At 35.1% G+C, this 72,089-nt stretch overlaps 6 protein-coding genes and 1 long non-coding RNA gene across 14 annotated transcripts; 4 read left to right on the top strand and 3 right to left on the bottom strand.

Moving 5' to 3' along the window:
* The first annotated feature begins 3,778 nt into the window (after positions 1-3,778).
* LOC105455962 lies at positions 3,779-13,256 on the top strand. 3 transcript variants are annotated; one of them, XM_011699691.1, is made up of 7 exons: positions 3,779-3,858; positions 5,769-5,943; positions 7,168-7,285; positions 7,404-7,548; positions 7,629-7,716; positions 8,078-8,447; positions 9,128-13,256. In XM_011699691.1, the coding sequence occupies exons 2-7, from the start codon at positions 5,783-5,785 to the stop codon at positions 13,121-13,123; spliced, it is 4,878 nt and encodes a 1,625-aa protein (XP_011697993.1). In that variant the 5' UTR covers positions 3,779-3,858; positions 5,769-5,782; the 3' UTR covers positions 13,124-13,256. The 3 variants fall into 3 exon arrangements, with proteins under 3 accessions (XP_011697993.1, XP_011697990.1, XP_011697992.1); XM_011699688.1 differs by having other exon boundaries at positions 3,779-4,008; XM_011699690.1 differs by lacking the exon at positions 3,779-3,858 and adding an exon at positions 4,417-5,138.
* Positions 13,257-13,628: 372 nt separating this feature from the next.
* On the top strand, positions 13,629-15,242 carry LOC105455963. Its single transcript, XR_975191.1, has 3 exons — positions 13,629-14,361; positions 14,627-14,770; positions 14,938-15,242. It is a non-coding gene; the product is annotated as an uncharacterized LOC105455963 (long non-coding RNA).
* An 8,167-nt stretch (positions 15,243-23,409) lies between these two features.
* On the bottom strand, positions 23,410-28,701 carry LOC105455964. Its single transcript, XM_011699692.1, is given in 7 exon segments — positions 23,410-25,848; positions 25,961-26,366; positions 26,472-26,559; positions 26,665-26,821; positions 26,913-27,036; positions 27,173-27,426; positions 28,186-28,701. Coding segments are annotated over 7 exon segments (3,582 nt in total). The 5' UTR covers positions 28,324-28,701; the 3' UTR covers positions 23,410-23,433.
* An 819-nt stretch (positions 28,702-29,520) lies between these two features.
* Positions 29,521-39,231, top strand: LOC105455965 (WW domain-containing adapter protein with coiled-coil). 5 transcript variants are annotated; one of them, XM_011699695.1, is made up of 13 exons: positions 29,654-29,712; positions 30,109-30,142; positions 30,888-31,115; positions 32,175-32,415; positions 32,685-32,770; positions 33,357-33,437; positions 33,816-34,014; positions 35,020-35,400; positions 35,738-35,964; positions 36,534-36,675; positions 37,680-37,906; positions 37,993-38,120; positions 38,215-39,231. In XM_011699695.1, the coding sequence occupies exons 3-13, from the start codon at positions 31,101-31,103 to the stop codon at positions 38,291-38,293; spliced, it is 1,806 nt and encodes a 601-aa protein (XP_011697997.1). In that variant the 5' UTR covers positions 29,654-29,712; positions 30,109-30,142; positions 30,888-31,100; the 3' UTR covers positions 38,294-39,231. The 5 variants fall into 5 exon arrangements, with proteins under 5 accessions (XP_011697996.1, XP_011697997.1, XP_011697995.1 ...); XM_011699694.1 differs by lacking the exon at positions 30,888-31,115 and having other exon boundaries at positions 29,521-29,712; XM_011699693.1 differs by lacking the exons at positions 29,654-29,712; positions 30,888-31,115 and having other exon boundaries at positions 29,912-30,142.
* Positions 39,232-42,448: 3,217 nt separating this feature from the next.
* LOC105455959 (nuclear pore complex protein Nup153) lies at positions 42,449-50,670 on the bottom strand. Its single transcript, XM_011699681.1, has 8 exons — positions 50,423-50,670; positions 48,934-49,224; positions 48,544-48,850; positions 48,147-48,367; positions 47,626-48,017; positions 44,322-47,544; positions 44,060-44,187; positions 42,449-43,947 (listed from the first exon to the last, which is right to left on the bottom strand). The coding sequence occupies exons 1-8, from the start codon at positions 50,495-50,497 to the stop codon at positions 43,881-43,883; spliced, it is 4,704 nt and encodes a 1,567-aa protein (XP_011697983.1). The 5' UTR covers positions 50,498-50,670; the 3' UTR covers positions 42,449-43,880.
* Positions 50,671-50,915: 245 nt separating this feature from the next.
* Positions 50,916-54,321, top strand: LOC105455958 (negative elongation factor D). Its single transcript, XM_011699680.1, has 7 exons — positions 50,916-51,323; positions 51,727-52,702; positions 53,177-53,429; positions 53,509-53,719; positions 53,800-53,940; positions 54,016-54,145; positions 54,229-54,321. The coding sequence occupies exons 2-7, from the start codon at positions 51,727-51,729 to the stop codon at positions 54,270-54,272; spliced, it is 1,755 nt and encodes a 584-aa protein (XP_011697982.1). The 5' UTR covers positions 50,916-51,323; the 3' UTR covers positions 54,273-54,321.
* On the bottom strand, positions 54,322-55,732 carry LOC105455957 (ATP synthase subunit epsilon, mitochondrial-like). Of its 2 annotated transcripts, XM_011699678.1 has the most exons (4): positions 55,587-55,732; positions 55,226-55,356; positions 54,972-54,997; positions 54,322-54,435 (listed from the first exon to the last, which is right to left on the bottom strand). In XM_011699678.1, exons 1-3 carry the CDS (start codon positions 55,613-55,615, stop codon positions 54,984-54,986), a joined length of 174 nt encoding a protein of 57 aa, XP_011697980.1. In that variant the 5' UTR covers positions 55,616-55,732; the 3' UTR covers positions 54,322-54,435; positions 54,972-54,983. The 2 variants fall into 2 exon arrangements, with proteins under 2 accessions (XP_011697980.1, XP_011697981.1); XM_011699679.1 differs by lacking the exon at positions 54,972-54,997.
* Between the last annotated feature and the right edge of the window lie 16,357 nt (positions 55,733-72,089).

Here is a 72,089-nt window from a genome sequence, read left to right as displayed (position 1 = left end):
TTAGAGTCATTAAAATTCACTTTTTTTTTCGCTGTATACGTACGCGAGAAATGACTAAGAATAAGATCAAGGTAGCCGCGTCTAATTGCAAACAACGCAGAGTGCATTTCAACGAAGGGAGCGCTAATTCAGGTGGCGATCTCAGGACGCCGAGTCTCGAACGGAACGTCTCGCGTATATATATACATATACATATAGGTGACAAAATGTGTATACATTTTTATTCCTTTTCCCAAGAGAAATTAAAGTTGCTAGTTACTCCCCATAATCCTCGCGCAAGGTAAGAACGACTACGTGAATCTATTGATATAACGCGGTTACGTTTCGCAATTATACCGTTCCGTCGGCTGACTTTTCTCAATTGCGCCGTATATCCGAGATGAAAAGCGCGCGCCCGGCGCTTTTCGCTTAATATGAACGGCGACGTATACCTAAAGCAGATAGTCTGAGACGCTTATGGCTCTCGAGCGATATTTTCAAAGTGCACGCCCGGAACGAGGGAACGCTGGTCCCCTCCCCGTACCATTGCCCGCCAGGTAAACAAGCTCTTTATACACGTACAACGCGGCGTACGTACCGACGCGGCACTGCAATTACCCTGTCTATCTTGCAGCGAGGTACGGAGCCGTACACGAGCAAAAAAGGGAAAGCTTGCCACTCGTGCGCTGGCCGTCGCGCCGCCGCCGCCGCCGCGCCACCGCGCCGCGCCGTGCAGTTGAAGCTGCTCCAATATCGGGATGTTTGAACGTAAAAATGCGCGGCGCTCGAAAAACGGTGTGGATTCCCCGCTGTTCCGACGTATTATATCGTCAGATTATTCATGCGTCTCCGGCAATTTCTCAATATATTTATAACATATACCTCCGCACGCGTAGGCGGTTTCTCTACTTTTCCCGGTGCCGCCACCGACCTTTGACATTCACGGGCGTACGCGAGAAATTTGCTTGACGCTTGTAAAATATGAAGAACATATTTAATCCAGATGATAAGATAAGACGGGCGTTTCCTTTTTACAGTCTTTTTCGAAAACGTATCCCGGAGATGCGAATCCCGTCCAACGGTACATATATAAAACATATACACATCTAAAGACGAAGTATGTACTTGAGCTCGGAAACGAGATTCGCCCATTGACTTTATCGAGAGGCTTATTCTCGTATGCAGGCCGTACGCTCAGCACCAAATACGGTTGTGACCCCCATTCCATGTTTACGCTGAATGCGATCTCGATGATAAACGAGAGAACGTCAAAATCGGGCGAGCGCACGGCCGTCGTGAAGTGCTTGCGAAAGGAGATGCTCTCTTATGCTTTCTGACCTTACTTCTAATTCTAAAAGTCCCTCGAAAAGTCATCTTCTAGACATCTAAACATACGAGATAATAATGAAAAAAGCTTTATATAGAAAAAAAAATGTTTAAACTAATTTCAAATAGAACTTTTGCTAACAAATTGCAAACGCGCAGGAACACCGATTTCCGATCGATTTATATAAAATTCGACGGCGGCGTCGCAACTGGCGACACCGACGCGACGTACACGTGCGTTCGAAAATAGAGTCAGCGTAAACGCGCAAATCGATGCCGCCGCGGTAGCGAACAATCGTTCCGCGTTCAAATCAATTTTCGCGTCCGCGGATTCGGTTATTTCCAGATGAAAGCGAGCGACGCGAGGAGTCGAGGGCGCGAGGGCAGGTGCAAGCGCGGGCAGCCTCGTCGGCTCGCGGCTGTGCAATTTAGTATTCGCGCGAGTCGCGAGGACCGGCCGGGGATGACGAATGACGGGCCGGCAACAAGCGGGCCATCGGTGGCGGCGCTCGTATTGCGAATATTCGACTCGCGTACGCGCTTCCCGGGTCGGCATCCATCAAACATCCTATACGTGCATGCGCGCGTCCCGCGTATCCTCGCGTATTCGCGCGCACGTGTCGTAGGAGCCGAACGAGACGCAATCGCGAGGATCCGCGGGCGGATCGATTGCGAATCGCGCGCGGCAGGCGGCGGCGGCGGCGGTGACGGCGGTGGCGGTGGCGGCGGTGGCGGCGTGGCGGCAGCGGCGCGGCGGCGGACGGCGACGGCGACGGCGGCGGCGCTGCTCCCGTGCCGCGGAGGACCCGCGAAACGTATGAATATTCCGCGCGTGCATCGCACTCTGAATGCGGCGCGGCGGCCCCGACGATCTCGCCCGGCATACAGACCTCGCTCAGGCGCGAGGTATTGAACCCGGGATACCCGCAAATCCAAACGTGATTTCGAAGGCAGCTACGGTCTTAAAAACACAAAGCGCTCAAGCGGCTGTTGATATCGATTGTGCCATTTTTGTGTTTCGGAAGACTTTTCTCTCCATTTTGCATTAAACACACACTTAAATGACTCTGTTAAAGCCTCTATATTAAAGTATCATTTCACATTATTTTCGATTGCATATAGAATCACTATATTGCAGCGAATTCGATTTAAATTTTTGGATCCAGCTTTTCTCAATCATTTTCATTAATTTTAATGACTTTTCTTAATCCTTGAATCTGTTTGCTATTCGAATCGACGTGAGTCAACGAGAGCATAGAGCGAGTCAACAAGGGCCACCATTCCCTCTTTCGATAGGGTGAAACTGTTGGGACAACGGATGTCGCCTTTTTACCTTCCCCAATCTTCCCACCCTCCATTTTTCCCAACTCATAAGTCATTACTGCATGGTCAACGATACAACGGCGTGGGATTGGTGGGAAAAGTGGCGTGCGCTCGCACACGCTTATACGCGCCCCGATTATGCGAGAGAGCGCGCGATTTCAAAACACAGTCCGTCGACTCCGCTCCGAATCGATCGAGTCGCTCTCCGATGCTCGCCCGAATTCTCGCGCGCGTCTTGCGGCTATGTTAATATTCCCGAAGTGCGTATCGATATCCATTCAGCAGGGAGAGAGCGAGAGAGCACTCCGGCGCTCGCTCGAAAATTGCGAGCGGGTATTGGATTTGAGTACCATCTCTAGGCTAGGCGGCTGGATAGTAGGCTAGCGCGCGTGTGCCCCGTGCGCCGCAATTACTTAATTGCTCGTATCTGATTGGGCCCGCCGCGGGGGAGGGATAACGGTGTCCTCGGTTCGTGATTTGCGCGCCGCGCGTGCAACGCGCTTCCATTGGCCGGGTTACCTGGGCGGCCGACGAATCAGCCATTCATTTCTGGAACCCCCGCACTACCGGCGCTAGTAAACCCCGAGAAAGAGAGAGAGAGAGAGAGAGAAGAGAGGAAGCGAGAGACTAACGGTGCCGAGGTATGAGACGCGCGCGCGCGCGCCTGAGAAAGGGGAGAGAGAGAGAGAGAGGAGGGGAAGAGAGAGAAAGAGAACGGCGAGTATCGAAGTTTCGAATGCGCCCGACATCGATAGCTAGCCGCCGTCGCCGCGCTGCGGCAACGCCGCGGCGCGTCCTCGCGACAGTATGACTAGTATGAGGCCGACGCGTTCGCGTGTCGCAGAAATCGTAGCGACGAACCAAGAGGAAAAGAGAGAAGCGAAGAGAGACGAAAGAAAAGGGGTCGAAAAGGGGGGAGGAGGAATAGAGCGAGCGCGAGAGAGAGAGAGAAAGAGAAATATCATCGTTACGAGACAGAGCGCGTCGTGACAAATGCCGGATAACAGATAGAAAAAGAAGGCATTGAACAACGCGCAGGGAGGGGAGGGGGAGAGAAAGATTGAGGGAGAGGGAAGAACCGAAGCGCCGGTCGGCGGCGGAGGGGCGCAGGGCACGCTCTCTCGCGGTATTTACGCCAAGCGCCAGTATCAATATGGCCGTTGACGTGAGTGCAGTGTGTGCAGAGACGTGGACGCGATAGTAGTCTCGGTTCGATCCCCCTAACATGAGGTATACTGCGACCAGGAGGGACGCTTTTACGTAATACCCGGATATAACGAACATACCCGGCACGTACCCGTAAAATGAACTGCGCCGCGCCCGAGGCGGCCGCGACGGCGGCAGCCGCCGCGAGCGGTGAGCAGATCGGTGCGGTACAAGGTACGTGGTGCATCGTCCTCATCGTCGCGCGTGCGAACAACGTGTTACCGTCTGTGCCTGTTCGACCGAGATAACCGGGGCGACGAGTCGTCGATGTTTACGAGAGAGAAAGAGAGAGAGAGAGAGAGAGTCACGACACGAGACACCCCACGCTCAAGCCAGACAGAGATCTCGGCCGCGATCGATTCGCCGTTTGTCGCCGCTGTCATTCAACCGTACCCGTCTGTCGCGTCGTCCGGACTCCACGCCGCGTCCCGAGCGTAAACGCCATCCGCGTGGACCCCCCCGTGGTCATTCGATTCGCTCGCTCGCTCGCTCGCTCGCTCGATCGAAGGCGCGTGTGTGTCGCGCGTGTCGCAGACGCGTGACTTCAATCACTTGCCCTTCGTTTTCTTCACGAAAACGCCGCGCGACAAGGAGGAGCCGAGTTTTGGAAGTTTTCGACGCCGACGCGCGGCACGACGCGTAGGACGCCGTCGAGGACGTGACTCGAAAAAAACGGAAAGTGTGGTGCGTCGACCGTGTGATGAGGGAACGACCGCGCGTTTTCGTTCTACGAACGAAAACGAGAATGCTTTTGTTTGAGACACATCGGCAGTCTCGTGCTCCGAATTAACGCACATCTCGACTGCAGCGCAACCGTTTGCTGTGTATTCTGGCTTCCTGAGAATAATTACGCCGGGGAGTAGCGAACGTGCCCGAGGGTTTTTCCACGAATTTGCTGGTCGCCTGACGTCCTTCCAAGACACAATCAATACGTCCTCGGGATTTACTATCGATGTGTCCGCTCTTTCGCTACGACGACACCGCTTTTGTCAGCTTTCGTGCTGGTGATTCGTGAATTCGGTCGATCGATGCGGCTTCAATTCAGGAATTTCAGAAAACGGCCGTACGAGTCTCAGAAGTTTTAAAAGTCGGTTTTTCATGGTGACTTCGAAGGCATGCGAGCGAGGCTATAAAGTTCGGTCTCGCCCTCCCCTCGAAACTACACAGTGAAACGGCTCGGAAAACGTGGCATTCAGCTGTGAACGTTACAGAAATATACAACCGGCTTTTGGGCAATTTATAGTCTTCATGGGTCCCTCTCTGTCTCTATCTCTCGGCACCTGCCGCGGCAGATGTTAAGAATGGTCAGGGTTGTAAGAAAATGATGGGTAGTTAGGAAACGTGCGTGAATTACTTAAGAGGATGTAACAATTGTCGATTTTTGTGAACATCGCCGAGAAAGCGTCTTTTTTTTTTTTCTTTCTTTAATCGACGCGACAAATTCCGCGTTTTAAAATGCTTGGTTGAACGAAATGCTCTACTAATAGATTCCGGCTAACTCCGATAAATCGGATTATATACGGCACGATATCATCCGTATCGATCGGCAATTAATCGCTTTCTCCAAGACCGTTAAAATCGACGACGATTTCTTAGTCGGTGGTACCATTTCGAACAAAAGCGCTTCCGTAATCGGTAAAATACGATATATTCTAATCGCAACGAAGATATTTTGGCTACATTCCGAAACGTTGCTTTCGAGGGAAAATTTTACTGAAAAGCTGTAGCTCACGTTACGTATGCTACAGATTTTTAGAACTTTCCTCGAAAGCAATGTTTTGGAATGTAGCCTTGATATTTTATCAGTTATCGATATTTTATGTTTTGATACGCCCTTCGTCGCTCTCGATAACGCGTTGTTCGTTACTCGCTCTTTTGTGTCTTATTGTGACTGAAACATGTTAAAAGATTCGCACGTCTGAATTGTTGTTTAGATATCAAAAACGCAATGTTTAATAATGAAGGAGGGTCTAAACTAAACAGTGACGATGCAAAATCAACAATTATAGAGTTATTTCCATGGGTCTCAGAATTTAAGAAAATGTGCAAATGTATATACGCAGACAAAAGTATGGCTTCTTTGGCAGAGCTTATGCAGTACTATATCAGGTAATCCCACACTCATTATTTCATATAACACGCAGTTCACCAGTATTATTATTCTGAGCACTGGTGTCATAATACTATTGCATGTGTTACAACATACGTTCGTTGTGTAGCAATAATTGATTTCTGTCTAAAAATAAGCAACAGATCTATTTGCGTGAGAAAGGTGAAATTTCCGTTATTGAACAACTTTGGAAAACTTTTAATCAGATTATATCCAGTCGAACAATGTTATGGTATTAATATTTTATTGAAGCGTTGCTAAAATATATTTTTCTCGGATAATATCGTATTTCTCCAAAATAATCTTTCTACAAAAGATAATTATTTCAACAAATAGCTGTTGTATTGTAATAAAATTATAATAAAGGAGGGGAGAGTTACGCACAATTTAAATTAAAAATTGCTTTAGAGGCGATAAATGTTATTTAATAATTTTCAATTGCGAAAATAATAATGATCTCAAACTTTTAATGAATTTTTGAAATAAAAAATAATATATAATTCAAAATTGAATGACAATATAGTGTAACAATTCTTGTGATAATATAGCGACAATATAAAATAACAGACTTTTGTAGTGTAATTAGTTTTTGAATATCTCATTTTTAATAATTTACTGTTGCTTTTTTTAATTAAATTGCAAATTATTAGCTACTCGCGTTACATACACACACAACTTCCTCTATGCGATATCATTATTGAACTGATCTTGAGGGTCATCCCGCTATTGCATTGACCCTCTCAATTACTTAATCAGATAGTGTCTGAAGGTCAAAAAAATATTGTTTTATCTATTATACAAGCAATATTAAAAATTCTAAAGAAAGTATTTAATCATCTATGTATTAACAACATAATTTACAAATGCACAAAGAGTTTATTGAAAACATATTGTTTCATTAACACATTTCCATTTTACAAAATGTCACAAACTACTTAAATTCTAATATCGCGCATTATAAAAAAATGTCAGTGCTTGTTGTTTGTCCAGATAATTATAAATGATATGTATGTTAAGAGTTATAGATTAGTACATTATAAATTATATACTTACATATACGCATACTTATTTGCTTTTGTGAATGTGCTTAAACATATTTATTTATTCATTCTCTGCACAATCCAAGTTAATTAAGTATATACACAAACGTGTTTAGTGTTACGTTTACAATAATATTATACATTTGTTATGCAGCAAATGTATATGTTATATTTTTATTACAGAAATGTAAGTATCAATGTGAATGAATGTTATACAAAGTCTTTACGAGCAGCAAAGTTGAAGGATTCTATTAGTGAAACCTTACTTTTGTTCTTATATATCTATCGCGAGCTTTCTGAGGTAAGTTTAGCAGCCTATTATATTATATCACATTTGTGTAATCCTCTTTTCACTGTACACAGCTTTCTGTAGTAACGCTATTCAAATTTAAACAAACAAGATTTATCTTTTTTTTCAGGACCGTAATAGATCTATTTACTTAAATAATATGTCTGATTTATTGGCGTTGTACATAGATATGGAATTAAAAGCTTCAAAAAAAAGTAAAGAAGATCATAACAGAATTTGTACAAGACTTACTTCTTGTCTTTATGTATATTTAGGTATGTATCTTAAATGTTACTTAATTTGATTAAATTAACTGATTTAATTAGTAATAATAAAATCTTTATATTTTATACAGAACATTCCACAGAGCATTTGTTAGATACTTTGATAAAGATACAATTTATGTGCCGGGGTTATCACCGTATTTTAGATCCGTTAATAACGTAAGTATATAATTTAATGTAAACATTTAAACGGAGTTTAATTTAAAACTATCGACATTTTTTTTGCTTTATATTATTTTGATTATTATTGAACAATGAGTTGTTACATAGAGATTTATATATATTATTCAAAATATTTAATGTTTAAATAATTAATTTTTTTATATTGTACGATTATCTCAAAGTTCTTTATTATATACAAATGTATTTTGTGCAATTTTGTTTAAATAGATTTTAGTTTTCACTCCAAAAATTGATATTAAAGATTGAAATATATTTAAAGACTTATTTTTTAAATATAATTTTACATGTGTGTAAAGTTTCTCATACCGCTATATCTATTTCTATTACTTGATTTCAGAAAAGTAATTAAAAATATTCCACCGCATCCCGAATCAAATATTATGTACATTCGTTATCTTCTTATTTATTGTCTTTGGAGAAAGATAAATAGCGATATAGCCGTGAAAAGTCAAATTATTACAACCGCAATTGCCTCTCTGGGAGCACCACCAGCAGCTTTCCCACCATGCGTGTTAGAAGATGTATTACCGAAAGTGCCAAAGTGTCAACCAAATTCAGCAAAATATCTAATGCAGCAGAAATTTGACATAAGAAAATGCTGTGAATTATTTATACAGTTCTGTAGAGAAAGCAGAGGAGGTACATGGCAGCAAAAAAGTAAAAATGCATCTACAATTCCAAGCTCGTCCAAGAGGACTTTACAACTGGTACGTACATAGTGACCGAGACTTATTGTGACACTCGTTAATGATATACTCCTGAGATTACTTTAAGAGAGAAGTCTCAATAGAATAATGTATCATTTTTAAATAAAAAATGTTTAAAATTGATCAATCAAATTTTTCCGAAATTTGCGCTTTATTGTACAGTAGTAAAGCTATATCTAAAATTATAGAGAATTATTTAAGAATAGCATTGATACTTGAAAATATCTTCATTATTGTGCAAATATTTGAGCTTTTGAATAAAATGAGTTATTAACGAGTTATTAATGAGTGTCACAGTAGATTATTCTATATGTATTTTATCATTATCATGTTTCTTATAAATATCGTATGTTTTTAAATATTTAAAAATTATTTTGTTTTAAACATTATGTTAAATCTTATTTAACATGTGATATACAAGTGAAAACTTTTATGCAAATTATTAAAAAATCTTTATACAGAATCCTTAGTTTGTTGTATGTATCATAATTAGTAGAGCTTTATATATGTAACAAATAATAATAAAAGTTGTACATATAAAGAGTTGTAAAATATAGAAGAACTTTTTTTAATATACAGTTTAATTTTTTTTGTTAAGAAATGAAAGAATTTGCATAAAGGTACTGGATTAAAAATAAAATTATTCTGACATAGGAATAATGAGTTGTATATATTTTTAGCTGGAAGTAACATCACGCGAAAATAAAAATATCGACCGTATCGAAAATAAATTTGTTTCTTCAAATAAAGATGTAAAAAATAATTCTGTTTTGTCAAATAATTTAAAGTCTTCAAATTTAACAGAGCAAACAAATGTTAAACCTTTAGGCACAATTTCTACAAATATTTCTGTAACACGTACTATCTCTAAATCGATGAAACCAAAAGTGCTTCCACGGAAGAAGGCTAAAAAATCTAATAAGATTGTAATAATCGATCTTACAACTGACATCGCTTTCGAACGATGTATAAAGAAAAGGAAATCGAGAAAAGTTGCATGGCTCGAAGAAGCTAAGAAGAAACTTGACGCAAAGGCGATAAGAACGTCACGGAAGATTAAGAGTCAACAAATGGCGGAAAATGTAAACTCTTTGAAAAAAATAACTCTTAATCAGCAATTGGAAGATTTGCTTCAACCCGTACATGTCACAGAAAATACAACTTTGAAGAATGATTTGAGCGCATCTATAAAACAGGATATGAAGTTAAATAACGAAAAAATAAAATCCATAATGATGCAACATCTTGATGCAAAACATAAAAATACATCAGTCAATGGTAACACAATATCTACAAAACAATCGGTAGACATGAATAGCAATGGCAAAAGTGAAACTGTTGGGATGCTGCGTCGCACAGTCTCTTCTTCTGTAATCGTTGATAGACCACAGTCTAATAAACCTAAAGTTTCTAAAAATTCGTTATTGGATATTTCGAATGACGCTAATGAAGTTAACAAACGTCATGTTAATACTTTGAAAGCAAAGAATAATGAAAAAATAAACGATAGGCATAATGCACAGACTGTGATTAAACGACTGATAGAACAAGACACTCCGCCTGAAAGTGAAACCTGTAAAAGAGTTGAAAGTTTAAGGAAAATCTGTGATTTAGGAACAGAGCACTCTAAAACTGTAAATATTCCTCCTTCGATATGTGCCCAAGATGATTCCAAAGATGAAGATGATAGCTCTAATCATAATACTAACTATCTTAGTACAACTAAAGATATATTATCCCCACATGAAATTTCATCTCTGGAGCATTGCAGAAACACAAAGAATGAAACAAATAATGAAAAAATGGAAGATTCTGGTGACAACAATGAGAAACGTATGCAGGAAAATATCCGTGAAGCGATAAATAATGAAATACAGTGCTTGAAATCAACTACAATTGATAGTGAATTAAGTAAAGAGAAATTTGCAGTTTCCACGACAGCAGCTGAAACTCGTACCACGACAACTGTAAGTAATGTGGAAATATTAATAAATGATGCAACAGAATCTGACCAGTTGCAACAATCATTCATTACTGAAAATACAAGACAACATCCGCAGGAACCTGAATCTCAAGAAAAATTTGTATCAACAAGTCACAATGTTGCAAATAATACTGTAAGTATTAGTGTAATGAATGGAGACCATTCTAATGTACAAACAGATTTAAAAGTTGGTACTTGCATCGAAGTAAGCGACGATATAAGAGATAGCAGATTCTCTAATGATAAAATCAGAGAAACTATTTTTGAAAATCACACAGCTGATAAAAATATTTCTAATATCCTCGATATGTCACTGTGTTCAAAAGAAGAAGGAGTCAAAGAAGTATCGACTGATAAGGAAGATATCGACCTGAAAGCAGATCATAAAGAAAACGCAGAAATCGACTCTAACAGGAATTGTGGTAGGAAACATAATATAGAGGAATTAGGAAGATCTTCTGTACTGTGCAAAAAAGTTGACCAAATGCATGATGATAAATCACCGAAAGAATCATACAAGATATCGCATACGAAGAATATTCAGGATTCGTCGGAGGACAAATGTATCATTCAAGATTCAGAATTGCACGATAACATAGATGGGCTTTCGTTATTAGCCAATGTTATCGCGAGTCAGCATGTGTCGCATTTGAAAACCGAACGCGAATTAAGGTATGAACAAATCAAAGTCAAGGATTACGCGTCGTTAAGAAACTCTCCTTGTAATCAAACTACCGATGATGACGAAGCCGATACTAATGATTCATCGAATACTGTTTCTGAAATTTTGGAGAATCCAACAGCTGAGGTAATTAATAGAATAGTTGGAATTTACCCGGAGGACGCGTTAGACAAAGTAGCGCTTCATGTTGAAGTGACATCGACAACTGATCCCGATGATCGCGAAAGCGATCCGAGCGACAGCGTTTCGCATATTGTTGAAACTACTCTCAATTACGAAACGGACACAATATCTAACAATTTAAGTATGATGGAAAACAATGTGCAGTCAATAAAGGAGAATACGAACGTTATATTAAACGGTGAAACAGTCGTGCTCTTACAAAAGTCTCCCAATAGTAATTTATACATCATCAATAAAGCGGTGGAAAACGCAAGGGATCACAATAGCGACGACGAGAGCTGTCCAATTAAAGAGAAGAACTGGATGATCCCGCCGGAAGATTGCGCATCGTTCGAAGTTGTTAATACGTCAGAGCATATTTTGTTTAATTTGGATATGCCGCAATACAACAAGGAATTATCGTGCCAAGAAAATAAATATTCCGTCGGAAGGAACAAAGGTATAAAGATCGAGCCCGAGGAGGAGAGCAGCTTGATGAGCATCACGGAAATGAAATCTTACGGCAAGAAGGGTTCATTGTCGGCCGACGTGTTACCCGCGACGTCGCAGATCTATCAGGACACGAACGTCGCGAATGTGAGCATCAGCAAGTCGGTCGATAAACGAAAATCCAAGTCGATTCTCACTTACAGGCAGAACATTAAGCAAGAGTTCAGCAATCATATTGCGCCGAATTGTGGGATACAGGGGTGCAACGGAATACATTCGCATCCGCACGAAGTGATCGACCCGCAGCATTCGTTACATATTCCGGTCACCCATCCCACGACAATACCCTCGATTTACGGGAACTGCGCCGCCGGCACAGATCTGTGTATGCCGTATCACAAGCATTGTACCTCCGTGTCGTGCAGCTTACAGATCAATTCCACTACTTCGCTTCGTTCCCACACGAAATCCGCTAATTCATGCGGGAGATCGCACTGCTCATGTCTAAATTGTACGTATGACCTAGTCGCGCATTGTAGACAGTGTATACACCCTGCCACGGACTCCCACGTGTCTTGCATTGAAAGTAATTCTTATTTTTTGCCCACACATTCATCAGTACAAACATCCGCCGTCCAGGAGCACGATAGGACAAAAAGCGAAGCGGTAATAAGTAAATTATATGACGATCAAATATTGCGTAAAAGAGTATTACAAAGTAATACGTTGGAGAAGCTGGATGTGCCGCCGGAGAAGTTATTCAAGAAGGATATGGAGAACAAGTTGCCGCTGAAGAAGCGATTGAAGGCGCACGCCATGATGTCGATGGCGTATGAGAAGGTGCCCATCAAGACGGAGAAATTGGATAACTATCCTGGAATTCCCATGATGTCCATAGCAGCCTTAGAAACGATAGACGGCACACAGAAACATCCAGCGCAAATGATTAAATCGTCATACGAGTTGTCCCCCAACGAGGAGGATAATCCACACGGCAGCTATCATTTCAACTCGAGTATAGTGCGAAGGGATTACTGCAAAGATATCCACATCTCTAATACACATCATAATCTTACGAAAGAAAGTACAAGAAATCACGAGCGCCAGTTTCGACCGAATAGCGATCAGTCTAACGCGGTGTGCCTGGAAAGCTGTCAGGACAGGACACTTGCGCAGCACAGAGATGTCACGAATGCAGCATCTCCGAAGCATATGACAACGGAGACGATCGAGCAGGATAGCGCGTGTAAAAAGGCGAAGAAAACGCAGTCGTCTATTAGACAAACGAGAAGCTCAAAAAGAAACGTTCCTAAGGTAAATTATTGTTACACCGATGTTGATCCAGAATGGAATCCGTCCGGTGAGTCAAAACGAAGACGTAAGAAGACTAGTCGATGATCAATACTATTTCATTACGAGAAGTCATTGCTGTAAAAAAAAAAAAAGACCGAAAGTGGAAGCAACCTGTATAGAGGATAAATGTGTTCTTCAAGCTGTGGCACTGTAAATCTGTAAATATTTGTACAAAGCGGAAGCGAAAATAACTCGTCCTAGGAAGATTTAGAGATAGATTGTTCAGCAGCGTGTTCAAGATTAGCGTCAGCGAAGAGATTAGCTATATAGAAGACTCCTGCATAAAATATTTTTGATGTTTGGTTAGATATCGCTAGAAGCAAGTTGTAGAGAATTTTATTCCGTTAAGCCATAGTTTAGATGTTCCCAGTTGACGACAATATGTCAACTTTGATGTGATTTGCGGTCACATGATTACATCTTTGACGGAAAACGTTACATTTTAAGATAAAATTATCATAAAATTGAAAATATTTGTTTTAAAATTAAATTTCCAATCAATTATTTCTTTTTACAATGTTTTATTTGATGTTTCGTTTGATTAACACAATTTTGTATTTAATTTAAAATTATTCCTTGAATCAATTATTTGAAATGCATTAATATTGAATAAAATATTTCTTGTTGTTAAATTACTCTTTTCGTTCTTTATTCGTTAACATTTAAACTCGTAATATTGTGCTTGTCTTACAATTAGTTGAAAGTTTAGTTCATGCTTTCGTTGTACTGCCTCTTTTAAAAAAGCAAATATTAGCAAGTAAAGATGACATTTTTGTTAGGAAATTATGACCTTTTTTTTTATTGAAGCACTTGAAAACGCCAAGTCAAATCATAGCGACGCTTTTAGCATAAAAGCTAAGATAATATGTAGTAAGACGAACTTAGTAGGAGTATATACGTGATGTTGCTGTGTTGTTGGTTGCGCTTTTCGCGCATTGAAATTTCATGCGTTCTGATTTTTGGCTGTCGTAACTGGATATGTCTAAACTGTGGTTAAACATTGTCTCTCTCTACCCTTGTGATATTGTAAATGATATAAAGCTTTGTAAGATAATATTTAAATTTTAATGTTTTTCTATTGTCACGGTTGCAGCGACGTTTGTCGCAAACTATCATTTTCTTAAGCATAAAATTCTTTTCAATTCTTGTAAAATAAAATTAAAGTTTCTGTACAGTTTTTCGTATAAATATGTATATATATAAATATATATGTGTACATACATAATCAATGCCAAACAGAAACTTATTTGATGGAAACATTGTGAAGTAATATCATTTTTAAGGTAAGGTAATTTTATAAATAGCATGTTCATTTGACTTGTGTTTGTTGTGTAAAGAATGTTTATAGAAAATGATATAAAATCAAACATAAAAAATATGTATAAATATGTTTACATAGGTTATTAATTATTAATATTGTTATGTTATTTCTCTTTACAACTACTACAGTTGTAGAGTAGTAAAAAAACTGCGGATATGTTATTACTAGGTATATTTTATTCTGCACGAATAACTTATGATGATAATTATATATGAATTTTTCTCCAGGTTCCTGAAGGATACAAATTTAGATTCAGGAATATAATAAGACCAGGTTGACGATTGAAAGTTAAAAGTGTATAAAATTTAAAAATCCAAATTTTCATTGAACATAAACAGGATACACAACGTACCAGGAGCATGTTTGCATAGGTAATTCTGCAGTAATCATGTGTATCGTTAATATCTGATAACAAAATTTAAATATTATATTTCGTAGTTAATTAATGATCATAATAGTTTTTTCCGATTTGTAATGATTTCAAAAGATACATGTATGGTTTCACACATAATTTTATAGCGTATGTCTTGTATTTCAGATTAATTACCCGCTTATACTTGAGTAACTTCGGGCAAGTGTTTAATGCAAGCACATAATGTCAATAAATTCGCCAAATGGTGCAAAATTATTTGTATTGCCGTACAATTATAAAAACTGGAAATGTTTAATTTCTTCCACTTTATAATCTGTCCTCTTATTATATAGAGATGCAGCCCTATATTATATCAAGGAAAAAAAGCTATTGTTTAATATAAACTTATATACAGGTACCTATCAAAATAAGTAGAATAGTCAACCGATTCGTACGATAACAAGAAATTTCAGGTCCCGTTGAAAAAAAAAGAAGAGATAGTATGCTACGTAATTGAAAGTAATCCATATATTTTTCTTGTAATACTATAAATGTCCATCTTTCGTTAAAACGCGAGCTACGCGAGGGCTACACGAGCTACGTATTCTAAAAAATAAGATGACCTAATCGAGCTTGATAAATAAAATGAAACTGAGGCATGCAAGGAAAAATGCACAATTTAGATATCGATAGTTACCAAGATAAAAAAGCTTTACAACTAGCAAGCATCGTATAGCTTGTTCCTACGTAATTATTTAGTATTTCAGTTCATATGTCTGGAATCTTGCTTTAAGAACCGATTAATATTAATATATGGCATTTAATTAAATTATATTAAATTTAATATGAATTTTATGAGGTAAATTTTTAAGAGAACGATATAATTTTTTAAATGCTATATATTATATTGTAAATGGTTCTTATGCGGAAAAAATTGCTCATGCTCATTCAATTCTATATTTATATATCTTATGTTAATGATTTCAGAGTATCTATTACTATTAAACTCTGTTCTTTGTTATGATGTGTATCTGATCTGAACAAATTAAGTCACATTGCAATCCCTGTGTTAAACCTGAACCAGTCAGCATCACTATATTATTCTAATATGAATGTCCTAACTACGTTTAATTATTTCGAGATAGATTTGGTTCAAGTAATGCATAACTTCAGTGCCATATCCCTATACCTGATCTCATATCTGTGATCATTAGCTAAGCAGTAGCTAACATTTTGTTGTACAAAAAGGAAATGTACCTTGTTAAGTAATCTATTTGATAGATTACTTGTCACTGTCACACTTGTCATTGTTGTACATTTATTCGTCTTCGTAAAAATGATTGTAGTTAGATTTCTTTTTTTATTGTAGACTGCTGTACCTCTTATGTTTAGTACACAGTACTATTTCCCTTATTTTCAATAATTTCAACTAGATTTTAAACTATATTTCCTACACTTGACTGAAAGGCGCGTCTTTTTAATTATCGATAATGATTCTTATTGTTACTATTTATTTATTAATTTACAATGCGATAAGTCTGATAGGCTTAAGTTTAACACAAATTTATAAGTTACTATAGCTATAAATAATTAGTTCATCAAAATTGCCAAAAGTCTTCATACATATGGATCGAATATAAATAGATCATTAATCATAAATAAATTATTGTACGCATAAAGCATTTATTAAGGAAAGTCTGACGTCTTAAACATTAATCAAGTTAGTATAGTAAACTTTACATCAGATGCCTCATTAATTCGTGTTCATCAAAAATTCAGTATTGTGTATGCGTAGAACGTCTCTTTCGTATAATGATAAATAAACCTGTATTTACCTATATTTGTACATTATGTGCATTACATAAAAATGTCGACTGCATAAAATCGAGGTGAATATACTGCACATATGGAAATAATATATTTACCTCTTTCTATATTATACTCACTGAAACTATAGATTCATCGCTAATACCTATCTATGAAATAAGAATAGAAATGTTAGAAACTCTCACACAACAGGGTAAAATATTAATATGCTTTTGATGCTTGCAGCATCAGGTTCATTATATTTTACATAAGTATGTATACTTATTAACTAAAAATAGAACATAGTATACCTCTGAACAGGGTAAAAGCGAAAAAAATATTCGGCAAGCTTACAAGGTTCGTTAGTTCACATAATTACAGGTACCTCTTTTAATCAGACACTCATTTATTTTACAAGTGTGTCTAATTATCACAACTTTTCCTTTCAATTTTAGTGAAGCGTTTTTGTTGTACGTCAATAGTAACATCGTCCAAGATTTGATTGTAAATATATTTTTAGACATATGTTGGTTACATCCAAATATGTATATTATAGGTATTGCAATTACTTTTCTATGCAAACAAGATTAACGAGGTTTCAGTATCAGTTTCCGTACATATATATTCTATATCCTATGCTAGATAATAAAACAAGTATTTACGAATTAAATATACATAGTGAGAGAAAATGTATTGAATGCTTCTAAAATGGTAGTAATTAAACGATCATGCATATACCAAATTCTGCATTCTAACGAAAAATAGTATATTTCTTTTGAAGAAAATTACCGTAATGTTTTCCAGAACTGAATACTGAGTTTTCAAATTGATTTTGTACGTAATTATTGCGCGTAATAAATGAATAACTCGAATGTATTAAAAATTGAACTTTTATTTTTCTTTTTTTTCAGTCTCTGCATTGTTGTACATCGTGGGTTTAACTTATCACAATACAATCTTTTTACACATAGAACGCAATTAATATCGAAAAATTAATTTATCGTAGATCTACATATATATATATATATATATACAATTATTGAACTTATACATGAAGATTTATGAACACTTTCATGTAAAAAATATTAATAGTTCATACATAAAGATTTGAATTCGATAAAATTAGGAAAGATGTATTACATGATTCACAAAGTACTCGACTAAATATCATTATATCTTTATTAATCTAACTGCATACTTAAGTATTTTACGCAGCATGAGCGGTAAGCGAGTGAACTTATTTTAAAACCGTGTGGAAGCATCGTCTAAACATATTCTGCCTTTCATATTAATACTTTACAAAGAAATATAACATAATACAATTTGTATAATTTGATAGACATATAATGAGTTTGTATATTATCTCAAAACTCCTATGCATATGAACATAACCAGGTCTGACTTCTTTTAACAAATTTGATAGAAGTTCCTTACACAGTACACATACAGTATTTATTACATAAATATTTTGTATATATAAGAATGACGGAAAAAAAAGATACAGCTGTGTTCTTAGGCCTAGAGGATAAAGTTGTAAATAAATAACATTTTACTATAAAATTTGCAGAAGAGGATTAGAATTACGTTTTAAACCGCTGACATGTACATTCAACAAAAACATGTACAATATAATGCAATAAAGGAAACAGTTTTAAAGCTTCCATTGCACTATTCCCAGAAAATAAATCTTCACCAAATGGGATAATATCATTGATTCTATGACGAAGCAATGTTATTGCTTGTGTAAGAGTTGATATTTATTTGTTATTTATGTGTAATAATTATTTAGTAATATACTGAAATGTATCATATTGAAATATATATTCGAATGCAGTTTTTTAAATATACGTTCATTAGGGCACTGTATTCATTTAGGATAAAACTAATAAGAATATCCCTCTCCTTTCGGATAAACTTCATTCTAGAGAATATATTTCATTTATTTACTATCTACTGGTTGTAAACTTTGAATTATGCAATCTTTCAAATTAAAGTATATATATATATTTTTGTTTGTTTGTTTGTTAGAATATAGTGTGTCCATTCAGTTATGTGTGAAATAAACTTTTCTATAATATAAAATATCCGAGGTATGTAACGGAATAAATTTTCATACACACTCTACTCATATAGAGTGTAGAACATGTGCTTCAATTTATAGTCATTTTATGTATATACTCTTATGTATAAACAACTTTGGAGATGTTAAAATATTTTCTTTTACAATTTATACAACGTACTTTACACATGCAATTTAAAATAACTATCTATTTTGCAAACATTTACACACAATTATATTTTATTGTTTCTATTTCGCTAAAAGTACGAAATCTTTATTGTTAAAAGAATACTTATATTCAATCAGGATTTTAATCAGGAAATTGATATAAGGAATAAATTATCTTTACAGTAAAAATATACCAAGTATGGACCTTCTAATTTTACTTTATAAAATTTATAGTTAAAAAATAAAATATGTGAGAAAATGAGAATGTAATTTTTCTTAAAGATTCTTGCCATCTTTTATTACGATGTCAGATGCGAGGCGAGCAAAGCTACATGAATTTTTAACGATTCACAATAACAAATAATTTTTTATCTATCAAATTTTTAGTTAAGACAAAGCGAATTCCGAAATTGCGATTCTGCGATGATTTGTTGAACTTAAATCAGTATTTAAACCGCATTTTTTAAATTTGCTTTATCGAAACTATTCACCAAAAATTGTTACTTAAATAATTTTTTTTTTTTTTTACATAATCTATAATAGCATCGTCAAACTTCAAAATACTGTTCAATATTAATAATAGTAGGTCTCCCTATCAAGAGGTTTCTCTTACCTACTTGTATAAAATATAAGGTATCATAAAATCAGTCTCTACATTTAATATCAATAGGAGAAATATATATAACAGATTAAACATTTCATTACTAAATGTCATAGGATTCTTCTTTGTAAAGAATTTGTCAACCTCGTTGATGAGATAGAATTCTTCATTTAATAATTATGCACAGAATAATATTTATAAGGTTGTTTCTTTAAATATATCTCAAGTTACCTAATAAAAATAATTATTTAACAGCTAAATAAAAAGACTTTATACAAATTATGATTTGGTTCAGATTTTTATATGTCAGAGAAAAGTGCAGTAAAAATAAATTACATAAGAGAGTAAATGTCTTTTTATTGCCAAATAGCAATAAATGCGCACAATAAAATATTTAGCGACTCAGTTTCATCTATTGTACACATATTATTTTGCTAATAATTCAATTAAGCTAAAAAAAAACCACAGGAAAACAGTATATATACTAGTTATACATAATATATAGAAATTATTACTAGTTGTGTTTATTTGTATATATGTGGCTTTATCAAACTATGAATTTTCCGGATTATATTAAATAGTAGTATATTCAAAGCACAGTCTCTTCTAGTTTCAATAATTAATATAATTGTCATTAATTATTTCCGCCCTATGTAAAATTTAAGGTAAAATATCTTGTATTTTTCTTTAAATATAATAATCCGGGTAATAAAATTTTTTTAGTAGTTATTCCTATTAAATCTACTTCTGCAATAACTTCGGAAATATACCTCAGAAATTTAACTTTTCAGGGTAAATAAGATTACTACTAATTAGTTTCTCTTTCTCTTTAACACGTACTTCGCATTATTCATATATTTACTTAATATTTAAATGCAACTATAAAATAATATACGTGCGTGTGTGTATATGTATATATATACATAAAATACATATCTCTAAAAAAAATCTGTCAGAAGTACTTCTTGACCATATGATACAATAATCTATAATCATAACGAAGCATTACTTAAAAGAGCTGTTTTTGTACAGACTAATCCTATTCTTATAGATTATGTTTGAATAACTGTACGAGATTTATATCGCGTTAGAATTGCCACCTAGACGGTCATTCTAAACCGGAGACAAAAAAAGGAAATAAGTTAAGTATGCATCAAAAGTTTCATTATATAAATTGTCAAAACGAAATAAATCCAAAAATATAAAATAAAAAATGACTAAATAATAAAAAAATAAAACAATTTTAAAAATTAATAAAAAAAAATTAATTATACAAATAATGATGTAACGGTCAAAATAAATATATAAATTAACTTTTTTCTTAATTTTTTTACACAAATATTAATGCTTTGATATTGCAACAATAATAAGCTCTGTTTTTAAGTTTTTTGATAAATTCGTAAAATCCTTAACAATTTATATAATGAGTATACATATTTAGTTTGAAACGCCATTATTCTATTTCATTCTTCTCATTATTAGTTTTTTTTCCAACGCGGAAATTTTTTTCATACGGAATTGTTCAAATTTATTCTTATTTTTATGTTTTTGTTAAAAATTATGTACGACATTTACATTTTATGCAACCCACAGGAATAATAAATTCCAAAATTCGGAAATAAACCTTTAAAACTCAGAATCTCCCCTAGATGGCAACAATACATCGCGTTGTGATTTAACAACTTGGAAGTTTTGATGATGGTAATAATTTTCAATATCATATGTCCAATTTTTATTTTTATCATCAAATTACGAGACTTAGCGCATTATGCAAGTAGTTAAAAATTGGCGACTTCTTCAGGATCATAAATGACAATCAATCACGCTGTAATAAACAAATGTAAACGGTAAACGTAATTTCTTTATTATATTAAGCCTTTGTATGATCCAATTTTACTACACTTAACAATTTATATCAATTGTTTTTATCTTACAAAATATAAAAGATAACATCATAGATCTGTTATGTATCCTTTAATCGTTATTTAAATAAAGTAAAGCATATATAATTTTTTAAATACTTTTTTTTATATAATCATCTTATTTGAAAATAATTTGAATTTGGAATATTCATATCCTAGGAAAATCGATTCACAAAAGGCTAGAATATATTGAAAATCTCATTGCAAAACTCGTCACCTCTCTAAAAGGTTACTCAGAAAAATATTATTTATGAAAATAACATTTCGATAAAAGATCGAAATATCAAGTAATAATTTAATCTATAAATAGGCTATTATCATTATTAGTTCAAAACTGACGTTTTTCAATTGCCTTTTTCATATATTTCTATCAATAAATATTAGATGTATATGTTTCTACAAATGTTCTTGTAAATGTAACATAAATTTTCGCGATCAGAAGCTGATAACTACGTTTTTTGCCATTAAAATTTTAATTATAATGGAGATTGCCGAGTTTTTAAATGAGAAAGGCTTTGCATGATAAAATATGTTATACTCACCCACAGCATTATTTTTCATGTTCTTCTGTATATGCAAGCTCTGAAAATAAAAAAAAATCGAGTATAAGTATTACATGATGATCAATAGTATGGCATGCTAATTAATAATTATCAAGCCAATAAGGCATTACTTTCTTACACTATTACATTTCTAATTATCTTCAACTGATGTGATTTAAATATTATGATTATATCAATTATTAAATGTTTTTAATTTTTTATGACAAATAAGATTTAATTTGTTTCTCATGACAAATATCAAATTAAAAAATCAAAATGTTCTAAATATTTTACATCTACGTTTTGTACATAATTACATTAGTCTTATATTCAATCTAATCTTAGATATATATTATTTTCATTGATGAATAACTTTTACATTTTAATTTATCACACATTAGTATTCTATAAAAATTTTTTTAAATTAATTCTGCAATTCTGCAAATATTTCTATAGTAAATGACAAAATTTTTTTTAAATTTTGTGGTGTAGAAAGATGATAATCTTCAAAGATGTGTAATCTTGATGTTTTTCTGTGATATTTTACAAATTTTATAAATATAATAAATAACATATAATAATCTCAAAAAATATATCAAAATATAGATTTAAAGTTACCTTTTATTGTAGAAAATAAAACCTCTTTTTCGAACACCGTATTGATCGAGAACAGGCAATTTTGTTAGCATTTAAAAGAGGCAGAACTATAGATACAATTCTTTCTTTTTTCTTCTTAGGTGTTTCTTCAATGGTGGTAATTTGATACATCTGACAGTCTACTTCTTAATGATATTTGTTATCTTATGGTCTATGGTCTCGGTTATAATCATTGTGATTTAGTCTTAAGTTGCTATTAAGATTCATTCAAAATAAAATTATATGTTATACAGTTGTATTAGATGTTCAAGCATATTATTCCTTTTATGATATTAAGCGATTTGTTGGCGGTAGGTCTCAATGGATATATCCAGACGTATATAAAACCTTTGAAACTTGATGTAGTACATCTCTTGAGACTGGAGATTTTTTAATATGACATTTTTCATGAACATTAGAATACTTTCTTATTATTATCGTATTTTCTTTCTTGCATAATTTCTTTCTTCATAATTCCTTTTCCATAATTTCTTTCTTTATGGTTTCTTCAGTAAATAATCTGTTACATCCGATAGTTTGCGACTCAATAGCATTTACAAACGTACAACAATCCATATTTCGAATTAACCATCTTATTTGAAACTTAATCAAAAGACCAGAATCATCCATGGACGAAAATGCATATTTTACGCAATTTGATGTTGAGACAGAATTTTTGCTTTGTAAAATTAAATGGTTTGTTAGCAAATTTGTTGAAATATATATACTCTCGGGTATATAGAATTCATTTAAAAATTGATCTATTCTACTTTCCAGAATATGAAAGCCTTCAACAGCTTCTTTCTTGCAAAACATAAAAGCATTAGTTCAGGCATCGTTATTTAACTTATCAGGGAAAGTATCGAAATTCCATGGCTCTTCGACGCCCAGAGAAGAGCGATGATGAATTAGTTAACAGAGATGTTTGGCATTGTGTGGTGAAATTTATTACGATTTATTGACAGATTTATCAGATTTTGCTGGTAATCGCAGAAAGGTGTTATCAGCATTTAAATGAGAGGCTACCAAATCTATACTACTATCAATAGCGTTATTTTGATTATTGCACAAGACATTTTTTTTGTTTAAAGATGTATCCGTATATACATTGTCTAATTCGAACAGAGACTGCTTCAGAGGTAGGAAATTAGTGGTGTCATTCAATAATATATCATCCAAAGTTTCAGTTTGGATATTATGTAAGCAACTGATATTTTCAAAGTCATTTATACAATCAGTTCTCATTATTTCACTAGCCTCTTTTGAATCTATTTCTAAAAAGTCCAGAGTATAAAGTTCAGAGGAATGTAACTGTTCGTTCGACATTGAAGTATCGCAATTATTTCTTCCTTGTTGCCCATTCATCGTATCTTCGAAATATTTGGGAGTATCTTCATAGTCACATTTTCTTTTATTATCAGAATTGACACGCTGACTGTCCAATGACGACTCGACAAATTGATCTTCGGTAGATGTAGTTGAGACAGTGCATGTGTCCTTAGAATTATTTAGATATTGCATTCCCTTTTCAGCGCTCGTACTTACAATGTGCTCGTCAGTGTGATTTTTCACATAAATGCATTTATCACGATCGGACGTACACATGTACACATTTTTATCGTAAAATATCTTGGTGTCATTTTCGTCATTACCAAATAAATTGTGCGAAGTGTCTTTTGCTTCTATTATAGCAAGATCATAGTCCGTATACGTAAGTGGTACACCGGTCAAATTGTCACAGTTAATATCGGGCTGTTCGGAAGATTGCCAGAAGAAATCATCCAGAAGAGTTTCACTTTGGATATTATTTAAGAAATTGGGCTCCGAGTCATCTATATAATTGTTCGTTATCTCGTCAGCTTCTTTTGGGAAGCTTTTCAGATTGCAATCTACTTCTGCATTTGAACCAATGTCAAAAGAATTAATGTCAAATATGCTGAATTCTAAGGAATGTAATCGATCGTTTAATACAGAAGAATCGCAATCGCTTCGTTTTTGTTGTTCCTTTATCATAGCTTCAGAATATTTAGCGGTATTGTCATTTATTCTTACATTATTGACATGTTGATTATACGATGGTAGTTCTACAATTTGATCTTCAGTAAACGTAGATGAAACAGTACATTTGTCATCAGATTTATCTAGACGTTGCATTCTTTTTTCAGCGTGTACAGTCATGGCGTGTTCATCGATATGATTCAAAACATAAACACATTTACTACCGTCATTTCTTACTGTGTACATTATATTCATATCGCAAGCTAATTTGATATCCTTTTCATTGTCATTAAATGTATTATGCAGACTCTCTTGTGTTTTTGCCGCGGTAATGTCAGTAAATAATGATTTACAATCAATTTTTGTATAACAATTTGGACATTTATTAACTTGACATACTTTCTGCTTTATCATTTCTGTAATTTGTGAACTATGATCAGTTAGAGACTTTAAATTACTTATTATCTTAAAGTCAATATCGTGCATTGTATTGCAACACTTGTTCTGCATCGCACAATTCATGCTCGTTGGTAATTCCTGCTTAAAAGAATGCTGATCTGCAATATCATTTTGGCACGTCTTGAATAAAGATATTGTCTCCGTGGCACTTTCTTCCTGAGATGTTAATGCATCCTTATTTTGTGTTATTGAATTGTCATAAGAACTAGTTACATTTTCTACTTTTTTCGATTCCCACACATTTGCTTTTAATTCATTAGTATTCTGATCGACAAACATCGGTGATTTCAAATAATGCAAGTTGTAATCGTATTTCTCATCCTCTTTCGCAAACTCTGGACAGATATTACTCGTCTGATTCTTTATTACGTTTAGATGATCATTATTTTGAAATTGAAAATTTGGTTTATGTCAGGAATCATGTAAAGAAGACCTGCTACTAACTGAAATACAATCCTCTGTACTGTCACTAATTTCATAAGCAGGTTTATACTCTAAATGAACATTTTCTCTAAATCCTTTGTTGTTTTCGTTAGGACATTCTTTAATATTGACATTCACGAGCGTGTCTGAATATTTTGAAGAATTCATATGCTTTTTGCTTTTTATGTTTTCCGTGAGTTTCAAACATTTCGAATTTCGTTTAGTTCTTTTTCTTTCTATTACGTAGGGAATAGTTTTTTCATCATCCCCAGTTAAATCAATTAATATAGTTTCTCTTGATTTTTTTCTTCTTTTTTTCAATTTAAGACTTTTTGATCCCTTTTTCTGTAGATAAGTTTGATCCAAAGATTTATTTGGTAGCGTATTATTGTTTCGCAAACCATTTAAGCATTTATTTATTTTCTGTTCAGATGTATCTATATTAGAGTTGCTCCGATGAAATAACGAATCCGTCTGATGTTTCTGAAAAAGCAATTTCCCAAACGTTGAAATTTGCAATAATCAACGTAAAGACCTTCACACATAATTTTGGGGGATGAAACAAAAAATTAAATTAAACGAAGGTAATCATTACCTGAGACTTTGAACAATTCTGATCAGCATGAATTGTTTTGGTACATTTTAAATCTGTAGAGTTCTCCATTTTGTCTTCGAATAATAAGAATTGTTTATGAACTTGTTTTTTATCAAATAGATTTGATTGTATTAGCCATAGTGTTTCATTTTCTTGACCCATAGGTGGTCTAGGCACAAATTTCAATAATTCGTCTTGCAATTTCGGCATACGCGGTCCTAGCAGCATTAGAGCTAATTTATTGATTCTTTCCTTTTTGTCGGAAAGAATTAACTTCTTCTTGAGAATTAAATTCTTCTTTGTTGTTTCTTCCATTTTTCTCCACATTTTAAAGGCGAGCAAATATCTTACATAAGCTACATCGGTTATAGACGTCGTCTTTGTTTTGAGATTAGTAAAGCTCTTCCTGCGAGGAAATATAATGTAAAGGGAACATAATAATCTGTATTATCTCAATACTGTTTGACGCCTATAAATTTATAACTTAATTTGCAAAAAAAAAATTACGTACGTAAATATATGATTGCAGACTTTTGTATATTTTTCTGTCGTGTGTTTAATTCTAAGTAATACCCTGAAAATATGCTCTTCCGAGTTATCTGTAAACAAGTTTAATGTTAGATACAACTATTTATCGACACAGTCAGGTCAAATCAATTTTTGCAACATCAATTCTTTCAAAATCAATTCTCGTTAACACTTACTTAAGTATATGTACAGTGCTGCAAGAATCTTTGCAGCAATTTTAGAAGAATCGTGACTAGAAGTTCTTTCTTCCATGGAAATTTTCAACTCCATGTCTATATACACATTTAACAAAGCTGATATTTTATTTAAATATTGGGTATGATCAGCTATCTCCTGAAGGAGAGAGAGAAAGAAAAGATAAAAGATAAACAACTATGTTTATACTTAATTCTTTAAAACGGCAACAAATAATTAAGATTAATACCTGTTTTATATCAAGCCAATACAAATGAAAGAATATTAACATTTTATTAATATGATTTTTCGTCAAATTAATTTCATCTCTAAATTTGACAGTGCGCTTTTCTGCTATGCTAGAAAGAATATTCCTGAAATATGGCAAAATTATATATATATATGTATAATACCTTTTCTAAATCCAATTTGTGTATGTGAAATTTCTACTTGTAAAAGGTTTAATAATTGAACGTTGATTTGGATCTTGATAACTGTTGTAAATCTTACTGGGTGTAGAACGAAAGTAAACGTTCGAGATGTTGATAATTTCTACTTCCTGCGCATGAATGTAAATCTTCATTGAATTTTGGTAACCATGGAAAGACTTCTTTAATCTTGTTATTATCTTCCAATCTGATGTGTTTTAGATCATCTTCCAGACTTTTGAAACATGTCTTTGTATTTTTACTACTTTCACGTCTAGAAATCGTATCCATAACGATATCTTCCTCTGTAGTTCTGCAGCTTACGGCATAAATTCTCTGTAATTATAAAATGACCAGTGGCATGTATGCGACACAATAATCAATTCTTAATATTTCAAATTATGTATTTTAATGTTAATGAAATTTGTAATGCCTTATTCAATGGACAAGTATTTTGCATCAAGCAAGTAAAGTATTGAAAGAGACAAGACATAATTATTGACTATTATAATTAGAAATTTGTACAAGTGTATAAAAAAATATATAATTGTTTCTCGTTACATATATAAAAAAAAGTTTTCTGTATCAGGTATCATATTTAAAAAGTTTTCTCAACTGTTGTCATTTTAATTTATTATTATATATTAATAATGTATTAAAAACTATTGATTTTCTATATATTTTTGGTAGTATATAAACGTATGAGTTTAGTTGTATCATAATAATATCAATAAAAAGTAATATGTAAACCAAACATTTGGAGTGACATGTCACACGAATTCGTGTTATATATAATTAAAAGTTAAATTACTAAATAATTAATGAAAAAGTTAAATTACTAAAAAAGAGAAATTAGAGTAATGAATGATAGAAATATATCTGAAGTGCCGCAAGAGAATGTCAACAATTCTCCGGTTCCCGGATATCGTGACGGGATATCGTGCATGTACGGACATATTAATATCATTGCGGCACGCGATGTGCTCCTGTAAGAGAATTATGCGGTAGTGTCGCGTTTTTTTTTTCTTTCGCGGCAAGAAACAAGGAAAACGATCTGAAATCATCTGAAAGGATGGAGAGGCGTCTTCGTCTTACGGCGTTTGTCGCGGATTTGCGACGTGACGACGATTTGCCGTGTCCTCTTCGCGTGTCGTGTGGGCCTGTCAATGTGGGGGCCTCTCTTCCCGGTTGAGCGGGCTTGCTTCCTGGCCGAGTGCCTCTTCCGAGTCGCATCCGGATCGCGGTGGAGCGCACTTGTCGCGCACAGCCTGACGCAGCCGTTTCCTCCGCGCGCCGCGTCCACCGAGCGCAAGCTAAATCGGTCGTTCGCGAGGCTGCTGCGGCATCTTCGAGACTCGCGAAACCGTTAAATGCGCAGGACAGGAGAACACGCTCGTGCTCCGCTCCGTTAATCGCTCTCTTCTTCCACCTCCCCTTCCAACTTTCCCGTTCCGGTTCCAAGAAGACGCCGCCGCTGGTTCGGAACTCTCGAGGCGAGGTAGCTTATACGGGTTAATATCCAATGGTGGTTTAATCGCTGTCAACGACAATGACACGCCGGATACGCTTCGCCTCGCTCGCTCCGTTACGTCGCTCGGCTTCGGCCGCCTGCGTCGCAACGCGCCGTCTACCGGCCGACTTGCACGTAGCGAAATTAGCTGCTCGCGAGTCGCGCGGCTGCGCGAATATCGGAGCTCGCCCGACGCCTCGCGTCCGTGCCTGCTGCGACGCCGGCCGTGGGTCCAGGTTGCGCGCGTGCGCGCGCGCGCGCACGCCCTGTGCGCGAACTGTCGGCCGTCGGGATCAGGTGCGTGCCGCCGTGGTGCCGATTTTCGCGAAGACGTGCCCGTGCCGTGCCGTTCCGTGCCGCGCTGCGCCGCGCCGCGCGTTGTACGTAACTGACGACGGAGGTGTGCCGGAGGTGCGCGCGGATGATATTACAGAGGATACTGTCAAAATTCAATTCCGTTCAACAAAAATGCCACTCTCCCGGAATGATATCCGCGGGAAATTGACGGATCGACGCGATTAAACTTGCGGCTCGTACGCGCGCCGCGTACGGGGAGACGCGTTTCCTGCGAGAGATATGGATTCCCGGAAGTACGAGAAGTACGATGCAAATCATTGCACATGCCGCCGCGCATAGTATATTCTCTCGGGCATATCGTATATTCAAATCTTGTGAATTCCTGTCAAATTAGCGTTTACAAAAACGATTGGTTAGGTGCCGTAACACATACATATATATATATATATATGTATATATATATAATATATATACACGCGTATATACGTATGTCATATATACACGCACATTTATGGAACTGAACAATATCCGGCGCGCACCTTCGTGCCTCACGTCCCTGGACGTGAGCGGAGCTCCCCCACCGACGGGGTGCGCGCACGCCGTCGCGCGAGCGTTTCGTTCGAGTCGCCCGGCAGCGGCCGAGCACGTATGTGACATGGCGTCCGGGTAGAAAGAAAGTTAACTGCTAAATAAGCGTTAATGTTGTTTTTATGACACTGACCGACCGAAAAGGGAACATCCGAGGCCGCGAATTTCCCACAGACACTGGCATTGATGGTAATGCATGCGAGGAAACCGCAAAGGATCAGCGATGGGTAGGGCTCTACCGTCAAATACCCGATACTGACACACAGCCAATCTCTCTCTCTCCCTCTCACTCTATCTCTCTCCTCTCCCTCTCGCTGCTCGTCTCTTTCTCTCCCTCTCTCTCTCTCTCTCTCTCTCGCTTGCTTTCTCGCTCTCCGCACCAGCTCGCCTCACCTCTCGTCACCCGACATCCGTCCATTCGTCCATACGACCCGCTCGACCGTACACACGCATCGCAGCACTCACTGCCACGAATCCGCCGCACGACGTTCCGCGGGCACGACCAGTGTTTCCACGATGGGGATCCGCTCGGGTGCCGTTCCCCGTGGAAACGACCGCGACGGCGGCGGCGGACACCGCGCCACAGCCTCCCTCGCTCACGGCCCGTTGTCTTATGATTCCAGGTACTTCGAAAAGCACCAGGCCCATCCCTATCAGGTAAATATCTAACCACCGTCGAAGCGATTGGTGGATCTAGAGTTACGAAGGCGGACGGGCGCGGGTGGGATGAGGGTGGGGGGGTGGGGAAGGGGGTGTGTGATAGTTTCTCACGTCGGCGGACAGCAGCCTCACGTCGTCGTCGTCGTCGTCGTCGATCGTCGTCGCCGTCATCATCATCGCCATCGTCATCGTCGAGCAGCACGCATATTATTTTCGCCCGCGGTTCCGCGTCGTTGCCCGCGCGACACGTCCGTGGAGAAGGAAGAGAGAGTGAGAGAGACGGAGAAAGATGAGATCGCTCCGGTTCTTGCGCGGAGGACACGACGAGACCCAACCGCGATGACAGCACTCTTCCTCGCGAAGGAGTTCCAAAGTTCGTATTTCGACACCTCGGCTGGCGGGGCCACGGGCAGGAGGGCCCCGCTCGCCGTCGCTCTCTTTTTCGACAACCAAGGGGGAGGGTAGGGGGGGGGGAGGGGGGTCCCCAGGACTCGCGGTCGCGGACGGGAATCGATAATGCACGCTCGACGACGATCCGAGACGCGGCGAGAACGACGATCGGCGTCGGTGAAACTCTCGTTTCTCACGCGTCGCGCTACGCGAGATCGTCTGCTCCATTGTGCACGTCCCCCCGTCGCGTCGGGCTCGTCTTTGTCATCTCGCTCGTAGTCGTCGCGCCGATTTTTCCCTGCCCCCGCGATCGCGTGCGGCCACGGGGACTTGAACTTCGTTCGTTCACCAGGTCCGAGGCGCGACTCTCGAAACACCATCGTCGGACGATCGTCGATTGGCTTAATCGTCGGTAATTTGGCTGTTATTACGCGTAAGACTGGATACGAGTCCGTGCGCTCGAAGAGAGTCCGACGAAGCGAGAAGACTCTCGACTTTGACAAGTGCCATTTCGATCGCTGGCAATATTTCGTGCGTTCCCTCCGTCGAACGCGTCGCCGCAATAATGCGAATAATTGAGGTACTTTTAGCGATAAATTTTATGTTGTAACCGTAATTAGTGGTAAGAGAGTTATCTCCTGCCCCCCTCATTGATTGACTGGTATATATTTGTCCTCTTGAAGCTATCATTTCTGCTGCTGGGTGGTATTAACGATTCAACATATAGGTTTTCGATACTCAAATTGGCCCAGGCGAGACGGGTAGAATGGTTATTGAATCGCTGGACCGTTCGATTTTTTTCATCCGCCACGAAATAACTTCCTGCTGGTCTTGTAAACATAACCTCACTTTTCGAAAAATCAATAATTTATTCTAGCTGGTAATCCTCCGAAAATATTTGAGATCCTATCTCGGTAAGGATCTTATTCCAGTCCCTCTCACGTTTTCACGGCTTTTGCGTCACTTTGTCCTGCATTCTCGGATATAACTATAAACATGATAAATTCTCAAGTCACACAGTAGCATAATAGATTCTCCTTTTATACTTGTGAAAAAATTTGGCGTACTTAACACGTCTGTTTTTGCAGTACAAACTGAGAAATACGTTTGTAGAGTCTTTACTGGAATGAGGAATGTTCGGATGGGTGACAAGAAGTTTATTCCTTAGTTTAGAAAAATATAATATTTGCATAATTGATGCAAAACATAGTGACGGTAAGAGCAATTGGTATTTTTTGGAGGTGATTCTGCAGAATATTATATTGACAGAAGAACCAGAGATCTCATAGAATCATAATCATTTTTATACCATAACATTGTTCAACATTTTATACCATATATTAATATTGTTCAATATTTAATACTTGAATGCTCCTTTAAACTCCCTTCCATGTCATTGGAGTCAAAGTCATATATAAAGCTCTCACACATACATTCTTGCAGAAGGCCACTAGATCAAGACAATCTGTTATTCTCAAGTGGGTTATCGAGCCTATAATATTTAGTAGCATTTTTAATAATGATCTTATATATTCAGAATGAAAAAAGTAAGCAATCTTGATGTATCTGGTTTATTTATAGACAATCCCTTGTCGCCATGCAAAATGCCGAAAACACATCGCTAATAATCTGATTATAGAACGCAAAGTACAGCAGTTCTAAGGGTGGCTATTCCTCATCGACCACGTCATCGGATAGTCGTTACGAGGGACGAATGCGCGACTCTCCAAATGGTAACTCTTACAGTCCAGCCGGCAGCTTGGGAATGGGCATGGGGACGGACCGGGACAGCCCTCGGAATTACACATCCAAGCCTCTTTACAAGAAGGAGAGAGAAAATAGAGACTATAAACTATCCTCCTCTAGGGACAAGTATTCCGGTAAATAATTTTTATTTTGCTGTTCTCAACGTTTTCTCGCACAGAGCAAGCTCGTATATTTCGACAATTGCCTAATAGAGAAAGCATAAATCTGTAAAATATTATTGAACACAATCTTATAAATTGTATCAATGGTAATGTCTATGAAGTAACACAAATCTTCTTTTATTTATCTAGAGTCCCAATCTCTCCCTTTCCTTTCTTCAGTATAAAAACAGAATTGTCTCTTAACATTTTCAGCTGTAACATGCTTGCTTGCATATGTGTAGATTGTGCACGATCCCTAAAAGACAAGAGAAGCCGCGAGAGCAGGGATTCAGAACACAGGACCAACCACGATAGGAGTAGTGGGGAGGTGAGTATCTATTCGACATTAGTGTCTAATTTAACGATTGTTACCATATATATAATGAAAAAAAAATACGATTGTGTCAATTATATGTATTATGATCTTTTAAAGTTGCCCCAAAATTTTTATTATATAATATGTATAATGAATTTTTATTTATCAAACGTAAATTTGTTTTTACTTATCTTATATGTGCATGAAATCAAATAGTATTGTTTTTAATTTATAATAGACGTTAAACTAGACGAAGGAAACTTGCAAATTTTTAATTTTGGAAAGATTTTAAATATATGATCAAAATCATAAATATAATATAAAATAGATGTTTACTTCTTGTAGGCATGTGCAGTAAATCTTTTTGATTTTATTAAAAACATTCCAGTGTGTAGTAAATCTTTCTGATTTTATTAAAAATATTCCAATGTGCAAATGGACTGTCAGAGATAACTTGTAAATGGTCACAGTCCGATAAATTTATTTAAAATTTTGCTTAAAAAAAGGGCATTTATTATGCATTATTGCGTGCCTTTTTTAAATATACATTTGTAGATGCAGTTTTATAATAATAATGTTTGTTCCTGTCTGTCTATAGATCTTACATCCCTTAAAATTATCATCAAATTCATCAAGAGAATCTTCATCTCAGAGAAAACCATCACACAATTCCTGTCAGGTCAGTGTATTATAATTATGTTTATTAGCATCAGATTTAAATTCAAAATTCTAAGTAAAAGATAAAATCATTTAATCATACATTACATACATAGTTATATTATGATAGATATTCATTCAAGTAGCAAAATTAATACATTTGATTAACATACATTCACAAACTTAATTGATTAAAACATATATTAATGCTCCAAAAGTTTCTATACATTTCAATTTGTTATCATAATTTTAAATAATTATATATGTACGTAACTCAATATCTCAATAGCCTCAAGAATATGGACGAAATAACTTCAACTTTTCGAACAAGTTTTGGAATCAATGCAAATATTTCCCATCTATTCAATCGTTTCCGGAAATTTTAGAACAGTCTGTTTAGGATAAACGTGGTGATGAGCGAGGAGGTGCGACGGAACGGACAGCCAGATTTGGCGACTGGTCAGAACATATGAGTTCGTCAGGAAAGAAGTATTACTACAACTGCAAGACGGAAGTTTCTCAATGGGAAAAACCACGGGAATGGATCAGTCGGACAGATAATCGTCAACGCCAATCTAGTGACTACTCCTCTAGGTCAAGTACGTCTGAATTTTCATGATTATTAAATATGATATATAAAATATTAGAATAATAGATTGAGAGAGGCCAATAAACGGTCCTCAATCTATTGTGTTTAACTTAAAACACTTATACTATTTAAAGCAGGTCTCTCAATCTATTGTGTTCAATTTAAAACACTTATACAGTCGTAATATGTATATCTTATAAAATATTAGATATAATTAATGAAAAAGAATGATGAGATAAAATAAGTTGTTGCTGTCAAAGTAAAATATGAATTAATAAATTTGACTTTTCTAATGGATATATTATACTTAAGCTTAGATATTTACAGGTTTTTTTTAATATTTATTACATAGAAAAATTTCTATGAAAACTGATGAATGAAATATGCATTTGTTAATATTTCTTATCTTAAAACTTGATATATCCTGCAGTTTATGTTATTATATTGTTTATTAGCTAAAATAATGATATGCATATTGCATGTGTCATTTTTTTAAAAAGATTGAGACAATTGTATTCACACATTACATATATAATTATAGTATATCTTTTGATGGTTAATTAAAAGAACTCTTTGTTTTATGCGTGAAATGTATAACTTTGACTATATATAAGTATGGACTGATAGTAATTAACTTCATACGTGTCGCCAAGCTGGAAGATGTACTCCACCTCAGTCAGTAATTTTCTGCAGGGAGGAGGAAGACTCCTGTCAAATTAGCGTGTTTACGACGTGTAGAGGAAAGATGCTGAGTGTTTTTAATTTCATTCCGCCGATTTAAGATTTTTTTCGGCTCCCTATCAATTTTCAACATAACATTTATTATATTTTGACATATATGACATTTTTTTTACTGACTGGGGTAGAGCCTAAAAGTTGAAGTTCGATACCTTAACCAACTTCAACTCGGCGACACCGAGCATATGTCTTTTACATAGTAAAAGTGGGGGGACAGTCCATATTTGTATAGTCAAAGATGTATAAGACTACCAAATCTAAAATTTTTTCTGGGCAGGTCATGATAAACATTCCAACTCGCGATCAAATAGCAGTAGCAATATGCGAGATGGTAAATCGTCGCGACAGTCGGACAAACGAGAATATTGGAGTTTATGTAGCGCGAGCGGTGGTGGCAGTAGCAGAGATGATGTTTCCGCAAGGGAGAGGGAGCGGGAAAAGGAGCGGGAGAGGGAACGAGAACGAGAACGAGAACGAGAACGAGAGCGAGAACGAGAACGAGAAAGAGAATCTAGAGAATGTAGAGAAGAAGTTAGCGTAGAACGCCAAACTCAAGATATGGATATCTCGCCAGGCGATTCTACACCTACTTCGGAACCCTTGACATCATCCTGCGCTCACGATCCACTGCCACAAGGCCCTGTTCTCCTGGCCACCGGTACGTTTTTCTTTTGTCCATCATGCACAAAATGAAGCATGTAGAGAATGTGACATTTTCTTTGAAAATATTAATTTAAAAAATAGTTTCAAATAGAAACTATTAGATTTTTAAATTATTATTGACAATTATAATATAATTTAATGATAATTATTTTATCATACATGACTTTTTTTTAATTGTAACGATTATTGTTTTTATTAATTTTTTAACAAAATTTATAGAGCTTAATTTAATATTTACTTTTTTTTAAATTTAATTATTAATTTGTTATCGTTTTACATATCTCTCTTTATGAATTTCTGATACTGAAATAATATCTTTGTACCTTCATTAGCGTTACCTCGGTTAACATCACATCCATCATCAACGACACCGCAGGCAACTGGAAAACTTAGTTCGCCAACACAACAACAAGGAAGCAGTAACGCTCCGGGACCACCGGTGTCACTGGCAAATCTCCCAAGATTACTGTCACAAATTACGGGCAACAAAGAACAACCTGACATCACACCACAGAAGGCATTACAAACAATTCAAACAGCTATCTTGTTATCCCGACAAGTAAGAAAACATTTACATTACTTGAATTTTGCCGAAATGAATAAAATATTGCATTTTTTATGATTTAAAAACAATTTAAAGATGTACATTAATGAACAATATTTTCTTTTATTTTTTCTACTTTTTTCTTAATATTCTTGTACAAAAATGTCTAATCACTGGATGTCTTTCTAATTTATTGGCTTGTAACAAATATGACATTAATTTTTCTCTAAAAGATTTTTTCAAACGTTTTTATAATGCTTAGAGATATAATCAATTCATAAGTTATACTTTTGTTAAAATCAAATTCAATTAAAATTATACGAAACTTTATGTTTTAATTATCAATTCGCCAAGTGAAATTATTATTTTTCCGCACTCTTCATTTAATCACAAATATTCCATAATTATTAATGCTTGGTTATTAACATGATCATGTTTTAACTATTCTCTTGAGACAAAATGAAAAACATCCACTGATTTTCAGACGATAATGTAATTAATAAGTCATCTCTCTTCTCTTTTATCTCAAAACACGTTGTGTGAATAGTATTCATAATGTTATATACTTATGTCTTTTATTACAGCAGTCTGTTAGTGGAGATCGAACTAATACTGGAAGTGATGTGATGGTTCCATTAAAAGTTGATACAAGTGGCAATATTACCAGCGAAGGTCCACCTACTCCCACACATTCAGAAACCCAGGATTGTATCGATGCACGAAAATGTAAGTCCTCTATCTATTTTATATAAAACTTGAAAGCTTGAAAATGCTGATTTTACAATGATTACCTTTATGTTCAGTATATTCTTTCACAATATATTGTAAATTATTTTCTATTGCAATTTATTTAACTCAAATGCTAGGTCACATACTTATATTAGCTATAAACTATCGCTGTTACAATTCTTATTATAAGATTTATTTATGACACTTTTAGTTTTCACTTCATCCATAATACTGAAATTGAATTTTGAATATAGCTGTTTAGTAAAATAAAATTTAATCTTTTGTTTTATTAACTTTATCAGCAGATTTGTAAAGATAAGAAAATTTATCTTAAAAAATATATAATATTATAACTAGAAATATAATACATTAGGTGTATACAAAAGTTTTAGTCTTTTCGCTTTAGATCCATAATATATGTAATAATATTTAGGTATCAAAATATTTGTTTTTTTTTTGTTTTCTGTGATTTTCTGCCATTTCTTAAATAAATTTCGGATTCCTTTATGAAAAAATTTTGTATCTTAATTACATTTTGAAAGCGTTTTTCAGTTAAAAAATATTAGGATCTAAATAAATGATAATTTGAAGGCGCCAAGCCTGGTGAATATGCCAGGAAAATTCTCCAACCTAAATTAAAAACGATTTGCTGGATATGAAAAGCAACATGATGTCTAACATTGTCAAAATCACCTCCCGGTTTATTTGTCCAGTAAATGGTCTTTTCTGTTTTTTTCTTAAATTTTTTTAAAATATAAAAAAAACGGAAATTTAATTATACCAAAATACCATTAAAATAATTATCAGAGTGTTGAAAAAAAGACTTAAAACTTTTGCATGCACCTAATAGAAAACAAACTAATTTATCGATGAAAAATTATTTTAATTCCTGAAACAATATATTAAAATAAACTTATCTTTTATTGTTAAATATCTTTTATCTTTGCATTATTTTTTGAAATTTCTTTTTATTATATATATATTGTCATTTATATGTGTAGTAACAAGTCCTGGGGGAACGAATTCCGGAGTACAAGGTCTAAGCTCCTTGCAAAGTCTCAGTACATTAGGCTCCCTTGGAAATTTGAGTAATACAGGAGGTTTACAAGCATTGTCACGAGTGCAACCTCCTTTAACACCTTCTTTAACACCATCTCTCGCTAATCATTATCGGGAAGATTTGACACAGCATGTTCGTGCTTTTCCCGCTGATATTCTCGAAAAACAGGTGAGAATCCGATATTTTTTCTAGATAATAATCCTTACTACCTTATTATAGACAAATTTCCTAAATTAAATAATATTTATGTACAGGCACAGAAACTTAGTGAGGAAGCACATACAATGGGCAGTTTGCAGTGTACGAGAGTGTCGGCAGAATTGAAAACGGCACGATCGATAGTGAGGCTGACAGAAATCCAGGCAACGTTACAGGAACAAAGGTAAGTCTCTTCTGTTATAACAAATTTAATAAATACGTCGTAATACAATTACTCTTGAACTTTTGTTACCTCGTTTGTTTATTTACTATTTTAGGATATTATTCCTCCGTCAACAAATTCAAACACTGGAGGAGTTAAAATCCCAAAATTCCTTCATGTCTGATGATTCTTAGTGTAAGAATCTTTATAAAATAATTATGATTACAATCTATAATTAATTCAAGCAAAATAAAACATGATTATTAATATTCTCATTAATATTGAATAATTAAGATTGTACCTAAATTATAATATCGTAATAGAAGTGATATAATAGCGAATGAACATGGGCTGCTCAGAGAGGATCGGCTGTTCCATTTATCAGCCAACGAGTCTTAATAACTAATTAATGAATTTATTAGTGAATCCACCTCTCTGAGAAGCACAGCAGGCCTACCCAAGTCGCAAACACAACACTAAATGATTAGAAAAAAAAATGAATCAATTTTATCAGTTCAATGCAAACAACTTGAATTGTATATCTGAATTGTCCACATCGTCTTGTATTTACCTATGTTATACGTGTCAATGTTTCATATCCCAAGATTAAGCGGCATTTTAACTAGTTGAAACATTTTTGTTGTAAATCTCGGAATAAAATTCGTGCCACAAGTTTTAATACAGTTCTTTATCAGCCATAGTCTCACTTACCTGATTCCCTGAATTTTTCGTTGAGAGAATCGCGCTTTTAGAAAACTTATATATATTTATATTAAATATGAGACAGAAGGGAATTTATATATTTTATATTCAGATTTGTGTTCGATCTCCAATCATTTTATTACAGGGTTTCTTGACATTGTAGAATGTATCATCGCTGTGAGCAAGTATTGATATATTATTATACATGCTCTCCTATTTACATCGTGTAATTAAAAAGTATAGCATTGACGAAATCTTTAGAATAACAAATGGCCACCATTTAATTTCTAGTGTGTAAATAGCAGAATCAGAGTGAGTATTATTTACGAATGACATAATTTTATGCATGGCAAATTTTTTGAGTTAATAAGAACATTATTGTATCGAAACTATGGATCTAAAATAAAAATACGCATTTTTTATATTATAATTACAGATAACTCGTTTTACTTTATTCGTAATCTCCTATACAACTATGTCAAATAAAGAAAGGACACAAATAAGATTTTATTACGTTGTATCCATAATTCTAGCGTTTAACAAGCATAGTGCTGTATATGAAATAGTCGATACTATCGCGAATTGTAATCGTTATTTAATCGTTATTTAAAGGACTATATTGTTAAGGAATTCTTTAATGAGGTATTTTGAAACATTTTTCACTGTACAACTTATTTATTTGAATGATATTCTGAGACAATGGAAAAAAAGTATATTAAACGAATATACTGGAAAAAATGTTCAAAAAGAAATATTGTTTGCATATCATACTGTTGAAAATCACTTTTGAAATAGATTGTTATAACAGTTTGTAGAGCGATATATACATACATATATATGTAACGTATGTATACAATTTAGGATGTCAAAAACCACGAATGTGATACAATAATTCACAGTAGATATTTCTTATTTTGTATATTTCTTTGAGGAACTGTCAAGGAGCGATTCTACTACTTACAAGATTAAAACAAAATGAAAGAACATATTCGTAACACATTACACTTTAGCTAATCAGGAATTGCGATTGAATTTATGTTCTAATTATGTTAGATTATTTTTTTGACCCAAAGAATTTTGATATGGATCTGCACACTTTGTGATTTTTCCTACATAATATGTACGTACTAGGAAAATTACTTTAACGTATTTATATATATGCGTGTGCACATGCTATAGTAAAATTCTTTAGTTCAAACCGATGGTTACTAAATGCCCTCCTATTACCTTTTTTTTCTAAATATAAAATAAAATTATATAACCCAAATTATTTAACATCGTATTTTACTTGGTATTTTTTTAATATATCCTATATATATATATATATATATATATATATATATATGTTTCGTATAATTATATGATTATTTGTATAATCATATAATTACATACATGAATGCATAATTATGTAATCGTTATGGCTAAACAGACGAGGTTAGTATTAAGAATAGTACTCGTAATAATGTTCTTGTATCCTATACGGTGTTTCTCAACACAAGCTCCAAGTAGCTCTTAAATATTACAAGTGCTATCCATTAAGGCAACGTCACCTTTATTCATTACAGATAAAGAATCGAAGCAGTAACTCTTTAGAGAATCGATACTGCATTTCTGCTCCACGAAAAAAAAAATTCCGCATGTTACATATATTTTTATTGTTATTATTGCGAGTATTATTGACGTCGCTTATGCCTATATATTCTGCATCAAATTAAAATGCATTTTTTTTTAAATAAATTTAATGAATCATCTTAAAGAGGAAAAAATCGTGACTTTTATAAGTTTTAAGATTTAAAGATATAATACATATTTTCGGTGAAATAATACATAATAAAAAAAAAAAAACGCGCGTTTTTCATCATCATAAGCATATTTCGTCGATTTTGCTTGTGCGAATAAAGATGGCTTTTTTTTACACCTTGCATATTACATATTTTACGTCTTTCGAATTGTTCTATAAGTCAGTTCAACAGTTGAGAAACACCAATGCGTTTTTCGTATTAACTAATGTTACATCATGTCATGAGAATGTAACAGCATCCTCATAGCACCTGAAGCATACAGTGAACATTCTCCCATGTATTATTTTATTTAATTACAGTCAGTCATTGGATTTATTTCATAACAAACTCCCTCATTTCTGAACTTTATTAGATAATTGCTTAATGCATTCTCGATAGATATTCAGAAAAATTCAGTACAATGCATAATTTCCAATGGACTAAGATTATAATAAGGCCTCAGAATATTTGACATACTGTAACATCCCATGGCTCATAGAATTACATAAAAAAATAGATAGTCTTTACTCTTTATCATGGAACCTTTTCATTCCTATTGATGTACATAAACAAAGAAATAAATTAATGTTACATAAAGAAATATAGACTCTGATACATTTTATAAGTCTGCAAATAATAATACTGCCTACGATTTTATATATATGTATGTATGATATTAAAATTCTATATTAAACAATAGTTTCTCAAATAATTCATCAAAAAGAAAATTTCTATCAGATATGGAATGTTACATATCTATTGTGTTGAACATTTTTAATGCAGTACTCTTCAGATATTTATGCAAACATATTACAATTGAGAGTATATAAAGTGCTACAAAACAATTCCAATATGCTTTATAATTGTTTAATACATCTACATTACACATTCATTATGTATTTGTAAGGCCATATACGAAATTTAATACAAAGATATTGCCTGTGTAAGGCAATATTCGATATATTGATTAATTTGGAAATTTGTCTATTCATAGACAAATGGACGACACAGCCTCAACAGAGAATGTTCACAGTGTAAGACAGCAGCACAGACATATCTCAGCGCAGCCTCGCTTTACCATTAAATCCTGTTTTATTTTCATTTTGCAAACGTGTAAAACAGAGTCTTGTCAATTGCTTACGTTCAAAAAATCCTTTGTAGGTATTATTAGGTATGGGAGTTTACTTAAAAACTAAAATAATTTCACCTACATGAATTTGTAAGTTATTAACTATTTATCGGTATACGCTCGATTAACTTTACACATACTTGCATCACAGAGTTTTCTTGAAACCTCACCCATACACTGATATTATGTATTTAATCAACGTTGTTTACATCTTAAATGAGAAACGTGTACCTACAAAGGACATTTTGACAGTGTTAAAAATACAAGTTTATATAGAAACTATATCATATGAATTTTTGTCTCTTAACAATGTACAGAACCTAATGTTTACATGTAAATATTACATAACAACGGATAAACAACAATGTTTAACAGAATGTTTTGTACCTAGGTGTCTCTAATATGGCATAAGATAGGTCATGTGCCGAGTTATTCTTGGCTACTGTCAAGTCTAAGCCAACATACACACAACTAGCCTGTTCTTAAATAAGATGTGCATGATTTTAATGATTTATTAATCATTATTACATGCCATCTAACTACTTTCCATCTTAGGGGACTTCTAAAAAGAATGATTTATAATTTCGATTATTCAAATGATTTCAAGTAATTTCAATTATGTAAATGTTCTAAGAATTGTATTGACGAAAATTATTCTATGTTATTGTTGTAAAAGACATAAGATTTTTATTTAAAAAGGTTGAAAAATCAAACATTTTTTATTTGTGTAATAGCCGAAATATGTAGTTAAAAATTTTTTATTTTGATTTTAACAATATCTAAAATGAGATAAGTGAACATCTCATTAGGTTTAAATTAAATCGAACCTTCCAAAATTTATTAACCGAAATTTATTAACGTCCCACTATATATAAGTATACATTAATAAATAAAAAAAATAGTACATAATTTGAAAAATCCAAAAATTTGTCGAAAATAAGAATTATATCCGATAAAATATTAGAAAGAAATTCTTTAGAAGTCCCGTAATAATTTATCTCCATTTAACACATATTCTTCTTTCAAATTTATTTCACTCACTCCGTGGTAAAACACACAACATTATTTAATCCTATTAAAATGGCATTCAGTATTTTCTTATAGGATTATTTCATTCAATATATAAAAAAAATATATATAATTTCGACTACTCAATGGAAACGTTCAGTAATCGTCAGTTTGTACTATCCGAATGCCATTTTTGTGTATATTACACTTTTCCTGGACTAGTTCTACAGAGATTGTGTAGGGCTGCCCACGAAATTCTAATTGAAATATAATTAATATCTATATAAATGTATATATATATACACATATATATATATATGTATATATGTATGTGTGGGACTTTATTGATATATAGTCAGTTCACAATGCTCGTAATGTCACAATGTTCTAGAAATGTTTTTAAGCTGGCATCGTCATAAACACTTAATGATAATTTAGTTACATAAAATCATGTAAAATTTTGAAAAAATAATAATTAACCAACTTATCTGAAAATATAAAGATTCAAAGATTCAAGTGTTAGTGTTTAACTATTTTAACTTGTATATGTTTAGTTAAAAAATTACGATGCCTGAGTATATAGTGCTTTTAAACTCAATAAGTCTCACATCAAGACTCTTCTACAAAGCGTGCTACGAGCTGTGGCTGACTTATACTTACCTGAACAGGTGGTAATTTCCCACTAGTATTTACCTTCAATTGCACACATTGAGTGCTTATTAGTTTTCTTTATCGAGGTACTTTTCAATTTCGGCAAATATGTATGCTATTTTGAGTAACGTCATGTCAATACATGTACATCACGTCCAACTTTTTGGTAAGGTCTCAGTAATGCAACGCCATCACGATTTACTGGCTTTATGCCAACTCCAAGATATTATTTTCGTTATAACTTGTATAATTTAAATAATTTATAATTTACACTTCCTGCAGAGAGAGAGAGAACACAAGTGGTTGTACGCAAGCATGTTCGGTTAGCTTCGGGTTACTATATTACAAAGATGCTTGGTATATACCACCACACTGCAATTATTTGATGTATGACAGAATTTCATTGTACATCATTTTATATAATGCTTAACATACAGAGACACACTCAGATACACAGACAGATGTGGAGACGCACCTGAATGTATGCGTGAACGTGTTGTCATATGCTCTCTACCGCACGCATCTTCGAAATGCTTTTTTGATTTTCCGTGGTGCTGCTGCCGATTGTGGAGTAGCGCTGTAAAACAAAAGACATATTATTTAGTACGTATCCCGTAAGTACAAAATGCGTAAGCGCGAGAAAATTTGAGAGATGTGACAGATGTGTGAATGAGAGACAAGATGCTTACTTAAATGTCGTTGGTGCACTTCCTTTGGTGAAGTTGAACGAAGGCCGACTATTTGGATCGAAAGCTACTGCGGGAGTAGTAGCAGGAGAATTAAAATTGAATCCTCCGGTCGACGCAGGTGTAGATGACTGAAACATTACAATTAGTAATATCAATTTACTTGAAAGGAACATGTAGAAAAATATAGATTCTCTGATAATGCCATACTGAAATATCTGCATTTTTAACATATTAAATATATTACTCATATACATATATTTACCATTCCTCCGAAGTTAAAACCTCCCGACGTCGCAGCAGCTGGAGCTGTAGGTCCAAAATTGAATCCTGTACTGGACGATGGAGTCGACGAGAACGATGACGTTGCTTGAGTCTGCGGATTTGCCTGTGGGGTACCGAATATCGGAGTTGCTGCTGCTGCTGGTGTTGTTGCAGCACCTTGACCGAATGCCGTCGCCGGTGTTTCTTGTTTAGATGGATTAAACGCAAAATTGGCAGCATTTGTTGGAGCGGAGTTAGCTCCAAATGTACCACTACCGAACGTATTGTTGCTACTCTGCGGCGTACTTGAACTGCTTGAACCAAACGTGAAGAGCGTCGGCTTCGCAGAAGACGACGCGGCTGGATTGACATTCGTGGAGAAGTTAAATCCGCCGCTTGTCGATTGTTGCGACGAAGCCGAGCCGAACGTGAATAAAGAAGAGTTCGACGCAGCAGCAGCAGCAGCAGCATTAGTCTCGCTGGGCTTGGTAGTTGAAAACATAGTGGATGCTGTCGTAGCACCACCGAAAGTGGACGTGGTATTTCCAGTATTTCCAAAGGTCGGGGTATTACTTGATCCAAACGGCAACGAAGTGGCACTGTTAGACGGCGTACCGAACGTCGACAGAGGATTTGCCGCGGGTGAATTGAATACGGGTAACTTCGTTTCCGGCGTACCGAAAATCGGTGGTTTACCCTCGGCGCCGAAAGACAGAACTTTGTTTTCGGGCATGGCAAATCCTGACGGCTTACCGCCCGTCGTGGTAAACGACGTCGGCTTATCCGTGCTGAATGCTATCGTCGTCTTCGATTCATTGTTGAACAGTGGCGTGGAGCTCGAGACGATCGGGAAGAGCGTGGCGACCGGTGTATCGTTCGTGGCTTTGTTAGTCGACGGGGTAGCCTCGGTTGCTTTGTTTCCTTCGAACGAGCCGCTCGTGGATAACGCGGCGGATGACGTCGGAATCTGACCAAATGACGGTACCGTGACAGCTGGCTGAGATGTCTTTGAGTCGGAAAATGTGAAGGTAGGTTGAGCAAAAGTTGGAAGACAAGTAGTCGTTGCATTCGTGGAAGTTGTGGTAGCAGCGCTTACACTGCTCGGTACTCCAAATGAAAATAACGGTTCCGGTTTTCCGTCTATATTCTTCGTAACACTTTTCTGCGTCAGTAACGATGGCAATGTCGTATTAGTACTAACTGGTACTGCATCAGTTGTTGCTGGCTTGGAGGCTTCTGTTACAGCGGTTGCAAAGGACGTCTTTTTGGGGGGACAAATTTGGGCGGGCTGATTAAAGCCTGGTTTCTGCATGCCAAAGGAGAAAGAAGGAGCGATCGATGGAGCGCTCGACACAACGTTTGTATTCTGTTTCTCACTTGCGGTTGTTAAACCATCATTTTTCGGCATGCCGAAAAGTATTTCCCGTTTAGTTCCCGGACCCTGATCGGATTCGGGTTTTTCGGAATTTTTCACGTTGAACAGAAATCCTGTACTACTAGAAGAACTAGAAGTAGTGACACTATTGGTTTTAGCTGCTTCACTTACAGCTTTGTTACCTTCCTTTGGAATGCCAAATGTAAACTGTCCGGTATTCTGCTGTGCGTTACCAAATTTGAATCCGTTTAACGGAGACGCTGTGTCGGATTTAGATTGATTGTCAGATGTATCTATGCCAAATTTAAATCCACCTGAATGGCAAGTTAAAGTTGTTGCACCAGATGGTACACCAAACTTAAACTGCAAGGTAGAACTAGTATTCGATGAAGATTCGTTTGATTTTACAGTGCCAGGCTTTAAAGCTTGGCAAGCCACACATTCCGTATGCTTCGCGTCATTTTGTAGCAAGCAAGAATCGCAAGTCCATGCACCTTCTGGTTTCTTAAATTTGTCCCCAAACCCGTTACTCGATGCCTGTTCCACTTTGCTCGGCGCTCCGGCAGAACCAGGCTTAGGGGTGCTACAGCAAGGACAGGCGGTAACAGAACTGTTATTTCTAACAAGACATCCCGGACACTCCCAGGAATATTTGCTCGGTTTAAATTTGTTCATTATTTCGGAATTATTAGATGTATCTTGCGTTACCGTGATTCCTAACTTTTGCGTAGATGATTCTGTAACATCACCTGTTATTTTCGGTTTTGTTTTTATAGAAGTAGGTTTAGATGTATTGCAACAAGGACACGTAATAACGTTCGCGGCGTTTCTTAATAAACAACCGGAGCACTCCCACGATCCTTCGACGGGCTTAAACTTCTCCATTAGATCGAAATGTTGAGATTTAACAGTTTGTTGCATCGTAGAACTACTTCCCGGTTTTGGTGTAGTGCACGCTACACATGCGGCATCACTCTGTTTATTTCTTACACAGCAAGCCGCACACTCCCATTGATTTGTAGACAGTTTAAATTGAGACCCGAAACAATCGGGCGCGACTGGCTTTGTTTCTACGACTATATCTGTTGTCGATGTCGAGGGTAATGAAGTTTTGTCATTAGGATTGGATCGAGAAATTTTACATGCAGCGCACTGTTTGTCTGTACCATTGTTCCTAATCATACATTCACTACACTCCCAAGACGATTCTGTACCATACATGCTTGTAATATCAGAATCCGAGCTGAAGGATGTGCTAGCAGTTTTGTCAGTGTGTGTCGTTTCAAACGCTAATTCCGAGTTTGACTCTCCAATTAAATTAGATTTCGTTTTGTTAGACTTCGAAAGTACATCCGCGACACGTTCCGATTTCAATTTCTGCAGCATCGCAGAACTAGCGGAATCATCCTTGCTGGTTTTTACCTTCGCTTTTAATCTGGGCGCTGTGGATGAGCCAGTCCAAATGAAATTCGGCATGGATGTAATCGCATAATCAATAGTAACTTCGTTCTCTGTAGAACGTGAATTCGGATCAGCCGTATTATTCGCACCGTCTTCAGCGTTAATCGGATTACTGAAGGTGAAATTGTTGACAGACTGCAAACTCTTCCCAGCGTCGGTTACCTTAATAGGGCTAGCAAATGTGAAAGAGTTTTTCTTATTTGCTACAGTTTTGCCTGCGGAATGTAAAGCAGGGGGTGATAGGGTGAAATTGAAGGTAGGTAACGTTGTTATTGGCAGAGGTATGTTCGGTAAATTTACAGGCGCCACTGGTTCCTGTTTTTCTAAACATACTTTAGATCTGCCCTTTAACTTGCCGCGGTACTTTTCGTTATCGGTATCCTCCGTCCTAGAAAAAGTTATTTATATTTGTAAAAATAATGGGTTTGTATGTGAACAAATGTACATGAAAATTATTTGGTAAACATACCTCAACCGATATTCCTGCGGAGGTGGGGGTGGACCGCTACGAGCGGAAACGATTTTTCTAGCCACAAGAGTTGTATCTTGTAACTTTTGTCTTCGTCTTAATTTCAATATATCGGGGACGGTTGGTACTGTTAATTCACGCGTCAAATGCCGCAAACCGATTCTAGCGGATGGACTTGCTATCTCTTCTCGCGGTCTTTTTCTGCTCACCGAAGACACGGCATTATTTGTGTTTTTCAACGGAATTTTCTTCGCGTCGGATATTGGCGAGGAGAAATGTTCCAGTGCTTCCAATATCTTTTTGGCGGTTTGACTCATACCCGACGAATCGACTCCTACTGCATCGGAAGGTTTAACTTCCACACTTGTTCTCCTTGGTACTTTAAGTTGTATCTAAAAATAAATATATAAACCAGTGATGTTATATCAAATTATATTTGTTTAAAATAATTCGAGAAATCAGAGAACGAAACTTCCCTTAAAAAGTAACAAAAAAAATAAAAAAAAAATTAAAATACATACCTCGTTTGAATTGTTAAAAATATTTCGACTTCGTTTGTAAAGACCTGCCGCATTTGCACCCCCGAAAGTAATATTACCACTATAAAAAGGGGAGGATAGCGGAGATGCACGGTCTGCAGCGTTGGTTATAATTGATGCGTTAAAACTCGGCCTACGACTGCTTAAAGTATCGCGAGAATTACTGTCTAGAAACAAGGACCTTGGAGATTGTAAATGATTAGCTGAAACAAAAAGATAATACTTGTGCAACATATGTATCGACGTATTATTCCTCTTTAAAAATAATTACTTTCGGCCGAGTACGAAACTTTAGCATTTAACTTATACGCATTTAGTAAATTAACTTAATGTCACACATTTATGATTAACTTCTATGCAATATATAATTTATACTCACTAAATGTCAATTTATCATCGACGTGCCTCTTTCTACTAGTAAACGATGAACTATACAACAAGTTTGATGGGCCTTCGTGCCTATTTATCTGTGGAATAAGCGAACTGCATCCACTAGTACTTTCACTGGATTCCGAATTATCGTCCATTCCATTTGCTATTCCATTATTAGTCGGCGAAACAAACGAATTTAAGTCAGACCTATGCGACGTTACAGTCCTAATGTCTGCTTGTACCGCAGGAGTCGATGATATTAAACGGCCTATTCCACTTGGTCCAGCTGTTGCAGGTTCCATAAAATCTTCCGTCTGCAAATTTTGAATTTTAATAAGTAACATACATCTACGTCTCCACATGTGTTTCGTCACACAAACTTGTTCTGAACAGTTACCATTTCATTATGAACAGAATACCGCTCTTTAGAGGGATCAACTGTGTTCAAAGCAGTTTTAACTCTCGTTTGTATAGAGAATGTGCCAGGTGGATGAATCACGTCCATACGAATGCGCGATCGCTTGCTAGGAGGTGGTTGCTGCACATCATCCTCAAATTCTGCCTCCTCAACACTCCCTCTACCTTCTAACGCATCCTCATTACTCTGAGAGGTATTGAACCACTTACTGATCCACGACGATTGTGGTATAAAATCTGTTACCTTGGTTGCTACCTTTCTTACAAATGACTGTAAAGAATATAAATACACGAATATGTAACATACAGATATATGTGTATTACTGCACAAGTTTAATCTCTTTGGTACAATACACATTCGCCATGTAGTACTTATTAGTTGATGAGACAAGTTATTTTTAAAGGAGTACGTCTTTCTTGGCTGTCAGCTTTAGTCAGCGATCAATCATATATATGCCTTTCATAGCTGTCGACTTTAATCAACAATCGTACCGAAGAGGTTAAATTTATTGTTAAATAATATTATAACAATATTTCACGCATATTGTTGATATTTCCATTAGTGCTAGACTCAAATATATTACAAGCAACGGCAAAATATAAAATTAAAATATTTGATACAAAATTGAAAACAATATGTACTTTTAAACAAAAAAAAATCAAACGACAATGGCATGCTTGTAAATTTTGTGTGAAAAATAACATTGCGTAAATTTCACCGAGCTAATATTTCAGTTGGTTAGGTCGCAAAGTAAATTTTTTTGAAGCTATAATTTAAATTACGTTACATTATGCAATACGCAGAAAACAATGACGATTTCTATCCCGACTTTAAACGATACCCGAATCTCGTGTACGAGATCTGTCCGGGGTACGGGATGGTACAACGTAACCGCGAAGATTCGCGCGAAGACCTACGCAGAGAGCGCGATACTCGGCAAGGGGGACGCGAGGAAGAGAGAAAGAGGAAGAGAGAAAGGGAGACGCAGAGGAACTGTAACTTGCGTTTCTCGCACTCCACGGAGGAGGCTTACGCTCACGCGGATGGACGGACATGTCTTTCGCGAGTCCGCGCGTCGACGGTCGAGAACGTGGTTGTTCGTCGAGGAAACGGCCCCCGCGAACGGGGCCGCGCGCGCGCTCGCGCGCGCGACACGCGAGACACGGGGAAAGGATTGGAGGTTATCGTCGGGCTCACTCACATAACCGTGACACCGTGGATATCGCGTGGGGGGGCCTCGTCGTAGGGAAAGGGCGGGCATGCGGGACACCATGCGGCGAGGAGTCGGCGCCCGACGTCGGTCCGATCGCCGTCCTACCCTGGTGACGAAGGGGCGCGCGAAGGGCGCGCGGCCCACCGTCGCCGCCGCGGCCGCGGGGCCCGCGGGCTCGCTCACGCCGCGGCGGTCGCCCGTCGTGGTGGTGGTGGTGATGATGATGGTGGTGATGGTGGTGGCGAGGCTACTCACGTTGTTCGCGTCGTAGGGCTTCGCGTTGCGCGACGACGGTCGCCTGCCGGCCGGATTGCCGCCTTCCCTGGGCATGATTAGCCGTTCCTCACTCCCTGCACCCGTCACTGCACGACGACCGTTACGAAATGCACGCGCGCGTCGCGACCATCGCCTCCCTGGAAAATTCGGTCACCGCCGGAACCGCGCACCACCTTTCCTACCTCCTGCGGACGAGAGTGAGCCACGAGAGGGAATATGGCCGCGCTCGGATCACGAAGACCGCCACCGGGGCGCCAGCAGGCTTCCTTCAAATCGCGCCCGACCGCGCATGCGCGGGCGCACGTGACGCCGCGCGTCGCGCGCGCTCTCTCGCTACCGCGGGGAATGTATATGCGCGACCCAATCGGAGGCGCGCGAGACCGAACTTTTTGCTCCTCTCGCTGCTCTCGCAATTGCACGCGACGCGAGTGACGCGACGCGGAGCAACGCGTACGGTGCCCGGTCGAGTCTCAAAATTTTTTGATTGGTTGGTCCAATGGAAAAACTCCGGTCGCTGTGGTGAGACACTGGGTCGCTGTGAATGGCTATTGTCATTAACACGGTTGAATAGGACTTCCAGAAACTCCGACCATTCTCCGACTGTAGACTTTTTATGCCTCAGTTTTATTGTGAATCATTCGAGATTATTCGAGATCAGAAAAGATCAGAGGAAATCACGAACAAAATAAACCGAAGTAGATGATCGGTTCCAAGGATTTCTGGAAAACCTTAAATATTGGTTACCGTGTGGATTGCGCATTATTTCGCAACGTTGATCCGTTAGCAATCAAACGCACAGTTCAACACAACAGTTGCGCACAGTCAAACCGAGTCGGATATAGTAGTTGTGTAGCGTAGCACTTTGCCTTATTTGAGAAAGGTTTGTAACTAATAATGCTCTCCGATTTATTGATAGCGCCTCATGGAGAAATATTCTCTTCATTTGGGACATTGTGATGCATTTGAAGTAAAGAATTTATATAAGATGCTCGCTATTTCACGAATAAATTTTTCTAACCTGTATTTGTATGTTTTGTAATATTTATTTTTCAGTATATGTATCAATCATTAGAGATTAATTACATACTGATTGTTTAGATGGAAAATTGATAAATAATTACATTCCTATATGTATAATTTTTTATTTAAAGTTACACTGTTTGAAATAACAATATTTTTAAATTTATGATTTAATTTATATTTATCTTGAAATTTTAGAAAACTGTGCAATATATATGTTTTATATGCTATTGATATTAACGGCTAATGTAATTAATATGCAGATGGAGACTGATTACGACGACGATCGTAGTGGTTGGGGAGACGAGATGAACCGAAGCACCGACGAGTGTAGCGGGGAAGATACATTTGACAATCCACAGGAAGTACTAAACGAATGTTTGGATAAGTTCAAAACGGCTGACTATATAATGGAGCCCGGTATTTTCGCCCAACTTAAGAGATACTTCCAAGCCGGAGGAAATCCCGAGCAAGTTATAGAATTGCTGTCGAAAAATTACACGGCTTGCGCACAGACGGCGAATCTACTCGCGGAATGGTTGATTCTTGCCGGGGTAAAGGTCACCGACGTGCAGGCGATGGTGGAAAATAATTTGAAGGACATGATCCTTAAAACTTTCGATCCCAAGAAAGCGGACAAGATCTTTACCGAAGAGGGTGAAACTCCGGCCTGGTTGACTGAAATGATACAGCACCCTACTTGGCGATCCCTTATCTATAGGCTCGCGGAGGAGTATCCGGATTGCTTAATGTTAAATTTCACCATCAAGCTTATATCCGACGCTGGATTCCAAGGCGAAATCACGAGCATTTCGACCGCGGCCCAGCAAATCGAGGTCTTCTCGCGCGTGCTGAAGACCGCGATTGCTGGATTTCTGAAGAATACAGAAAACTGGCAGTCCAGCATACAGGAGTGTGCGAAAATGGTGTGTCACGGCCAGCACACCTATGTATACAGTCAGGTCTTGTTGCAAATTCTCGCGCAAGAACCCCGTGGTGGCTTCATGATGAAAAGACTCTCCCAAGAGATCACCAAGTGCGCGCAACAAAGTCGACACGATGTCACGCCGATAACAATGGCCCTGAACGGCGCTGCTGGTAGTCCCGCAGCGTGTCAGGCTCTAGCGTCTATGTTGTCGAGAAACACCTTAAATCCCGCTGATATCACGGTCTTGTTTAGAAATTATTCTGCAGCGGAGCCACCTCCCATTGAATTGTTGCGCAATCCACAATTTTTAGGTAAATTTATAAAACTTTCAAGAAATAAAATGGGCCAAACTAATGATAAAATGAAGTTGACAGCATTAATAATGTAACATACTAAAAATCAAATACGCGATATGATTTTTAGTTTGGCCTATTTTATTTTTTGTTTGTCTGTTACACTGACAAGCCTATCGTTACTTTGTTAATTGATAAAACTTTATAGTAAGAAATTAAATTTTCATCTTTTCCTACTTGATCATGATTTATAATGGAGTTGATATACATTGCACTATCAGCTACTTCCGTTTAGTTTTTGTTTAACAATAATATTTCTCCAAGCAACACTTCTTGTTACATTACATATATGAGAAGTGATAGAATTAAGAATTGAATTCACACATCTCTCTTAACAAAAATTTGCTGTACCACTAAGGTACTCAGTCTTCCTAAGAAATCAGATCATTGGTCTAGCTAGCTAAAATTTTGTATTTTCTTCTTTTTTTGCAGAATTACTGGTTGATGCACTTTTTAAGCCCGGTGTAAAGATAAATCCTGAACATAAATCAAAATACATACATTTACTAGCTTATGCAGCAAGTGTGTGCGAGACAGCTCCTAAAAAAAACAGTGCCCGCAAAATTAATAAGGACGAGTTGAAAACGACTACTCAGGCAATTGAGAAAGTGCATAATATATGTAACATAAATAAAGGATCGACTGAGCTAATAGCAGAATTGCATACCCTGTATCAAAGCATACGGTACAACATTGATTTCCGACATGTTTTTCCGCGTCAAAGGAGAAAAATACACTTTTACTAACGAATTTGTTTATTACAGATTTCCTGTTGTAAGCGTGGGTGTGATACGGTGGGTAGAGTGTACTGTGACTGAACCTTCATACTTTAAATTATGTACAGAGCATTGCCCCGTGCATCTCGCTTTACTAGATGAAGTTGTACACTGCCATCCCTTGTTGCATCCAAAAATACTACGATTACTTGTACAATTGTTTGAAAGCAAGCAAGACGAATTAGAGATACTTGTACAAGTAAGCATATTTGTGGCATCAGTTTAAGGACTAACAGCTATCGATATTTTATATGAACAATTTTTTTTCTCCCCATGTAGCTGGAAATGAAAAAGATGTTAATCGACAGAATGGTGAATTTGCTAAGCAGAGGTTGCGTAGTACCTGTCGTATCCTATATTAAGCAATGTTGGCAACGTGGCGATACAGATATATCTTTAATTAGATATTTCGTTACCGAGGTAAATTATAATACTGTTCTGTCAATGAATTATTATGTTGATACTTTATTACGACGTACATATTTACAATGTTAGGTCTTGGAAGCGATATCATCTCCATATACAACCGAATTTATGCAATTATTTTTGCCAATGGTAGAAAACGAAGAGATTACTGGAACTATGCGTGGAGAGAGTGATAATGATCTAGTTACAGAATTCATTGGTAAGTATAATGTATTTAAAAACGAATAATTTGCTAGTATAATATTTCTGTCACAGAAAAAATAAATGCCTTTTATTTTTTAGTACATTGCAAGAGTAAACTGGAAGACTGCCCTGCTGTGAGATGACGTTATAAAAATTGATCACGAGTGGGTCACATCAAAGAAAAGCAGTAACAGTACGAAGAATGTTTTTATTTATAGAGACAGAGATCCTCGTACATACTTATGGCTATAAATGTATATTGGATGAATTCTGCATCCGTCTGTGATATTGTCATCTAGCCATTTTCTGTAACAAAAAAATCTTGTATATAATCTTATATGTATATATATATATATACTGACATCACATATAAATATAAGTTTTAAAGAGGATAAGATTTAGTGAAATAAACACGTAAAGATAAAAATGTTAATTAACTCTAAAACATAATTTTTATCAGTGTTACATTTGTAACTTCAAGTATATTCAAACAATATCTTGTAGCTTAAAGAATAAATATTATATTCAAATATAAGGACATTTGTTTCATGCCATTATTGCATTATTTGGAATTACGAAATATGAATATGATATAAGAATCGTTAGATTAATTACACACAGTAAGAAATAATGAAGAAGTTAATTGTATTGCACACGATGATCAAGTTAAAAAGTCAAATGAATGCTTTCTGAGATAAGTTACACCTGCATTAAAAACTATTAATATTAAAAGGCACTCTAGCAAAACAAATCACACCTGCATTAAAAACTATTGATATTAAAGACACTCTATTAAAACAAAAAAACATTTCTCTAATGGTACATTCCTAACGTCCACTTACTGATCATTACGATCACATTTTTTCAGCTGTAACAAAATATATTGTACATGTAACACAAGTATAATAGAAGAATAAGTATAAAAGCTAAGAAAGAATTCTACAAAGCTTATAAGTCTATAAAGAAAAAAAAAATAGAAATGATATGAGATAAATAATTATATAAATGACGACGGAATAGTAAATTGCAACGATTACATTCCCCTTTGTTAACATGAAACTCGAGAATGCGATAATAAATCCGGAGGCATACGTACTGACGGCTTTTCCATCTTTCCATTGAGTAAATTTCACATTAACTTCGTCGCGTTTGGCAGCCTCTGCCCTCAAGTCTGCTTTCAAGGCTTGCCTGACTAACCTAGCTGCGATCTGAGAGTAGTTGATATAACTGTAATAAGATAAAAAAGAACATTCATGTTTATATAAATAATATCCAACTGTTAAAATATATTCCGTTAATCACAAAGAACAATTATTGAATTAGAATGAAATTTTACTTTGATTAACGACAGATGAAAATTTGGTTACATAATGCGATTCTGATACAAAATATATTATTTACTTGACATGTGTGAAGACAAAAACGCGGAGAACGATAACGAAAATTGATTTCCTTACTTTAATCCTGCCTGTCTCCACGCTGACATTTTTTTTCCTATTAATTATATTTGGTAAAGGACGAAAAAGAATTTTGACGAACGACACACGATACAGATCATGCAGATCGCAGTGCCAACTGCGGCAGAAGAAATGACTCCGATGAAACTACGATTAACTTTAATCCGATAGTTAACTTATCGATGTAATATCTGTACTATTTTATTAACAGGAATAACATTATTAGACTTTAATATGTGAAAAAAAGATTAAATAAAAATTATACTAATAAAAATTTTGCTTCAAATCATTTTGATTAAATAATATTCATTTCTATTAGTGTAAGTTAATTTTAATCTGGTTTCAAAAAGTTTATCCTTCATCTTTTTCTAATTCTTAGAATTAGAAAAAAATAAGAGAAATTAAAGATTAAAGAATAACTATCCTATATTGATATAAAAATTGGACAATAAATCGCTGACGCGATCTGACACTGCAGGAAGTTGGATTTATCCACTGGACACATGCTACATACATATAATATGTATATGCTACATCCTGTTCATGCATTTTTCACTGTTTAGCGTCAATTTTGATCACATAATAACTTATATTTCGATGCTGAAAATGAGCGTCAGCGTGAAAAGGCACCTTTAGGTAATCGTCGCTGTTGCGATGAAAACTCGGCATAACCACGTCGTATCTCGGTGTCGCGCATGCGCGTATCTATGTTTGCGAAGATCTGTGGATGGCGACGATTGACGCTTTCGATAATTTAAAAGTTACTCGCTATACCCTTGCTGGTACCGCATCGAATTCATTCACATTCGAAACAGATTTGTCTTCTCGATATACAGGTATGTGGTATATGTATTGTACATACATATATACATACATACATGCATACATACATACATATGCTACACGTGGTAAAAGGGTTGAAATTAGCATTAATAAAAAGATCTGTACGATATAGAAGTTGGCGTCAACTTTTCGCAATCAAGGATGAATTATATACGGACGCAGAAGTATGTGTGACACTAAATTTTACGTTTAGAGAATTTTATATGCGATCGATATTTTATATATTAATATAACACAAATGTATATCGTTTTGGCGACGGGGCGAATTCGGCATAATTTATAATTGAGAAAGGCGACAAGTACGATATATGATTCGAGTTTTGCGAATTCATTGCAGATGTAAAGCGCAAACGTTCGTTCATACAGCTTTTTCCTGAATTAGATGAATTTCTCCAGCCATTAATGACAGAGAGTAACGTCTATCGATCAGACATTTAATTATATCCACGCGCAGATCAATCCAATTGTTATAGTAAAGTATCGAAAAAATCGCGCGCCACGTTTTTAAAGGTTACATTATAAGCACGTTCGGGTAGCAAAAGCTGTCAGCGCTATCGCGTCATTTCATCTTTGTTTTACGTCTGATTAATGATAAAAATAGAATGATGCGATGTTATACGCGCCCAAACGCGTCTTATACATATATATACTTGTGAGCTGCATTTGGCCATGAGGAACCTGCTATCAGTGCATCATTTTGTCCTTGTTTACGTAACGTCTAATTAGATATACAAAAGATATATTGAATACTTCTTCGTTCCGATCGATGTTAATTCACTTAAATTGAATTTGATCTGTCAAGAACGAAAAACGATGAAGAAATATGTGCGCGAAATCATTAACATATCTGATATTTTATACAGGTGGCAAGAAGAATTCTCGTATTGACGCGGAAACACTATATGGCAATCTGAATACAAAGGCGTGTTTACGACGCGCAGCTGTGCCTTGGAACGAATGGAATTAACAATGAACGAGCAATATGCACCGTGTCCGCGTAAGTCGTACTTATTATTAAAAATGATTTAGATGAGGTAAAATGAATGAAAGTATTTTACAATGCTAATACGTAATAAGAAAAAAATTGGCGAAATTGGCATCGAAAGTAGTTTGGATGTGCAAATATGTGTATAAGATAATATACATGAGAATATTAATAAGTTATTAAAAAATGTCGGAAAAAACTTAAATTTTTTTAAAAATATTCTTTCCGATAACAAAAAGCTGCGCGAATTATGATAAAAAAGATACAGGTAAATTGTAAGCGTTCTACTAAATAGTATAATTTTTAAAACAATAAAAATATTCAATGGGACGTTTAGAATGCAATGAAAATCTTACAATCTTAAAATAATACACACTTATAATTGTGTCAATAGCGAAATAGTAATGGAAATGCAAAGTCAATTTTATCACGATCGCTGTTTTGCGCCGAATATAAAACATTTTATTACATTTAAAGTACGATTTAATAATGTATTTCAACAATATATTTTTTGCTGTTTATAGAAAATGTGCAAAACTTTAAATGCACATTGCAGATTTGTTTAAACGTGCAATTATCTATTATTCAAATTAGACACTTTCTTATCCATATCTTACTTATTTATACAATTATCACCCAACAGTGTATCTATAATTTAGTGCATATCATTTTGCCGGTTTTGCATTATACGCGTGTGACTCTCTTTGTTCCCTTTCGGTTACATAAATTACTTCCTGACGTACAAGTGATAACGCGATTCATTTTCTCTTCTTCAAGGTAATGTTGAAATAAGTGCTCATTGCGAACACTTTCGACGTTTCGTAGTCTCCTAATTATTGCTAAATTAATACAAACAATAAAATTTCCACGTTTCCCACGATAAACTTTTTTCTGACTACGAATATTTTTTAATGTATCGGTAACAAAATTCTTGTTGTAATCGCTATAGTTCTATTATAACAATTAATTTCACATCCAGATGAATGGCGCGCAACAACAAGATATAAAAATTTCGTTGTAGGGACTGCTATTGATCGATCGAAATATAAATTTAATCAAGTAAATCGTTCTTCAGTTATTAGATTAAAAGACACTATCTCTTTAATATGAGATGAACAGAGTTTCATTATTTATTCTGCGATGACGAATTTATCGCGCTAATTAATTATTTAGTTTTAAGATAGATTTTAATTTTATTAATTATTACATATATAGTTTAATTGTTGTTAAAATTTACTGTTATAAAGATTAAGCATATTTTATAATAGCTTAACAATTTTTTTGAACAATTGGTAAAATTTCTTGGACGATAAAGGTTTTTTTCTATTGTATCATTTATTCAACCTGATTATCTAAAGAAAATTATATTAGATTCTATTAAACTTTGAAAGAAATCGGTTTTTTTTAGATATTAATTAAGCTATACGTAAGCCTTTTTACGTTTCTTCTGATTTCATTCAATAATTAATTTTTCCCATTTTTTGGCGTGTGTGAAGTTAGCATCCTAACAATAAAATTTCATAGTTCTGATTAGAGTTCTCGCTTCATTTTGAAGAGACGAAGAGTTCTTTATAGTTTATAACAAGAATTCTGCTTAATAACAATTTTTAATTTAAATTTAACACCTACGACGTATGCGAAATTGCCGAAATTACACGCCATTTTTTGCACAAAAATAATTTAAGATTAAATATAGATGGTTATAGTCGTTTGCATCGGAAATTTATTATCGAAAGTTAGAATTGTACGTGAAAAAGTCGAAAACAGTTTGAATAAACTAATTAATTATGCTTCAACAAAACATGCATAGTATTCGACAAATTAACTGTTACTCGAATTATGCATGTTTTGTTGAAGCATAATTAATTAGAAAGATGCGCGTCATTGTGCAGGGCATGTGTTCAAAAGCGTGTCATGATTTTGCGCGGCGTGCTTTTGCGAAATAATATCGTTTTGCCGATGCTCACGGCGTTCTCGCACCTTCGCCCACAAACGCGACGTATGACATGACTGCGTTATGTAATCGCAGTCCATCCTCTTCCTTCGACGGCAATACTGTATTTCGTGGACGGGAACAATAACCTTATGACGATGAGGAAAAGCGCATCGATTGCGATAAAATTCACCGGTTGGCATACGATCTGTCGCGAATATAATGTAGCTTTTTATTACACACTGTATACTAATGTAATTTGATTCTTGAACAAGGGACGGATAATATTTTTCGTTGATATATACTATGTTTACATCTATTTATCTATTTCAATTATGAGACCATTTTTGGCTTTATAATTACATGGACACACTGAAATAATTTCAATTTTCTTATAACTTTTGAATATATAATAACTTATTTCAATACACAAATTCTTTTAAAATTTTTTTCGATTTTAAGACAAGAACGGATTTAAATTGCTTAATAATTATTAATCATTTATATTGGAATAATACGCGTATTACCATAATTTTCGAAGCAATATGTTGTTGATTAATTACTAAGAAAGAAAGGTGCAAAATATAAAGCATTTTTTAAGATAAATATTCTTTGTGATTTATATAAGGTAGTTGCGTAATAACAGATTATTTAATAATTACGGTGATGCCGAATATATTACGTAGACATTAAATTCGATAATAATATTTTATACATTTCTGCATTTATTTCGAAGTTACATTATTAAATTACATGCACGGTATAGACATGATATACTTGTGAACAATCATTTGGTATCGACAGTACAGCTGAATCCTTTCTCATGATGCAATTACCGGTTGACATTACAAATGTAAAAGGTTTTCATGATGTATTACAAGTCGGCCAGATAAAAAAAAAATTAAAACAATTATATAGAATGAAATCTTCATTTTTGAAAACTGTTTTATCTAATAATTAATTTTCTTAAATTAATCTAAAAATTAATTTTAATCGCAAACGTTCAGTTTCAGAAGTACATTTCATTATATGTTAATATTTTACTTGAAATATATTAAGTATATTTAACATATCTGCTTGTGATATACAAAGTCTTCATTATCACTTGTAGTATGAATTAGATGACAAATGCATGACAATAATAATTAAGGAGGGAAACGACATTAAGTTGTCACGGCGGTTGACTGATTAGTCAATATCGCAAATTGCATCTGTCAGGTATATTATAGAGATTACGTCATCAGATATTAAGCTGTCCGCTGATTGCGTTGACGCTAAGTTGACGATGTTACATAGGTCATAATTTTTGTGCGCGTAAAAAGTGACACTGGTGATGCTGGCCGAGAGACAAACAATGCCATCTAAATTGAGCTTTCCATGTTTTTAAATATATGTCCATTACAAACGTAACTAATTATATAAAAGAAGATAATCTCTGGGAAATCCATTCATTAACTTATTATTTTGCACGAGTAATTACCTTAATATCACCATGCAGACGTTCAAGAGGTATTAATTTCAAATTTCCAGGATTATTATCTAATGAATTTATCTCGTAATCCTGTTAACTAATCCTATAACAACTTTATTCAACGCATGGTAAAATTTACGAAGAAGCAGGAACTATAAAAATGTCACTGTAAGGTGTGCGAATATCTAAATCCGAAAATAAATCCGTTGTGCAGTCAGCTGCGTTTTATTAACCGGCATTAACTGTCATATATTTTTTAGACATTTATGATTTTTTTCTCGTTACACCAGGTTGATTCAAAATCCGGTCTAGCTTCAAGTCTATGCATATTCGCGTGTATCTTTTCATTTGCGAAGAATAGACAGGATCAATTAATTAGTTAAACTCTGACGTTCTATTTGAATTTTGAATTAAAATATAAGTGCAAATATTGTATTATATTCTATAAGAATGTGTACATGTTATTTAATGTCTCATTTTACCAAATTTGAAGTATATGTAATTGTTTACTTAAATTTAATAAATTAAATTCATTTTACTGCACTACTTTTGCACTATAAACTGTTAACAAAGTTGCAAGGGACAAATCTAATGCTGGTAAACACATACATACATTTATATCGGACTTTTCAAAATTTCTTTCTCTAAAATCAGTTTTTCTTTTAAAAATTTTTTTTGTATTTTCTTTTTATATTATAAAAACGTTAAAAATATAAATGCAAGACGTTGATATGTACAGATGGGTTTCATTAATACGAATGTTATCCATAAATTTTTCTTTTTACATGTTTGCGAGTACCAATAAAAATTCCAGTGCATTATAAATTTAGGATCTTGTTGTTGTCGCGACGCTTGTCGCACGTTCCCCACGAAAGTATGTAAAACAATCATCGCGTATCATCGGGGACAAAAGAAAACGTAAATAGAGTAGAGTCGGTCAAGTACATTTCGTGGATTTACAACGGATTTATTGCACAAAAAAGCTTGCCTTTTTGGTTTTAACACTTATTGAAAATGCTGTTCCTACTACTATTGAGAAAATTATATTTATCGAAGATATAATTACATTACATAGAAAGATTGGCGCCGTTAATGGCACGTAAATAAAAATATTTATCTTTTAATATTAAAGCTTTAAGGTTTAATTGTTTTGAAAATTTTTCTATCGTAGAAGAGCTTATATAAAAAGAAATAGTTCTATTCATTTTCGATGTAACAGTCTGCGCAGATAGAAAGAACACAGACAAATATATTCGTGATAAATGTATTCGCAAGTTAACGTTTATCAATCTAACGTAAATAATGAATAACGTAAATAACTAACAAACTAATTTGAGCTCTAAGATTGGTGCACATAGCCGATTGAGGCTTATCGAAATTATTACAACGACGTATTATCGGCGCCTCATATCGGCCAAGGACGAGGTATCCGCGAAGAATTCGTTACACCTCGGACGGAGAATACACCATGTAGTTCTTTATTATGCGTAGGGGTAAGCGTGTGTATACGTGAGTGTGATTAATTATTATACAGATTTGCGCACCGTTTGGCACTTTTTGCGATTTCAAGGTGAAAATCGAATCACGCGTTGTTGAGCGACGGTTAATCGTGTAATGTATCAACTGATCTGATACTTTATTCCATGTGTTTACGATCAATCTACATTTACACAAGCCACATTCTAAGCATGGAGATGAATATACGTTACGATCAAAATTACCTGTCGTCAATATTATAATACCAATAAAATGTAGGTATATTTTTATGCAATATGATATACACTTCCAGTCTCACCGGATTGCATCATAATGGATTGAGTTGTCAGAATCCGAAGGATAGATCTTTAGTACAGAAAAACAAGTCGGCTCACGATTTACTGTCGTTGATTTCAAAATTGTCAAATGCCAAGCTGAACAAGCCATATAAAATCTGCTTTCAACCGGTACGAACCGTGTCATGAAGGAAAACAGGGTACCATCGGAAAACATCGTGCTTCTCGACTATCTACTGTTAACACAACGCGAATGATTTCGCTTTTTTTCCATTCGTGAACGCCGACGTTGCTCGCGATACTTCCGCTATAAAAGTTATATCATTAATCATATAAACGCGCTCTAGGCGCGTAGGATCCAAATTTGCTCAGTAGTACTGTCATGGAAAGTTACGCGATGGTTTAAGAATATTATTAGATCGCCTAAGACAGAAGTCTAAAAATTTTTTCCGTAAAGAACCAGATAGTATGTAAATATTTCAGATTTTACACGCCAAAAGAATATTACGTAGGTATTTATATAGTAAGAGAGAGAAAATAAATTTCTACTTCGGTCAACTGGTTTTTCGTTGACGAAATTTAAATATAATATAATAATAACAATTAGTCAGACCGTAGCTTGCCAAATTGCCAATCTTATGGGCTAGAAGCCTAGAAATCTCAGTCGGGCGGATATAACAAAATAGAGGTAGACTTTGCCTTTTTCGGGACGAAGGAAACGACGTTCGGCGTCGTCCCGCGATGTAATGTTCATTGACGCCTCCGTGAGTCATCATTGTCTATTCATAACGATCTGACAATTTTCGCGGCGACGTATATACACAATGCGTGACAATACAGACGAAAATTTTTGCTTGCATATGTACGTCCTTCGTACATATGCGCTTATTGTAAATACATAATGATGAAGAATACGTTTTATTGCAATATGCGCGCGAGAACGTGATCATTCAGTTACAAGATTTTATTTTATAGATTATATGTGTGTCTATATACATAGATATACATATCTTTCTAAATAATTAATTTCCAGTATAACGAATTTAAAGTTGATTCTTCAAGTGAAATTTCTTACGTTAAGATTTTAAAAATTATGTATATAAGTATTTTGTATTTTTCTCTTATTGTAATAAGAATTTCCAGTATGTACATACATATATGAATATTCACTTCAAGTCATGAATATTTATTAACGTAGATATTCTATATTTACAAACGGCGATAGTGATGTGATTATGCCCGGTCAAAAACTTACCTCTATAAACAGACTCATACAAATTTCAACATTATTACGATACTAAGCAGTTGAGAAAAATATTTGCAACATTATTGGAATATCTATTATAATCTCGCGTGTTGTTTGTCAATCGTTGCATTCGCGTCACAACTTCGTTCACAATAGTAATAGCAGAGTATATCAGGAAAATTTACGTGGATGAATTTCCGGTATAAACCGTAATACTTCCGGTCGAGTGATAACACGAAACGCGTTGCATCACGAGCAGTAAAAGTGACAAGTTCCGCCGATTGGCCGATTACTCTGCATAGATTTTCCACGTGACGTCGAAGCGTATATTTTGTATAAATCGGGATTATGTAATGTATCGGAAGTTGTTATATAGAGAGTTTCGAGAGATTCTAGCTATCACGAGAGATTCTTCCGCCCGATTTATGCGACCGGAAATGCATCGTAAAATTTTTTAAAAACTCAAGAGGTAAAAATATATATAATCAATTTACTATCGAATTATTTCTATCTAATCACGTGATTATTAAAATAAATTAACGAATTACATACAGCGTTATCGCTAATTGTTAATTTTCTGCAATTATTAAATAACTGATGAGTAACATTAAAGTTAGGTATAACAAATTATAAAGTTAGCGTATAACACTAATTCCTTTAATTATGATTTAAAATTGCAAGGCATATCGATATGAATCTACTGGCTTCAGATTTTAGAGCTAGATTGTTTATGAGCGTATTTAATTAAAAAGATATTGCTTTACTTTAAACAAATATTATGTTATCTACATATCCTGTATTATTACTGCAAATGATTATGTTATCGAAAGGTACGTAAATACAAGCAAATCTGTATAAATAGCAGATATCTAATCATTTGGAATTAAACTAATCTATACGCGTGTTTCACTTCTATTGCATTATTTTATAATGGCAAATTTTTGACTAATTTAAGTTCAATATTATCTTAGCAAAGATTGTTTTTATTTATAATGGTATTTCTTAAAATTTTTTAGATTATACGTATGTATCTTTATACGCTTAATATTAAATTTTGTAAAAGTTTGTTTGAGGTACGTTGATTGAAGATTATGATTTTGTCTTCTCTTAGTTTACTTGAAAAATTATTATTTATTATCAGTTGTTTGAGATTTCTCGGTATTTCTTTTGAGGAAATATCCATCCTAGGTATCGATCAAAGAATTTGTCGTTAAAAGAAACAAATGCGGTAGTATTTGTGTATGTGCAGCATTTTGTGTGACAATTACATTTGTTATGTTGATATAATGACACAAATGGAACATTCGACGTGACAATTGCATTTATTTGTTCGTTGATTTTTCTGTTTAACAAAACGTAGAAAAATGTATGTAAGAGGTAATAAATTTTTCTTCTTTGAAAAATAATACATAGAGAAAACAATGCAGAAACGTGATAAATTGCTTTTCAAAGATATGACACATTAGGAACAGCATACATTTACCGTCAGAATTACGTTACACCATCATTACACGTAAACGATGATAGAATGAGATAAACATTAGATACACACATGACATGTTATCCTTCTTATCGTCAATCAAAACCGAATGAATGGAGGGTGTTAATATTAGGTGCTAACTAATACGACAAATATTCTTTGCCTTGTTGATTTCATAAAACTTTGCTTTCTTGATGAGCAAATATGCTCGGGAACTCCCCGCTGAAAAAGGTTTGATTGCATAATTTCCAACTTGTTTTCCGGTTATGGGTGATATTAAAACACTTGTAATTAAAGAATGACGTAAAAAATATGATTTTACAGAAATTGATATAAATGTATTTGTTTTTTATAAAGTTCTTATCATACTTAAACTTAAAATTAAAATTAAAAAAATTTTGTTATCTTTGAGAATTTACTTTAAATAAATTATTTAAAAATACACACACTTTTTCTTGAGTCTTTGCATTATTATTAACTGTTTACAAGTTTTAGACGTAAATTATTTTATTCATTTTTCATTGTTCGTCGAATGGTAGGTACATACACCACTTAATTTTGTTATTTCTGTCAGAGGTATTTCGTTTAGCTGAAACAGCAACAGTTGAGAGTTAATACTCGTTTAAACCAGTTCTTGAAAACAATTTCGAAATACGATGTAACACACCGCATTGTGAATCGTGTGAATCTAATTTAGTCTATTTGAATTTTGATACGTACTCTCTACGTTAATTGAATGGCGTCTATAATACGTGATCCATTCTCATCGCGTCTGTTCAAATACAATTACAGAATTTTTTCAGTGTTGGTTTTCGGCGCAATTGATTATGTTATCATGTATCACGTAATAGTCTGGCCCGCACGTGCTATCGAAATAATATGCGGCGTGACATTACGCTGAAACCGTTGATACTTTACATCGCAAAAATACCTGTAAAATATCAAAATAATAATATTCTGAACTCCTGATTTTTGGATTGTATCACTAATAAGTATTATGTGTGCTATATTTATATCTAGTTCATGCAATTTTTAATATGTACATCATATGCGCACGCAAATATAATTTTTTAAAAGAAAAATCTTAGACATAAAATTTTGTTCTCTGATTATATTAAAAGTAATAGGTTGATATAGTTAACATTAATCGATTTCTAGGTACATATGATTTTACGTTGTGTTATTATTTTTGATTTTATTGTACATTATCATTAATTAAGTATTTTGTAAAAAAAATCAATCGATTTGGAAGTTTAATAAAAAGTATTTAATAAAAAACTCGAGAGACACCAACATAAAAGTCTACTTCAGTCGAAATAACGGGTTAGTGATTCTCGCCAATCATGGATTTTGCGTCATACATTTTACGAGATCGGGCACGCGTTAATTACAATAAAATTCTTATCCGGATTATACTGGAATGAACTAATTAGTATCGAACGAGACATGATCACGTTACAAAATTTACATAAAATTTTATTTCATTAAAAATTTTTTACAATTTAATGGATTTTACAGTTTCTATATGTATACTTAAAATTGTTTTTATCCAATATGTGTGTCTTAAATATCATAATGGTTCTATTTGTTAAATATGCTTTTTTATTAACGTTCTTAATAATTTTCAACATTCAAGATTATTATAGATCTCCCATAAAAAATTAAGCATTTCGTAACAAGATATATAAAAAATTAATGATCTATTGATTAATAAATAATTAAAATTCTTTATTTTGTCCACTTGATGATTATAATCTTAATTACCTCATCGTGATAACAGTTCCGATTTAACCACGATATTAATAGTATACGATGGAGAATTGCGATAAAAAAATTTTTTCGGACCAATAATGCCTATACTTGAGATAACGGTAATTGAGCGACACTCAGTTTTATCGCGCGACACGCGATATATCTCTCGTGTAATAATTATCAATTAGAAGAGTCAATTGCATCCCCGTATTTATCGCTCACGTGGATCGAGACGTTTGTTCACCTCATCAGGGGATTAAATTGGTAGCCGTCTACAGTAGCACGCGGTTTAGCATCTGCGTTTTTAACGTAAAGCAATTACATAAAAGTGGAGCATTGTTTCACCTTGAAATGATACGCTCGTATTCTTGTAATCTGCTTAAATATATGGCAGCAGGTGCATCAAGTAGACTCTTGACCTCTACCGCTATTATTGTCCTGGTCCGTACATGTCGCATTTTCTTATCGACTGATAAGACCGGGTTTACGTTGCGACCAAGTATGGACTTTTTAATTTTTATATTTGCTCTGCAAGGCGCCGTAAAGACGCAGACATTTTACGTTTTTGGAGAATGAAATTCTCGCTCGATGGATAGACGGCGGAATATAAGCGTTCACATTTCGTCGCATTTTAATTACAATCGGACAGCACGTTTTTTTCGCGTTTTAACGATCGCGTTTTTGTCTAATAAATTGCTCATTTCCATATGTATCACGACATTTCGCCTAAATGACGCATGTGAGCTGTTTGCTCCCTAAACATCGTCGATTACGTTTTTCAGTTTAAGCGCCCAGTGGAAAGGAAAATAATTTCTCTTCTGCTACATGACATGTGTTCGCGATTGAGCCATCCAATTTATTTCTTTTATACACATTCGAAGTTCCCAATTAAACTACATACTTATTGTATCTTGCTTGAAAATTGCTCGGAAATTGAAAATTTATTTTATAACGTTGTCGTTTGTTTAGAACAATTAAATTTTCAAATCTCGCGAAGCGAAGCAAAATTTCAATTTCAGTACAGAAAGTAACAAATAAATTAATTGTTCTTTGATTTCTGATAAGAATTAATTAATAACCAGCGATTATTTGCTGGGCAATCGTAATCGATATACCACTGCACGTAAGAAACAGAAGATGAGATATTTTTAAAATGTCTGTTTTGAAACACACTGCAAACAAGACTTCACTTGAAATAATTTGCATATTTCCGTTGTGAAGCTTGTTCGCAAGTCTGACAAGTATAACGTTGCGACGACCATTTTGCACGACTCCTTCACGTGGCTGCAGGCGCATTGAGAGCGTAGAGCATAACTTTCGTCGTCTCTCATTGTTGGCACGCGGCTATTGTTCGATAACTCACCAAACGGAGTATCTTGTTACCTCGTCAAATGGCAAATCCGTTATAAAAAAAGATTACGACGAAATCGAACATGCAACGAGAGACGATTTATCATTGAGACAATGAGATATATTACAATGAAACCACTCTTGAATATGAACGTTCTGGTTCTTTCGCTTCACGATAATTCTAAACGTTGATTGCTCTTACAGAATACATTTTATATTATAATATATCTCTTTTTAAAATTATAATATATATAAACTCTAAAAGTATAATACAAGTAACGATAATTAATGTAAAAATGCATTGCGATTTGAACTTATATTTATAAATTTCTATATTTTCCCATATTTTTTGTCATATTTATAATTAATTCGTAGATAGAAGACCCCGTTTGACTTATTGATCAACGAAACTGCAGAAGTAACTGCTTTGTTCGTCAAAAAAATTTAAATTTTGTTAAAAAATTTAATTTATGTATTATATATGCAAATTTATACATATAATATAAATGTATATTAATTTTTTATTAAGCTAAATTTTTGAAGAGCTTAAAGTCAAAGATATTTTAATAAAAAAATAATAAAATTGAGTGATATAATAAAAGCAAATTTATCTTTTCTTTGTAACTCAGTGCCATTCAGAGTGAGAGAAACTGACTCATCCAGTTGTATACCGCAATATACCGATCAATAATCGCGGATAATGCACCTATAATGACACGCGAATGATGAGCTCGTTTGCCAAAAATGTGCCACAAGGACATTTATATTGTCCATCACGAATCTTTACAATTATGTCATCTTCGGTGCGGACCTCGGATTAAATTCGATTGAAAATTGCGTTTCGAAAGGTCATCGATTACTAAGCTGCAAATACGTATTTGGTTGCACGCTCGACCGCACAATGCGGAGTATGATTCAGGTAGCATGTGATTATTATTTGTTATTTATGCGAAATTTCTTGAATATCATTTCGCTCATTGCCACTTAAGCCCTTGTCCTTCCTTCGGACTGACTTAATTATAACTGACTCCTGGTAAACCCGAGGCAATTCTCAAACAGTTTATTTGAGTAGTAGATTACCTGGCGGCAATGATATTTTTTTATGATTTGTTTGCGCTGTGATGTTGACGTGACATGACCTGACGACACGCACCAGCTGTTAATCATGATACCAGTCTGCACGGCGAAAATTAAAAATTATGTTAGTGTATCCGATGAATAAGCACTGATAGATGGACATTAGCCCAAAAATGTATCGTGTATTTTCTTGGCGGTTGGCTTGAAAAATGAGGAGAAAGTATTGTTCGCTCGATCGCGGGACAAATAGAATCGCGAATATCTTATTCTGTTTTCAGCTTCGTTCGGTGAAAGCCGTCAATTGCTCTAATATTACATGACTGCCGTTTATAATTAGAGCTTTAAATTGCGAAACTAATCAATTAAATCAGTGTCAAAATAATCCATAAAGATATGCATAACGTATATTATTCGACTATGTCGTTTCAGCATTATGTAGCATTATGTTATAATTCTTTTAATTATGTAAGACTTTGATTTATTCTTATAAAATTGAAATTTATAGCAATGTTATGTGATTAAAAAATTATATACGCTTGTTATAATATAAAACATTTTTAATTTTAATTTTATTTTCCAAGCTTTTATTACAAGATCCTGATGGATTTAGAAATAGGAACTGAAAGACTTCGCAATAGTTATCAATAACGCGCGCGCGCGCGCGATTGCTTTAGGTCGATTAAAATTACGAGTGTTTTAAAGACTAATAGCAATTCTTGATACGATGCCACGGTAACAACTAGAAAAGGACAAAGAAAGACAACAATCAAGGAGAAGTGGTGCGTACGCATCTGGCATGTAAAATAAATGATTCTTTCACCTTGCATTTAGGCACAGTACATCAGTATCGATTATTGTCGAGCCTCGTGGAAAAAACCCGATGGCACTTGACCATTTCACGTGCGTTTCATGTGCGGCCAAGAGTCAGCTCACCGTTCTTTCTCACGTGCTCTGCGTGTTTGACACGTGCCAGGCATCGCTATATCAGCAATAAATTTTATGATAATTGAAAAGAGAATGAAATCAATACCTTACATGTATAATTCTTGTCTGAAATGAAAAAAACTCAATTCCTACATGGGAGTCACGTAATTGAATAATAACTACGCGCGCGCTAGCAAAAGATAATGAACGCGTACGACTGACAGCAGATCACTATGCTTAGAGAAACGTTACGAAACTACCAGAAAATAATGAATAATGATATACGACCGAGCAGCTATCTATCGTTCTACTAAAATGTGCTTTAACGTCATATTCGAAGTGAGATCGCATCAATATAATTATAAATAAATAGTAATCTTTTATTGTAATTTACAGTCAAAATTAATTAAGATTAATCGTTAATTAAAATTAGCAATTGCGAAAAAAATTACATTACTAAAAGGGACATTTATTTCACAAATATTTGCACATGTACAATTCTCTCTAATGTGCAACGTGCAAGCATTTCTCACGCTTCTGTATACAGTGAGATAAGAATACAGACAGAGCGTATTTTCTTTCAACAATGTATCGTATGTTTAGTAAAATAAATTTAGATAAGATAATTGATGCACGCATTCGCGTCCTATCTTAATAATCTGCTCTCGCGAATCCGAAAGTAGGGGGAGTACGGCAGCCTATCAGCACTACTTGATGATACCTCAGATCGTCTCTGTGTGACGTCATCTGGTAACGAATCTTCAAGTACTGTCTCGGACAGGATTCTCCGAGTATTCGCGCGGCCGCGATACACGGTGCAACTTCGCGATCGGCGAATGCAATTTCTAAGGCGCATCGCTGATTAACGGGAAAAATCTGTCTCATTACGGGCGATATATGGCTAACCAATTGTAAGAAACGAATTGTGTTGTCGTGTACAAAGGATCCAGTGAACTTTAGTTCTCCTTCAAGTCACCATCTCAGTAAGACTTGCCTTACTGGGCGATCCGTCGTTTCCTTTTCGAGAGACCGGTACGTCTTTCCGTCTCAACTAGTTTACTAACTAGTCTGTTGTACTATTGCGATTAACAATCATCGTTTATTTAGTTTATTGTAATTTTATTTTTAATCTTTCGATCTTCGTGATAACAAATATACGTTTAGAGTTTACCTTTTGAATTACGAGTACTTAGTGTAAATTGCGACAAAATTATGTAAATTTTTTTTAGCGGTAATACATTTTTAAACATATATATTCCATTTTCTAGAATTTGTTTTAAACGTATTATTGTGAAATTGTTTCGGGCAATTTTTAATTGTTGAAACTTTATTATCTCATTTTCGTTATATTTTATTATCTTTATAGTCACGCAACATGTGATAATATAAATATGTGATTTGCTAAAATTGGGCTGAGCACTTTAATAACGTGAATATATTTTAATTATTTATCTTTAACATCTGAGCGATGTCTTTTTGCCATGTAGACTGGTCGCTTTGTCGAAAGTGATCTAACGATCTAAGGAAAAAATTTTCCATCGCTGGAAAGCACAGTGACCCAGTGACACGTGAATGACGTGAAACACAGTTATTTCACCGGTGCAGAACTTTCGTTTTTCTGTTCGTGAAAGTGTAACCCATGTTGTTTAATTATCAGAATTAATAGGACC

The sequence above is a fragment of the Wasmannia auropunctata genome, unplaced genomic scaffold, assembly GCF_000956235.1.
Source record: "Wasmannia auropunctata unplaced genomic scaffold, wasmannia.A_1.0 LD335828.1, whole genome shotgun sequence".
NCBI lineage: Eukaryota > Metazoa > Arthropoda > Insecta > Hymenoptera > Formicidae > Wasmannia > Wasmannia auropunctata.
Note: the sequence above shows the minus strand (reverse complement) of the source record. Positions and strands in the feature narration are given on the sequence as shown.

Excerpts from the sequence above, each read along its gene's own strand:
- LOC105455959 (XM_011699681.1), bottom strand. The coding sequence starts at position 50,497 with ATGCCCAGGGAAGGCGGCAATCCGGCCGGCAGGCGACCGTCGTCGCGC. Across the intron at positions 49,225-50,422 it reads AGCCCTACGACGCGAACAAC|TCATTTGTAAGAAAGGTAGC; the intron begins GTGAGTAGCCTC and ends TATTCTTTACAG. Across the intron at positions 48,368-48,543 it reads CGATGATAAATTGACATTTA|CTAATCATTTACAATCTCCA; the intron begins GTGAGTATAAAT and ends TTTTTGTTTCAG.
- LOC105455965 (XM_011699693.1), top strand. The coding sequence starts at position 30,002 with ATGGGGATCCGCTCGGGTGCCGTTCCCCGTGGAAACGACCGCGACGGC. Across the intron at positions 34,015-35,019 it reads TGACTACTCCTCTAGGTCAA|GTCATGATAAACATTCCAAC; the intron begins GTACGTCTGAAT and ends TTTTCTGGGCAG. Across the intron at positions 35,965-36,533 it reads CTATCTTGTTATCCCGACAA|CAGTCTGTTAGTGGAGATCG; the intron begins GTAAGAAAACAT and ends CTTTTATTACAG.
- LOC105455962 (XM_011699688.1), top strand. The coding sequence starts at position 3,933 with ATGAACTGCGCCGCGCCCGAGGCGGCCGCGACGGCGGCAGCCGCCGCG. Across the intron at positions 5,944-7,167 it reads CTTATGCAGTACTATATCAG|AAATGTAAGTATCAATGTGA; the intron begins GTAATCCCACAC and ends TTTTTATTACAG. Across the intron at positions 8,448-9,127 it reads CCAAGAGGACTTTACAACTG|CTGGAAGTAACATCACGCGA; the intron begins GTACGTACATAG and ends ATATATTTTTAG.
- LOC105455957 (XM_011699678.1), bottom strand. The coding sequence starts at position 55,615 with ATGTCAGCGTGGAGACAGGCAGGATTAAA. Across the intron at positions 55,357-55,586 it reads TGGAGACAGGCAGGATTAAA|TTATATCAACTACTCTCAGA; the intron begins GTAAGGAAATCA and ends ATCTTATTACAG.
- LOC105455958 (XM_011699680.1), top strand. The coding sequence starts at position 51,727 with ATGGAGACTGATTACGACGACGATCGTAGTGGTTGGGGAGACGAGATG. Across the intron at positions 53,430-53,508 it reads ACCCTGTATCAAAGCATACG|ATTTCCTGTTGTAAGCGTGG; the intron begins GTACAACATTGA and ends TGTTTATTACAG. Across the intron at positions 54,146-54,228 it reads TCTAGTTACAGAATTCATTG|TACATTGCAAGAGTAAACTG; the intron begins GTAAGTATAATG and ends TTTATTTTTTAG.